The sequence below is a fragment of the Bos mutus genome, chromosome 3, assembly GCF_027580195.1.
Source record: "Bos mutus isolate GX-2022 chromosome 3, NWIPB_WYAK_1.1, whole genome shotgun sequence".
NCBI lineage: Eukaryota > Metazoa > Chordata > Mammalia > Artiodactyla > Bovidae > Bos > Bos mutus.
The window spans coordinates 74,800,063-74,868,035 of NC_091619.1; the positions used below are offsets into that span (position 1 = coordinate 74,800,063).

Sequence of the window (67,973 nt, forward strand, 5' to 3'; positions counted from 1 at the left end):
CTCAATGGAAATGAGCAAACTCTAGGAGATAGTGAAGGACAGGGAAGCCTGGCATGCTGCAGCCCATGGGGTCACAAAGAGTTGGACATGACTTAGCAACTGAACAACACAATGAAATCCCTGGCGGTCTAGTTAAGACTGTGCTTCCACTGCAGGGACCATGTATTTGATCCCTGGTTGTAGAACTAATCCTGCATTCTGTGAGGCATAACCAAAAAAAAAAAGTTACACAGAAGGTGTGTGCTTAGAGATGAAGAGATTAGAGTCTAGTTAGAAAATAACTTTTTCTCTGAAAGTTTCCCTTAACTGCAGCAAATACAGAAAAAAGAAAGTTAACACAGATGTAAGGAATGGGAAGCAGGGTAGAGGAGGCATCGAGAGTGTTGACATTAAATGAGGGATGCAAAGATGAAATACACTGCAACCATCCCCATCAGTTCAGTTCAGTTCAGTCGCTTAGTCATATCCGACTCTTTTGCGACCCCATGAATCACAGCATGCCAGGCCTCCCTGTCCATCACCAACTCCCAGAGTTCACTCAAACTCACATCCATCGAGTCAGTGATGCCATCCAGCCATCTCATCCTCTGTCGTCCCCTTCTCCTCCTGCCCCCAATCCCTCCCAGCATCAGAGTCTTTTCCAATGAATCAACTCTTCGCATCAGGTGGCCAAAGTACTGGAGTTTCGGTTTTAGCATCATTCCTTCCAAAGAAGTCCCAGGGCTGATCTCCTTCAGAATGGACTGGTTGGATCTCCTTGCAGTCCAAGGGACTCTCAAGAGTCTTCTCCAGCACCACAGTTCAAAAGCATCAATTCTTCGGCGCTCAGCCTTCTTCACAGTCCAACTCTCACATCCATACATGACCACTGGAAAAACCATAGCCTTGACTAGATGAACCTTTGTCGGCAAAGTTATGTCTCTGCTTTTCAATATGCTATCTAGGTTGGTCATAACTTTCCTTCCAAAGAGTAAGCGTCTTTTAATTTTCATGGCTGCAGTCACCATCTGCAGAGATTTTGAAGCCCCCCAAAATAAAGTTTGACACTGTTTCCACTGTTTCCCCATCTATTCCCCATGAAGTGATGGGACCAGATGCCATGATCTTCATTTTCTGAATGTTGAGTTTTAAGCCAACTTTTTCACTCTCCTCTTTCACCTTCATCAAGAGGCTTTTGAGTTCCTCTTCACTTTCTGCCATAAGGGTGGTGTCATCTGCATATCTGAGGTGATTAATATTTCTCCCGGCAATCTTGATTCCAGCTTGTGCTTCTTCCAGCCCAGCATTTTGCATGACATACTCTGCATAGAAGTTAAATAAGCAGGGTGACGATATATAGCCTTGACATACTCCTTTTCCTATTTGGAACCAGTCTGTTGTTCCATGTCCAGTTCTAACTGTTGCTTCCTGATCTCCATACAGATTTCTCAAGAGGCAGGTCAGGTGTTCTGGGATTCCCATCTCTTGAAGAATTTTCCACAGTTTATTGTGATCCACACAATCAAAGGCTTTGGCATAGTCAATAAAGCAGAAATAGATGTTTTTCTGGAACTCTCTTGCTTTTTCCCTGATCCAGCAGATGTTGGCAATTTGATCTCTGGTTCCTCTGCCTTTTCTGAAAGCAGCTTGCACAACTGGCAGTTCACAGTTCACGTATTGCTGAAGCCTGGCTTGGAGAATTTTGAGCGTTACTTTACTAGCGTGTGAGATGAGCACAATTGTATGGTAGTGTAAAGTAAATCAGACAGCTAGCATTTTGCAGCAGGTTTTGGGAATCTGGTCTCATCAGCAATATTGATGACAAATTTTGAATACTTAACATGAATACTGAATAATAACATAAATAATCACTAATAAGTACCCTGACAAATTAGTGGAGTAACCAGGGGGAAGAAAAAGAGTGTGGGGGACAGAGAAAAATCAAAGAAAGCCAGAAGATGGTAAATCTAAACTATATTAAAATCAAAGATCTCTCCTCAATAATACTTATCTCTTACGGATTGAATTGTGTCCCTTCTTCCCTCACACACAAAGGATATGTTGGTCTTAATCCTCAGTACCTGAGAATGTGACCTTATTTGGAAATAAGTTCTTCACAGCAGTAATCAACTTAACATGAGGTCATTAGAGTGTCTTTGTATGATTCAAGGTGTGTTTATAAAAGAGGGAGAATTTGGATACATAGACAAGCATGCACAGAAGGAAGGAGATGTAAAGACATAGTGAGAATTACATCTACATGCTAAAGATTTCCAGAAAACCTCCAGAAGCTAGCAGAGAGAGAGAGATCTCTCCCACAGCCCTCAGAAGGAACCAACCCTACCAAGTTCTTGGTTCTTGACGTCTACTCTAAGTTTCTGTTGTTGAAGCCACCTGGTTTATGGTACTGTGTTATAGCCCCAGGAAACTAATACACCATCTGAGAATGTTTACCATTTTCTTAGGTAGAAAGTGAAAAGTCAGAACTCCATTGATAAGCACATATTCTTGTCGCTTATAAATAATCCTATCTTATATATTCCACCTATAATGAGATATGTGCATTTCATTTAGCACAATGTCTTCAAGATCTATCCTGGTTGTTGCAAATAGAATTTCCCCATTTCTAAGGACTAAATTATATATATAATGTTTATATATATATATTTATGTATAGGTTTCCCTGGTAGCTCAGCTGGTAAAGAATTTGCCTGCCATGCGAGAGACCTGGGTTTGATCTCTGGGTTGGGAAGATCCTCTGAACATGACAACCCACTTCAGTATTCTTGCCTGGAGAATCCCTACGGGCAGAGGTGTCTGGTGGGCTATAGTCCATGGGGTTGCAAATAGTTGGGCACAACTGAGGGACTAAGATATATATATATCTATATAGATACATATATACATACATATATATGTATACTGGGCTTAGATATATATATATATCTCACAACTTCTTTATCCATTCATCCATCAATGGACACTTAGGCTGTTTCCATGTCTTGGCTATTACAAATAGTGCAGCTATGAACATGGGGGTGCAGATGTCTTTTTAAGTTAATGTTTTCAATTCCTTTGCATATATTCCCAGAAGTGGAGTTGCTAGAATACATGGTAGCTCTATTTTTAATTTTTTGAGGGTCCTCAGATCCTCAAGATTGTTCTCAATAGTGGCTGTACCAATTTACAACCCCCCCCACCAACAATGCACAAGGGGTTCATTTTCTCTATATCCATACCAGCACTTGTTATCTCTGATGGCTAGTCTAACAGGCATGAGGTGATATCTCACTGTGGTTTTGATTTACATTCCCCTAGTAATTAGTGATGTTGAGCATCTTTTCATGTGCCTGTGAACATTTCACATTTTTTGAATAAATATCTGTTCAAGTCCTTTGCCCATTTTTAATTGGGTTATTTAGGGTTTTGTTTTGTCTTTGTTTTTTGCTGCTTTATTTCTTTACATTTTGGGGATATTAATCTTATCAGATATATGGTTTGCAAATATTCTTTCCCATTCTGTAGGTTGTTCTTTTCACTTTGTTGATGGTTCCTTCTGCTATGCAAAAATTGTAGAATGACTCTTTAATATTGCTTTTGCTTTTTTATCCAGGTGGGATATATGGTACTGAAGCACTTTACAGACTGTGAAATACTATGAAATAACAAGAACATATATTCCACTGATTAAAATATTCTCTCTGTTTAATGTCTCTTTCTTCTAATAGGGCTAGCTACAGGAAAAATATAAAACTCCAGGAAAATCATGTTAGGTTCATTGGGCAAGAATATTAATTGTTCCAACAGGAAACTGACTACATGTCAGAAACCATAGCAAAAGTCCAATCACACCAGCATTGTCCTCACAGTTACCCAGAAAATCCCTTCAGGAACCCATTTCCACTCCAGCTACCACCTCTCATACAAGTGCATCATCATCTAGATGAATTGTGAGGAGTCTCTAGGTTGCAGAGATGAGTAAGCATTCCTCAACATCACTGCCCTCTCTTTTTAGCAACAAGCCCACACATTGTTTCTGGAAGCATAACCATCCAAAGTAAAGTCAATCTTTCATGCAGCCACATATGTGCTCACATGTGAGTACAAGTTCTGACCAATGGTGCACAAATAGAAGTGTTGAATGTGATTTCTATGTCTGTAAAAAGGGAAGACATGTGATCTGTATCCTCCTGTCTTCCTGGTTAGAATGTCAACATTATAGCCTGTCTTTGTAACATAATTCGTGCAGTCATCTATTTAATGTAAAGGCATGATAAAGGAAACACAGGCATTTGCCACTGTAGAGAGTCTACCCTGGGTTGCCAATATCAGTACATTTTTATCAAGAGAGAATTACAATTCTATATTTTTAAAATCATGATTATTTTAGGATTTTGTAAAATGTAGCCAAAATGAGTCAATGCCCTTAAAAACAAAGCAGAGAAAACATGTCATGGTAGTTCAAAGAATACGGAAATATCTCACATAAGGAGAAATGCAGAGCTCAGGGCTGGTTAATCCAGCAATTCAAGAAGGTCAAACATCCAGAGTTTTGCATCTTTCTGGTCTGTTTCCCATTGTTTACCCACATATATAATACTTCAGGCTTGACGAACTACTAGTGGTTCCCTAAATATGACATCTTCTTTTAATTCTCCTTTCAGTTAAATGTTCTGTTGCTTCTCCTTGGAACATTCTTCCTCTCCTTCTAGCTAGCTTATTTATTTAGCTCAGGCTGCCATAACAAAATACCATAGACTGTGTAGTTTAAACAAGTTTAACAAATTTATTTAACAAATTAAACAAATTTGTTTTCTCACAGTTTCTGGAAGTCCAGAATCAAGGTTCTGGCCAATTCAGTTTCCATTGAGGACTCTAATCTGGGCTTGCAGAAGGCTGCCTTCTTGTAAGTCCTCACATGGCTTTTCCTCAGCTTGTTGGGGTGGGAAGCAGGAGGAGGACGGTGAGGCAGCTGGCTGTCTGGTGTCCCTTCTTACAAGGACACTAATCCTTTCAGACCAGGGCCCCACCCTTATGACCTCATCTAACCTCAGTTACTTTAGTAAAAGTCCTATCTCCAAATATAGTCACCCTAGGGTTAAGGCTTCAGCATATGAACTTTGGGTGGAGGAGACATAAAAATTCAATCCATAATATCTGGTAAGTTCTTCCTAATCCTCTCAGATACAATCAAACCATATCTCCTTTAAAAAAGCCTTCCCAGACTCCTTAGGTAGGAGTTTCTTCCTGTTTCCATGTTAGTTCCTATCATGTCATGCTAATCACATTGAACAGTAATTAACAGATGTTTGCCCCTCCTTGTTAGCCCATGAAACCCTTAAAAATAGGGACAGTAGTTTATTCATTTTTTATTCCTAACACCTAGGATAATGCCTGGCACAAAGTTGGTGTTAACAAATGTTTAAGGAAGAGAGAGAGGAAAGAACCATCACGTCTTTGGAAGAAAATGTAATCTGTGTGCCAAATAACTGAATTACAAATGAACATCAAAATAGCCATCATCCACTGGATTTGTCTCAATGATACATAAATTCAATTACCAGGCTGCTAAACTTGCCATAGTCATTAAGAGTGTCTGAGTAATGCTATCTTCCAACCTACTGGCTATATGATTTCACTGATTATTTACAGTAGCATATTTTAAATGATTCTCAATTCTTTGATGTCTCTCCTATTCCTTTTTCCTGGAATCTTGGCTAGTCTTAGGGGCAGAAGTCACCTTCTAGGGGTTCTGAGGCTGTGCCAAAAGAAGCCTTGCAGCTTCAGCTCAGGCCTCTTGGAACACTTGCTCTTGGAAGCCTGGGACACCATGGAAGAAATCAACTACTCTGAGCCCACAACATAATGAAAAAACTCACGCTGGCCTATGGAGAAGCCACACCTCATGTAAGATCCCTTACCAGGCCCCAGACATTCAAGTCATCCCAGCTGTGGTTCTAGACATCTTGGAGCAAAGCAGAGCTGACTCTGTTATGTGCTATCTAGTTTCATGACCCCAAAAAGCATGAGATAACTGTAATAATAGTGTTGGAACAGTTTTTTAAGTGGTAGAAGATGATGAAATACTTACTCCACTGAGCCTCAGGGTTCTTGATTGAAAATGGAGCTGTAGGGACTTCCCTGGTTGTCCAGAGGCTGGGACTCGATGCTTCCAACGCAGGAGCCCCAAGTTCAATCCCTGGTCAGGGAGCTGGATCCTACATGATGAAACTAAGAGTTCACATGCTGCAACAAAAGATCCCAAGTGCCACAACTAAGATCTTGCACAGTGAAATAAATAAATAAATATTTTAAAAGAAGAAGAAGAATAAAATAGAGCTATATACACATTCCACCTCTTGGCACTACTGCAAGACTTAAAGAATTAGAGCTTATAAAGCATTTAAAAGAAACCTATATGCAGGTCAGGAAGCAACAGTTAGAACTGGACATGGAACTACAGACTGGTTCCAAATAGGAAAAGGAGTACATCAAGGCTGTATATTGTCACCCTGCTTATTTAACTTCTATGCAGAGTACATCATGAGAAACACTGGGCTGGAAGAAGCACAAGCTGGAATCAAGATTGCTGGGAGAAATATCAATAACCTCAGATACACAAATGACACCACCCTAATGGTAGAAAGTGAAGAGGAACTAAAGAGCCTCTTGATGAAAGTGAAAGAGGAGGGTGAAAAAGCTATCTTAAAACCCAACGTTCAAAAAACTAAGATCACAGCATTTGGTCCCATCACTTCATGGGAAATAAATGGGCAAACAGTGGAAACAGGGTCAGACTTTATTTTTTGGGGCTCCAAAATCACTGCAGATGGTGACTGCGGCCATGAAATTAAAAGACGCTTACTCCTTGGAAGGAAAGTTATGACCAACCTAGATAGCATATTGAAAAGCAGAGACATAACTTTGCCGACAAAGGTTCATCTAGTCAAGGCTACGGTTTTTCCTGTGGTCATGTATGGATGTGAGAGTTGGACTATGAAGAAAGCTGAATGCCGAAGAATTGATGCTTTTGAACTGTGGTGCTGGAGAAGGCTCTTGAGAGTCCCTTGGACTGCAAGGAGATCCAACCAGTCCATTCTGAAGGAGATCAGTCCTGGGTGTTCTTTGGAAGGAATGATGCTAAAGCTGAAACTCCAGTACTTTGGCCACCTCATGTGAAGAGTTGACTCATTGGAAAAGACTCTGATGCTGGGAGGGATTGGGGGCAGGAGGAGAAGGGGACGACAGAGGATGAGATGGCTGGATGGCATCACCAACTTGATGGATGTGAGTTTGAGTGAACTCTGGGAGTTGGTGGTGGACAGGGAGGCCTGGTGTGCTGCAATTCATGGGATGACAAAGAGTCGGACACGACTGAGTGACTAAACTGAACTGAACTGAACTGACCTGGCCCAAAGTAAGTGCTTATAAATATTAGATACTATTTTATTTTACTTTTATTATTTTGTTACATTTTTATTTCTGAAGATCAAGACTGTTTTGTTTTGGTGAAGTTAATGATTGATCAGAGCTAGGGTACATTGCAATTTTGATGAGTCTTTATGACTTTGTAGTTAGTAGGCCATGTAAGTAAGGCCATCTCTTGCTAAGAGCCTGAATGTGTAGAGGGTGAGAAAACAAGCCCCTGCCCCAATTGTTGTTTAGTCGCTAAGCCATGTCCAACTCTTTTTTGACCCCACGGACTGTAGCCCACCAGTTCCTCTGTCCATGGACTTTCCCAGGCAAGAATACTGGAGTGGGTTGCCATTTCCTTCTCTAGGGGATCTTTCTGACCCAGGAATCAAACCCACATCTCCTGTATTGACAGGTGGATTCTTTACCTCTGAGCCACGAGGGAAGCTCCCTGCCCCAATTATCAACTATTAATCATTTTCCTAAGAGGTCAAGCTCTGGCTGGGACAGAGGAAAGAAGCTCCATAGCACACTTCCAAATCCTCTGTTTACTCTGCTGCCTTTTTTTTTTTTTCTGCCTTCTCCCTCCTGGAATAATTTGACACTAATGGGCAAAGCTCTTAAGGATGGAAATCATTGGTCTTTTCTCCCTGTGAGCCTAAAATCCAGCTTCAGAGGAGGAGAAATACAAACATGACTCTAATGGACTTCCCTTGTTCTCAGTCCTTCTCATTTCAAGACAGCAGTCCCCTTGGCATCAAGGCTCCTCATTTTAGATCCATTAGTGCCGGACAAATGAGCCGTGTGGCTTCTCTCATCTCCTGCCCAGAAACCACCACACATACCTCTCTCCTGACCCCTCCCTTAGTTAACATTGTTTAACAGACTCAAGGACACATCTGTGGTTCTTTTATTCCTAGAAGAGCAAAATGTGCTAATGCTTCCTGAGCTGCCTCCTGGTTTGGTGGCAACTCAAAGCCAAGGCCAGGACTGTTTGATGCTGTCTATTTTAGGACATTACTGATAGTCTGTTACTGAAGACCTGGGCAATGAAAAGGCCCCTGGGAGCCCATGACACTCTTGTGTTCTTCACTGAGATGCCCTGTCTGGGCCCAGTCATGTGCCCTCTCCTGACTTACCAGTGTGGCTCTGGCCTCACTGGCCTCCTTTAGGGCAGCATCAGGGCTTGAGGCCTTGGGAGGAGGGGCTGAGATACAGAAGAGGAACTGAGGAAGACTTACAGAACTAGTGCCCTAACTCAGCTAACTTATGAGGAAAAAGGAAGCATTTATAGGCTCAGCTGGATATTTAACCAGCATCTCCCCTGGTGGCTCAGACGGTAAAGTGTCTGCCCGCAGTGCGGGAGACTGGGGTTCGATCCCTGCGTCGGGAAGATCCCCTGGAGAAGGAAATGGCACCCACTCGAGTACTCTTGCCTAGAAAATCCCATGGATGGAGGAGCCTGGCAGGCTACAGTCCATGGGGTCTCAAAGAGTCGGACACGACTGAGCAACTTCACTTCACTTTTCAGGGTAAGGGAAAGTGTATCAGTTTCAAAACTGCAGACTGGAGTCTCAGGTCCTTTCCAGGTACTAGCCCCCTGACATGAGTTAAACTAGCTCAATCTCAGCCTACTTATTTGTATAAAAGGGAATATAATATTTAGCTGAAAGGGTTATTTTGACAGCTGGATGAGATAAAGTATTACCTTTATGCAATACAACACTTAGAAGCGGATGCAGATATCCAACGTGACCAGAAAGAGTCCAGTTTCCTTGTAGCTGGGTCACGAACACATCTGGCATCCAGAGGACTCTAAACCGTTTTCCAGTCTTCCCAGCAGGTTGTATTTCAGTCCACATAGAGTTTGCTTTCTCTATTTCCTCTTTACTTCCTTTTTCTTTTCTATCCTCTGCCTTCTGGGTCCCAGCCAAGGTTAAGGTCTGTCCCTCCTGGCTGAGTCTGGGATGAGCCCCATTCCAGGTGTCTTCTGAGTGGAGCTCCTGAAATAAAACAAGACTCTCTTGTGGATCCTGACCGCCTCTCTTAGAATAGCTTTTATTTATCAATATAATGATGTTGAAAGGTCTGTCCCTACCATGGATGGGACAGATTAAAGGGACAGAGATGTACACCCAGACAAAGTTAGTATTAAGTATTCAATAGTGACACATGGAGAAGGCAATGGCAACCCACTCCAGTGTTCTTGCCTGGAGAACCCCAGGGACGGGGGAGCCTGGTGGGCTGCCATCTATGGTGCTGCACAGAGTCAGACACGACTGAAGCGACTTAGCAGCAGCAGCAGCAGCAGTGACACTGTTTTCCTTTAATGTTTAACTAAATCTTTATCCTAAACTCTTCAGTCTCCTGATTGAGTGACCTGGGGCAAATGGCTTAACCTCTTATGCCTCAGTTTTTTCATCTGTAAAAGAGGGATAATAATAGAACCCAGGTCATAGTGCTGTTATGGGAATTAAATGAACTTACACATATAAAACTCTCAGAATGATGCCTAGCAAATTTTTAACTGTTTTGATTGTCTTATTTTGAAATAGGTTTTTATCCATGTTGATGCAATTTAAAGTTGAAGGTTCAAACAATACAGCCTCCTCTTTCTCCCTCCTTAGTCATTTGCAGATTTAAAAAGTTGTTTCATATGGTTCAAATTTTCACTTGTTAAGGTGTAGGGTATCAGACTGGGAGCATAGGAGTCTGAGGTCTCTGGGCTTGGCCACTGTGTGACCTGTAGCAAGGCACCTAGCCATCTGCTCCTCCCTTCTCTCCTCTCCTTAAAAAAGGGCAGCACTCTCAGACCAGATGACCTATGGAGTGAATTCACCCTCAGGCCAGGAGAACAGCAGGGCCCCTTTGATACGGCATCCCTATATTTCTCCTTCACTCTGGATTCTAGGCAAGGCTGAAGGCAGCCTGTTTTCAAACTGTTTAACTCCCAAGAGAGAAGGAAAGCCTGCCTTCAAACATAGCTCACTGGCTTTCCCCAAGATAAGCACTCCCCCAGTCAAGACTCCCTGATTATTAAACATGTCAGCATATTCTAAGAACCCTGTATAAAATAAGCAAACCAGTCCTCCGGGAAGACCTGAGGGACTGCTTTGAACCATGTGAATGAGCATTAATGCATAAATGGATACATCCTCATTAAGCTGCAGATGCCCGGAATCACTAGAATTGTGACCTCCAAGATCCTACATCTCTGCAGATGAGGGTCACCAGGGAGATTAATTCTCTACCCTCTGCAGAATACTTGCCTCCAACATCTTTATAGTCTCATGATGATACCTGTAGAATCAAGATTTTTTTTTTCCTCCCTTTCCTTTAATCTCTCTTTCCAAGGTAGTCTTGAGTCCCTGCTATGCACTAGATACTCTGCTCACTGACAATTACATAAGGAGAATTAAGACATGCTTCTTGCTTTCACACAACTTATGTATCAGTAGGAAAAACTAAGATATAAAGAATTCTATACTATTAATACATTACCAGGCTAAATCTAGTTCCTTTGTTAACACATTAATAGCATTTAGTACTTTTCCTTAACTTCTCATAAGTTAGAAAACGTATTTGTGTTTTCTATTAACTAATATCTATTCTCCTTCACACCCTCCACAAGGTAGGCTATAATGCTTAGAGCTAATATATACTAGTACTTATTATATATAAGACACTGCTTTAAGTGTCTCATATATCAACTTTTAATGTCCACAACTACTTTAAGCTGAATGCACTAAATATTATTCTCATTTTACAAACGAGGAAACTAAGAGAAGAATGAAGAATTAAGTAACATGCCTAAAGTGACACAACTGAAAAGAGTCAGAGCCAGGTCTTAAACCTGAGCAGTCTGGCTCCAGACCTCTGCTTTCCATTACTAATCTCTGTATTAAAGGGGAGGCACTGCGGTTCTTTTTAAGGTAATAGATAAGTACATGATATAGTCTACATAAACTTTCCTGTAAAACTAATAAATCTTGTTAATGCAGGTAAACTTCATTCAGAAAAAAAATCCAGTGCATCGTGCATCGAACCTGGACTGGCAACACTGGGACGACCCAGAGGGATGGTACGGGGAGGGAGGAGGGAGGAGGGTTCAGGATGGGGAACACATGTATACCTGTGGCGGATTCATGTTGATATATGGCAAAACCAATACAATATTGTAAAGTTAAAAAATACAATAAAAAAAAAACGTAAAAAAAAAGAAAGAAAGAAAGAAAATCCATTCATACAGAGTCCCTAGTGTCAAATGCCAGTAAGTGAGATACTGGGTTGTATACAAAAGAGGAAGAAGACAAAAGAAACTGCAGCACCTAGATTAGACTAAGGAAAAGAACATAACACTACAAAGCAAGTCTTTCTGTAGAACTGAGAAATGTTCTTATCCTAGAAACAAAGGACTATCCATTTTCAGATTTCTGACTTGATCTAAATTTGTAATTGTGAAAACCAAGAAAAATGGCCTCCTATTTCTTACAGAAAGAGCCCCACCCTGACTGCTATAACAATTCTTTCATCTCTGGGCAGCAGGCATTTCTCTGGTAAACACTTATCATCTCATCAATTAAAACAGCAAAATCCCCATCAAAAATAAAAGTTTCCTTTGTACAACTGTGTAATTTAAAGACCCACTAGGTTTCAAAACTATTTAATTGTTTTCTGCCTTTTGAAAGTATAACATGAAGACTTTTTATCTTGATGCATTAAATTCCTGTTGGTAATTTAAAGCATGAGATCACACCAATTAGATTTTGACCCCAGCTCTCTTACTAATTATCTACAGAGATTTGGACACATAATTTAGCCTCTCTTGGTCTCAGTTTACTTAGCTGCAAAATTAGGAGACCAAATTAGATGGTTTTTAAGAGTCTTTCACTCTTCTCTGACATTCTGAGATTTGGTGATATATTTTTATATCAGTCTGTTTATGTCTTTGTATAATGTTTTATTTCCATTCAGTGATGTTAGAAAATACTGATGTTTGACTCCAGTTCAAATTCTTTCCATGCGTATTTACTATTAACAAAAACATTAAATTCATTCAGAAAATAAATTGGGAGTTAGGGAGTTAGTTCAACAGAGTACAGTGGTTTTCAGAGCATCAGTAAATGGGATGGGACATCTGTTATAGAGATTGCTAGTGTTTACAAGCACCAGGGCCCTGCTTTTACTCTGGGCACATGACTAGACCACATCCTACAGTTAGTTGAGGCCATTTGTCTACATTTCTACCAAGAGACTGTGAGCCTATGTGACATGAGGTACTTCTGGGCCTAAAATATAAAAACCTCCTTCATGCATTCCTGGTTCTTCTTCCCCATCCACTAGCTAAATAGACAGAATTTGAAAAGTGGAAAGAGGAGCACAAACTCAAGACAAAAGCAGCCAGTGTTCCTGAAAGACCACATATAGCAGAACATGATTCGATTGTTTCATGAAAGAAAAATATTTATTGTGTTATACCACTAAATTCTGGGCAACAGCCTATTCAAACCAATAACTCATCCTTTTAGATTTTTATCCAGGTGAAACTGAGTTATGATGAGCATCTGGCTAAACCTTGAAGGGAGGCAGTCTCACAAAATGGTTAGTCTGGAGAGTGTTTGTGGCAAGGAGAAAAGAATATTTTTGCTGGGTATCTTGCATCTCTCTCCCTTGCTTGCCCTATGCCGCTACTGTTTAAATACCTTGTCATCTTATACAAAGGTCACCCTGGTCTTGCCAATGGTCCCTTCCAGCACGTCCCTACAAAACTCCACTTCTGCCTCTCCCTATCCAAGTCACTCCATTATCCAAATCTCCTCTCTAGTAAATGCAGCTTAGCCACTCTTCATTCATTTTTTTATTTGTTATTTTTAATAGCATTACTTCTAAAACATTTTCAGTTTTCTAATCTATCACATTATTGACAAATCTTTCATCCCAGTCAAAACTGAAAGCTGTTTAAGAAAAGAAAACTGTCTGTGAATTGATCTGTTTCTCCTTGGTGTTCGTCAAGGAGAACATGTATTTTGCTTCATGTATTTTGAAGCTTTGTCATTACGTGCTTATGTGTTTAAGATTGCTATATCTTCCTATTGGAATGACCCCATTATTCTTCTGAAATGACATTCATTATTCCTCACAATATTCTTTGCTCTGAAATTCACTTTGCCTCGACCGCCTGGAATCTCTTTAAAGGGAGTAAGCTGGGACAACCACAAAGTTTACCCCATTTGTTTCCTGTCTTTCAGAAGTTATTGTCCTTTGCTGCTTGTTGCCCAGTGTCTGAAAAACTATTGCCTCTTGTATTTGAGCCAGTTTTGGGTTGTTTCAACCAGGAGGGTAAATCTGGTCCCTGTTAACTCAATCTTGCCCTGAAGGGAAAGTCACTCATGCTTTTATACATTATCTCATTTTGATCCTCATAGAATCTTATGAAATGAATCTTATTATCCTTTTTTATAGTATTAAAAAAAAACTGAGTCTCAGTGAGGTTATATAAATAGTCTAAAGTTACACAGCAAAACTAGTTGAAATATATGGGATAGGTCAAGATTTGGGTGATAGGGGCATATATTTTTGGAAACTAAAATTAGGAACATGCCATAGATTTTCTTTTAATTATTTTTGAACTTATTTACATGATAAATCTCACAAAGATTTATAAAATCAAAATACATTTAAGTACATGTGTAATAATTTGCCTTACTTGACAATAGCTGCAGTATATGAAATGAGGTCTGTCTCGGAAAATCTGGGCTACAACTTCAAAGTATTAATATTTGATGGGAAGGGTGATGAAATATTATAGCCAGTGGGATTGGACAAAGGATAAAAGTTATTAACATTATTTCAGTAGGAATTGGACCTGCCATATTTTAAAAATATCTTTCAAACCAGGAATCCTGAAGCAGATGTCTTTAGTATTCATGGAAGAGGTTAAAAGAAACAACAGAAGTGTTTTTAATCCCCTGTTTTCTTTTGCCTTTTGGAATGAAATGGAAGTAAATAGTCAGGAATGGCTTGGGAGGGGCCACGCAAAGAGATGATCCAATTTATGTCAAAAATATAGTCTTAGGCTCACATCCCTCAGTTTAGCAAAGTTCTCCAGTAGGCTCAGTGGGAACGGCAGGAAATCCTAGTTCAAAAGTTCTTTCTTTTTTTAAAGTACCTATCATGGTGGCTGGCACATCAGATGCCCTTTAGCAAATCAAATGTGCATTCCATCCTTTCTCTCCAATCAGAATAGATCAGACCAAACACTATCTCTGTCACAAAGGAAGCAGCAACTCAAGAACACCCAGGCAAGGCTGGATAAGGAGGGTTAATTTGTTTTTATCTTGGAGATCCTTCTATTGACACTAATTAATCTCATCCCTAAACTTGGAGGGCTAGCAAACCTCTTTTAAAGTAGCAGCAACATAACACTCCCTAAATGGAATTTTAACTAATATATAATAATTACTCTTATCATAATAGCATCTCTTTACCACATTCAGAAGAGAACCCTGTCCGTCTGCCATAAGTGGTGTTATTAGAGGGAAGAGAGTGTTTTTCCTGTCCATTCATGCTCCAGCTGTCATTTAGCTGCATTCTGTAGGGACAATGATCCTCGCTTTTCATAGAGTACAGATAGAAATGCAGAACTGCAGCATACAGAGATTCCACTGTCTGCCATAGAATTCTAGTCAACCTTATTTCTTTGAAAATGCATAATATTTCTGAGCTGAATGAAAACTTTCTTTAAAAAGAAAACTGATTTCTGAGTCTACTGTAGCCCGGAAAGAGCGACCAGATACAGAGAGCTGCCACTGCAGACCTGGCCTTTAGATAAAATGCCTTTTTCGTTTATTGAATGCAAAGAGAATTTTTGCATGAACCAAAACTTAGTTGCACAAAAATCTAATTGGAGAGCCCATGTTGCCCTTGAATAGCAGGAAAACATCTGCTTAGACCCAGACTCTCTGCAGTTTGCTGAAGTAGAAAAACCATGGGCTTTAGCACCATATAGCTGCTTCGTCGCTTCAGTCATGTCTGACTCTGTGTGACCCGATAGACGGCAGCCAACCAGGCTTCCCCTCCCTGGGATTCTCCAGGCAAGAACACTGGAGTAGGTGGCCATTTCCTTCTCCAAGCACCATATAGACCTGTGTTCAAATTTTAAACTGCCATGGAGGAACACAGCCTCAAAGGCAGTGCTGTGCAATACAACTTTTGCCATCATATTAGGTTGGTGAAAAAGTAATTGAGGTTTCAGACCATGAATTTTAACTTATTATAACTAGGCTCAGACACATCTTTATTAATAAAAATAGGAACCCATTAAAATTAACACATTTTTGCTAATAAGAAATGTTTGTTTATTCCTGTATAAAAATCCACATTTTGGTATTTGATGAACTCTTGGAAAGCATTTTCTGCCTCTTGCTGATTGTGGAAGCATTTTCCCTGCAAAAAGTTGTCGGGATACTTGAAGAAGTGGTAGTCAGTTGGCGAGAGGTCAGGTGAATATGGCAGATGAGGCAAGACTTCGTGGCCCAATTTGTGCAGCTTTTAAAATGTTCATTGTGCAGCGTGCAGTTGGACGTTGTCGTGGAGAAGAACTGGGCTCTTTCTGTTGACCAATGCCAGCTGCAGGTGTTTCAGTTTTCCATGTATCTCATTGATTTACTGAGCATACTTCTAGATGTAATGGTTTCACCAGGATTCACTGTAGTGGGTCAGACGGGCAGCAGACCACCAAACAGTGGCCATGACCTCTTTTTGGTGCAAGTTTGGCCTTGGGAAGTGCTTTGGAGCTCCTTCTCAGTCCAACTACTGCACTGGTTGTCGTCAATTGTCATAAAAATCCACTTTTTGTCACACATCACAATCTTGTCAAGAAATGGTTCATTGCTGTCGCATAGAATAAGAGGAGACAACACTTGAAAATGACAATTTTTTTGATTTGCTGTCAGCTCATGTGGCACCCACTTATCGAGCTTTTTCACCTTTCCAATTGCTTCAAATGCTGAATGCCCATTGAATGGTTGGCAATGAGCTCTTGGGCAACTTCTTTTTTTTCAGGGATATTTATTTTATTTTTAATTAATTTATTTATTTTAATTGGAGGGTAATTACTTTACAATATTGTAGTGGTTTTTGCCATACATTGACATGAATCAGCCATGGGTGTACATATTTTCCCCATCCTGAACCCCCCTCCCACCTCCTTCTCACCCCATCCCTCAGGGTCATCCCAGTATACTGACCCTGAGCACCCCTGTCTCATGCATTGAACCTGGACTGGTGATCTATTTCACATATGGTAATATACATGTTTCAATACTATTCTCTCAAATCATCCCACCCTCGCCTTCTCCCATAGAGTCCAAAAGTCTGTTCTTTACATCTGTCTCTTTTTCTATCTCGCATATAGGGTCATTGTTACCATCTTTCTAAATTCCATATATATGCGTTAGTATACTGTATTGATGTTTTTCTTTCTGACTTACTTCACTCTGTATAATAGGCTCCAGTTTCATCCACCTCATTAGAACTGATTCAAATGCATTCTTCTTAATAGCTGAGTAATATTCCATTGTGTATATGTACCACAGCTTTCTTATCCATTCATCTGGTAATGGACATCTAGATTGCTTCCATGTCCTAGCGATGAACATTGGGGTACAAGTGTCTCTTTCAATTCTGGTTTTCTCAGTGTGCATGCCCAGCAGTGGCATTGCTGGGTCATATGGCAGTTCTATTTCCAGTTTTTTAAAGAATCTCCACACTGTTCTCCATAGTGGCTGTACTAGTTTGCATTCCCACCAACAGTGTAAGAGGGTTCCCTTTTCTCCACACCCTCTTCAGCATTTATTGTTTGTAGACTTTTTGATAGCAGCCATTCTGACCAGCGTGAAATGGTACCTTGTTGTGGTTTTGATTTGCATTTCTCTGATAATGAGTGATGTTGAGCATCTTTTCATGTGTTTGTTAGCCATCTGTATGTCTCCTTTGGAGAAATGTCTGTTTAGTTCTTTGTCTCTCGAGCAACGTCTTGTGTGGTTGTAAGAAGATTAGCCTCAATGACTATTCTCAAATGGTTGGACTTTTTGAACCACCACTGCACTGTACGTGCATTAGTGGTTCCTAGGCCAAATGCATTGATGATGTTGTGAGTTGTCTCTACTGCTTTATGACCCATTTTGAACTTGAATAAGAAAATCACTTGAATTTGCTTTTTGTCTAACATCATTTCCCTAGTCTAAAATAAATACAAAATAAGCAGCAAGTAATAAGGCAATGGCAAAAAAAAAAAAACATAAAGTGAGAAATGCATATTAAAATAATGTATGACATAACCACATTTACTTAAGAATGTATTCTAATATCAAACAGCAAAGTTCAACAATGCAAAACTGTAATTACTTTTGCACCAAGATAATAGAAATCTTCTGTGTCTGTGCTGTCCAACAGAATAGCCATTAGCTACATGTAACTTTTGACCACTTGAAATCTGGCCAGTGAGACTGAATTTTAAAATATTCTTAAATTTTTAATTCATTTAAATTAAAATAGTCACATGGGGTTAGTGGCTACTCTACCGGAAAGCACATCTCTAAGATAAGAACAAATTGTTGCATCATCTTGCACCTCCTACCATTAACAAAGACTTATACCCACCAGCACTAAGTTGGCCTCTTTGGGTGTTGGAGGCAACATACACTGCACTCAGGAACATTGCTCCATCCCGTTTATCAGGTTACTTATAAGACGATTTCACATGGAACTCAGAGCAAGAGAGCGGTTCATAGCAAGTTGAGGCTGTGAACCCAAGTCCATTTAGCCATAAACTAAAGGCAATATTGGTAAAAGAGTGCTCAGTGGAGAACCTAGCATGTGTCAATAGGAAAGTTGCTACATTGTCTCCAATTAGAACTTGAGAATAAGGTCATGGCTTTTGCAACAGAGAACAACTTTCTATTTGAAAATCAACAGCTGGAATCCTACTGGACCCAGGAGGGACTGAGTACTGATATCAAAGACTGTGTGACCAGAACTGCCCATTACATGCTAGATATTGTTTAATTCACCATGGCATAAATTCAAGCAGGTGCAACACAATTCATTATTCCATGTAAATGGTACAATAGAGCTTGGGCTTAAGTGACTTGAAAAGGCACAAGTACATTGCATAAACAGCTCAGACTTCCCCATTATCTATCCCCATTGAATCAATGCCTCTTCTAAAACTCAAATCTGTAGTTCATAGGGGGATATCCTACAAGCAATTGTCACAAGAGAGAACTGGGGCTTAGTTCACAGATGGATTGGCATAATATGTTAACACTGACTGAAAATGGACAACTGCCATTACAATTCCACTCAGGTATTTCTAGAGGACAGTGGTAAAGAGAAATTCTCCCAGTGGGCAGATCTGTTATCAGTACACTTGGTCATCCAGGGCTAATGGAGGGAGATGTAGCTTGAGGTATTTAGACTCCTGGTAAATGGTTGCATGACTTGGCTAGTTGTTGAGGGGCCTAGAACAAATAACACTGGAAGTTTTAGGACTAGTAGTTCTGGGGATGAGATATGTAAACAAATCTATAAAAGTAGTCACAAAGTGTGCAGATCTTTGTGTCTTACAAAAATGCTCATTAGAAAGTATTCGCTGCAGAGGAAGCTTTCAACAGTTAAGCGAACAGAATGACTTTCTAAAGATGTCGTTTTTTTCCTTTCCTTAGCAACCTAAAGCCTCATGTATGGGCCAATTGACAGAATGGCCATATGGAGGGATGAAGACATCGAATGGGTCTAACAGCATGTACTTCTAATCAAGACCGACATAGCTGCTGCCATGGCGAACATCCACCCAGTTTCTTAGAAGAAGAGACCAAATCTCAACCATCAATATGGCACCATCCCTTGAGGCAACCTCAATTTAAGCAGTAGGTCAATTATAATGTGCCAGTTCAACCATGAAAAGGGCAATGATTTTATCTCTCTGGAATAGAAATCTACTAAAGATGTTAGCTTTTCTTCCCTTGCACTTTCCTCAGCACCACTATCTAGCTAGCTCACAGGATGCCTGATCTATTAGCATCACATTCCATACAACATTTCCTTTCAGCAAGATCCCTTTTGATGCCAAAGGAAGTGCTACTATAGATGCAAAACTGCAAGAATCACTGGTCTTCAATGTACATCCTTCATCAAGAGCAGCTATCTAAAAGAACATTTGAAAGCCTTGTTGGAGTTTCAACTAAGGCACCAACTCAGGATTGACTGCTCTCCTGTAGGATGAAGGGTTCAGTTCAGTTCAGTTCAGTTCAGTTGCTCAGTCGTGTCCGACTCTCTGTTACCCCATGAATCGCAGCACGCCAGGCCTCCCTGTCCATCACCAACTCCTGGAGTTCACCCAGACTCATGTCCATCGAGTCAGTGATGCCATCCAGCCATCTCATCCTCTGTTGTCCCCTTCTCCTCCTGCCCCCAATCCCTCCCAGCATCAGAGTCTTTTCCAATGAGTCAACTCTTCGCATCAGGTGGCCAAAGTACTGGAGTTTCAGTTTTAGCATCATTCCTTCCAAAGAAGTCCCAGGGCTGATCTCCTTCAGAATGGACTGGTTGGATCTCCTTGCAGTCCAAGGCACTCTCAAGAGTCTTCTCCAACACCACAGTTCAAAAGCATCAATTCTTCGGCACTCAGCCTTCTTCACAGTCCAACTCTCACATCCATACATGACCACAGGAAAAACCATAGCCTTGACTAGACGGACTTTTGTTGGCAAAGTAATGTCTCTGCTTTTCAATATGCTGTCTAGGTTGGTCATAACTTTCCTTCCAAGGAGTAAGCATCTTTTAATTTCATGGCTGCAATCACCATCTGCAGTGATTTTGGAGCCCCAAAAAATAAAGTCTGACACTGTTTCCACTGTTTCCCCATCTATTCCCCATGAAGTGATGGGACCAGATGCCATGATCTTCGTTTTCTGAATGTTGAGCTTTAAGCCAACTTTTTCACTCTCCATTTTCACTTTCATCAAGAGGCTTTTTAGTTCCTCTTCAGTTTCTGCCATAAGGGTGGTGTCATCTGCATATCTGAGGTGATTGATATTTCTCCCGGCCATCTTGATTCCAGCTTCTGTTTCTTCCAGTCCAAGATGAAGGGTATGTGATGCTAAATGGTAGATACATGGTAATGCTTTATCCTAAATAGTAAGAATAAATGGCTCTGGGAAGCACAGGATCAAAATACAAATGGGTTCTTTCACAATAATTCCTAAAACTCTCAGAATTTGTACTTTCTGATCTTAGGTTCTACAGGATTAGAGAGAGTGGTTCCTGGGGATCAGATAGCTAGAGTGGAATGGAAGGGTACTTCTATCAAATGACACAGAAAATTTCCTATTGAACTCGAAGGTAGGACCTACCTGTTCACTTTGAATTCTTTATACCAAGAAACATCAGGCAAAGAAAGATATTAATATCTTGTCAAGGGTTACTGATCCTCATTATCATGTGAAGAAATCCAGAATTGCTGCTATATGATAGGAATAAAAAAGGATATTTCAGCAACCCAGGAATTCACTGAGGTATCTTTTGGTTGTTTCATACCTGGCAAATGATCAGCTGTAGCACCATAGCCTGATAAAGGCAAGGCCATCATGAATACATCATGAATACCTTCAGAATGAGGTCACTCCAGCAGGCAAGCAACTGAAAGGGAGAGAATTCTGGAATAGATGGTGAAGAAAGGAGATTATATTTATTATACCCTTGGAATCAGTTGAAGCTGACAGCATGTTGTCCCTACCAAAACAAGAAAGAAAAATGAAAGAGAGAGAGGTCTCTTAATTCAGAATGGTAGCTAGATATAATGAGAGCACATGACTTGAACTGAATAGAGCATGAGGGTGGATTGTATCATATTATACTTCTGGTTGCTTCAGATTCTCTTGATCTGTTTCTATCATTGCCACACTTGTTTCTGTCTTGTTCCAACACCAATAGCCACAGTACTGACAAACTCTGGTTGGAGACTGACTCATTTCATGTGGGCACAACCTAACTGCCTTGCTAAGTAACACATATGATTAACTCAGAAGTATTAAAGAACAAATGTCCTAGGGAGTAAGCATTTGATCAATAAGAAATGGGAGCTAATGAATAAATTCTCCTTCCTTCCCTTCCTGGAAGGACTGACTTGAGAAGCAATTGTTTTTCTGATCTCTTAGAAGAAAGTCCCATGGATCAGGTAACATTGTCACTTGATACCACGCATGGCCAGCTTGATAATGCACCTTTTTATTGGCTCTTACCCCACTTTCCCTCTTGTGCTCTCCTTCTTCCTCAGATCTAATGCCCAGAATTAGAAGAACCCATGCCAAGGGAGAATGGAATTACTGAGATTTTCTTGAAAAAAAAAAAAAAAAAACAGGTTTATAAAAAGAGGGGGCTATGTTTAACATCTTAAGAAAAGAGTTAATAGGCATCTTTTTGCCACTTCAGGAGGACAGCATAACAAACTTACTGTTTGGCTGTCAATTACAGCACATCCATCCTTTAAACCTAACCTAAGTCCAGCAGCAGCACCAGCAGGCACATAGAGATACCCAGAAGAGACGAAGGCCATAAAGAAAAGGAAATTAATATTAATTAAGCACTTTGACACATATCTGGTCTCATCACTTCACGCCAAATAGATGGAGAAACAGTGGAAACAGTGACTGACTTTATTTCTGGGAGTTCCAAAATCACTGCAGATGGTGACTTCAGCCATGAAATTAAAAGACGCTTACTCCTTGGAAGGAAAGTTATGACCAACCTAGACAGCATATTAAAAAGCAGAGACATTACTTTGCCAACAAAGGTCCATCTAGTCAAACCTACAGTTTTTCCAGTGGTCATGTATGGATGTGAGAGTTGGACTATAAAGAAAGCTGAGTGACAAAGAATTGATGCTTTTGAACTGTGGTGTTGGAGAAGACTCTTGAGAGTCCCTTGGACTGCAAGGGGATCCAACCAGTCTATCCTAAAGGAGATAAGTCCTGAATGTTCACTGGAAGGACTGATGTTGAAGTTGAAACTCCAATACTTTGGCCACCTGATGTGAAGAACTGACTCATTGGAAAAGACCCTGATGCTGGGAAAGATTGAAGGCAGGAGAAGGGGACGACAGAGGATGAGATGGTTGAATGGCATCACCAACTCGATGGACACGAGTTTGGGTAAACTCCGGGAGTTGGTGATGGACAAGGAGTACTGGCATGCTGTGGTCCATGGTGTCACAAAGAGTTGGACATGACTGAGTGACTGAACTGAACTGATGACACATATACTCCATATATTATCTCATCCAATCTTCATAGGATGGTAGCATTTTATCTTTATTTTACAGATGAAGGAATATAAGTTCAGATAAAATTCGGTTCAGTCGCTCAGCTGTGTCCAACTTGTTGCGACCCCATGGACTGCAGCACACCAGGCCTCCCTGTCCATCACCAACTCCCGGAGTTTACCCAAACTCATGTCCATTGAGTCGGTGATGCCAGTATGAAAATTTCAGATTAATACTACCCAATTACCAAATGACTGGGAATCAAACTCAATTTTTTTTCACTAATGCACTTTCTTCATATTAGATTTCTTTATTGTGAACCAGACTTGTATTTAGATATTACTGTCTTTGTGACCTCGTTGGACTTAGAGAAAAAGAATGTTGGTATTTAGGGAGAAAAAAAACCCCCACAAATCATCTTGGCTAAATCATAAGTTAAATACAATTGTATGTAAAGGAGAAAAAAAATAAAAGAGAACAGAAAGTCAGAATCTTGAATTACATTTGTCCAGACCAAAGTTTTACAACGTGATACAGAATATATATGTATCAAAAAAATTGGATGTGTTACAAATTTTTGATCAATATGCCAATATATTTTGTCTCTCACTAAAATACTCTATTTGACAATGCCTGTCAGATTAAGTATTGCATTCAGTGGGTTGTGCAACATGACACAGCGATACAGGGCAGAGCAAAACTTCCTGTGAACCAGGAAGGATTGTATTGCAGATTCAAGCAGATGCTAAGGAAAAAAATGTTTATGAAACACCTGAGAATATTGTCTTCTGTGTATATAAGAAAGAGTAGTCAAGATAGTCAGTATTTCTATCAAACAGCAACAGTGGTGCTGTGAGACCAAAAAACCCTAAAGTCTGAGACAACATTATTTTCTGTAGTTCCAACCAATCAGTAATTGCTGCTGACTTGTTTACTGTTGCCAAATGAGTCTTTTAGTTGAGTCACTGAAAATACATTGAACATGAAAAGTGTGAGAACTATTGTTCCAAGAAACCTATTTACTTGACCAGACTTGCCACCCTACCTAAGCTGAGAAACAAATGGGAAATTGCTAGTTCAAGCAATTCATTGTGTTGAAAAAGCACTTTTCCCCACCAGTACAACCAAAATGAAGACCAGTGATATAGAGACCCACATTCATGGAAACTTCTGTCAGAATCAGCAGTATCTCTTTAAGACAGGTGACCCATCTGGACCCAAATGGCACAGAACACATGAAGGGGAGAAGACTTCATTCACTGAGAAGTATTTAGGATGCAGAAGAGCTAAAAATGAAATTCCTTGAGCCCTGGGCAGGAATCACAGCATGCATTAGAAAGGACCAGATAGAGCTGAGAAAGAAAGACATGAGTTTGTTTTGGCCTGCCTCTTCTTCCTCCATATTTTGGCACATGAAGGAAGCCTGTAAAATAGAGTTTTTTCAGCAAGTGGCAGATGCCATATCTGCTGAAGAATGGAGGTGAAGGTAGCCCCCCAAAGCCCCAGAGTGGCTCTGAATAGTCAGGCAGAGACTGAGTAGTCCGTTACTGGTACTCCAGGCCAGCTAGAGCTCTTTCAGGAGATTCAGCTCCAAGTTTTCTTTACAAGATTTAACCATATGGAGACAAGTTTCACTGGCTAAGATCCCTTCTTTCCCATTTTATAAAGATTTGATGACAACTCAATATGCAATTCTGGCTTCCACACTTGGCTCCTGATGGTGTCCTGAAAATAGCAACCAACATCTGAAGGTGGGTTGGTGAAAATGACATGAATGGAAGGGCCACAGGGCACTAGATGAAAACCATAACTCCACCACTTACTGTTCAGATAACAACTCTCTGAGCTATGGATTAATCCCAGTTAAATAGGAAAATGATACCTGCATTACAAGAGTGTTATGAGAATGATATTGTGTACTGGTTCCAGCTCTTAGATGGAGCTGGTACTCAATAAATGTTAATTCCCTTGTCCTGACTTCAGTTAAATTCAATGTCTTCTTTAATCCTCACATCTCTATCAGGAATGCAGTCAGGTATCATCTATAGGCAATAGGCCAGAGAAACTGAGTCTGACAATGTGCCTAAAGGCTGATGGCTGGGAAATAATAGAATTAAGAGGTATCTCCACATCTTTTAAAAATTCCTAATATGTTTGCTCCTTTTGTTCTAAGTCACAAGTTTTTATTCATTTATTCATTCATTCAACAAACATTTATTTGTTCAGTGCGTAAGACATACCAGATTTAGAATATTTTAACATTTTACTTATTTATGTATTTATTTTACTTTACAATATTGTATTGGTTTTGCCATACATCAACATGAATCTGCCACGGGTGTACACATGTTCCCCATCCTGAACCCTCCTCCCTCCTCCCTCCCCATACCATCCCTCTGGGTCATCCCAGTGCACCAGCCCAAGCTTCCTGTATCCTACATTGAACCTGGACTGGCAATTCATTTCACATATGATATTATACATGTTTCAATGCCATTCTCCCAAATCATCCCACCCTCGCCCTTTCCCACAGAGTCCAAAAGACTGTTCTATACATCTGTGTCTCTTTTGCTGTCTTGCACACAGGGTTATCATTACCATCTTTCTAAATTCCATATATATGCATTAGTATACTGTATTGATGTTTTTCTTTCTGGCTTACTTCAGTCTGTATAATAGGCTCCAGTTTCATCTACCTCATTAGAACTGATTCAAATGTATTCTTTTTAATGGCTGAGTAATACTCCACTGTGTATGTACCACAGCTTTCTTATCCATTCATCTGCCAATGGACATCTAGGTTGCTTCCATGTCCTGGTTAATGTAAACAGTGCAGCGATGAACACTGGGGTACTCATGTCTCTTTCAATTCTGGTTTCCTCGGTGTGCATGCCAAGCAGTGGGTTTGCTGGGTTGTATGGCAGTTCTATTTCCAGTTTTTTAAGGAATCTCCACACTGTTCTCCATAGTGGCTATACTAGTTTGCATTCCCACCAACAGTATAAGAGGGTTCTCTTTTCTCCATACCCTTTCCAGCATTTATTGCTTGTAGACCTTTGGATCGCAGCCATTCTGACTGGCATGAAGTGGTACCTCATTGTTGAAATTAAGGACTGAAAAAACCAACAAATCTCTTTTCTTGTAGACCTTATATTATAGTAAAAGAAGCCAGATAACAAATATAAAACATGTACAAAGGTGACAATGCTAGAAGGGAATACAGTGAAGTAGAGGACTGGAGGGCTGAGTACATGTATGCACTAAATAAAGAGGCTGGTCGGGAAGGTGGTCCAATAAGTTGACCGTGGAACAGAACTGAAGGAGTCAGAAGTGAGCTACAGATATCTGAGGGAAGAGTGTTTCGGAAAACAGAACCACCAAGTACACAGGTCCTGAGGTAGCAGCATGCTGCTTTTGTCAAAGGAATATCAGAGATATTGTGGCTGCAATGGAGTGAGGGGAACAAGGAGCAGTGGTGGGATATGAAATGAAAGAAGCATGTGGGGGGCGGCTTTACACAGGGCTTCCTAGTTGATGGTTAACTCTTTGAATTTTACTCCGAGTAAGATGGGAAGCCAGTGAATGTGTTGAACAGAGAAGTAACATGATCTTAAGTTTTTACAGAGCTCACTCTGCTGGGGGACAAGGGGAAAACATGAAACCATTCATTAATTCAGGGGAGTGATGAGGATGGATGGTTTGTGTAGGATAGTAGTGGTGCAGGTGATGAGAGGTGGTCTGGTTTTGTATATATTATAAAATGCGTTCAAAAGAAATTGTTCATGGAAGAATTTGAGTGTGAGAGACAGAGAGAGAGACATCAAAGATAATGTCAAGACTTTGTTGTTACTTTTAAACACCATAGAAAATCACCAGTGATTGCTAAAGTGTCGGTCTTTACAAGTAACCGTGAATTAGTCATTTTACCTCTCTAGATTTAGCTTCTTCATTAGCAAATGTCTCATGAGTCTTACGATGGGTCCAGAGGCAGCACCCTTCCTTCCAACATCCTTTCCTTCCAGCACCTTTTGAAGGCCTCAAATTTAATCTGAGGATGGTATTTCCCCTTCCAAATTCTAAGAGTTTCTCTTCCTCTCTCTCTCTCCAAGCATCATTCTATTTCCCCCTTGTTTTCTTCTTCCTAACTTCCCTTTTCCCATTCAATGACTCTTCCTGAGTCATAGAGAGCTAGGGAGACGTGGTCATAACTTGGGAGAAGCATTCCTCTTCTTATGCGTTATGCTGGCCTTGCATTCTCAATCCAACAAAGGCTAAATTTTTGACATCTACAGTGGGTTAGGTATCCTGGGAAGATAGCCCATCTCCTCAGGAACTGGTTGCTTCTCCTTGTATTAATATCTTGATACATGCAGATCCCTTTAAAAGAGAGTAAGGGAAACACAGTGTTGCAGAGCTGAAACTTAAATCTGATAAGCTTAGGTCTATTTAAAAAGCTTCATTTTCCAGTTTTGTCACTTGCCTTCCTCAAACATATTCCCAGGACTCATAAGGTATAGACACTTGACTGACTTGAAAACCAGACAAATAGAAATTATACTGGACAAAGGGAAATCCCTCATATCTCCTGAGCACTGAATGGCTTATAGATCCTCCTCTTATTCACTATGCCATTTAATCCTTTGGACAGCCCTATGAGAAAGAAGGGCAAGACAGAAATTATTTCCCCACTTACTGGTGAAAAAATTGATAATCAAATAAATATTATTGTCCAAGGAAACAACTGCTAAATGTAGGATCCATATTAAAATCACTAGAATGTGGGTCTTCTGGTTTCTAAACACAATGCTATTTCATAATAATAGCTTCTATTTATTGAGCTCTGTATACCGAGTGTTCTGTGAATAACTTATATTAATTAATTTATTCAGTGTGTACAAATGCCAATGAAATGCATGTATTGCCCTATTTTACAAATGAGAAAACTAATATTCAGAAAGCTTAAATAAGTTAAACATACTTCAATATAGCTGAAACTAAAAAATAATAATAAAGCTTCTATATTTACTTTTTAAAAAAGTTAAATAAATTGCCCATCGGACACTGATAAAAGATTTAGCAAAGGTCAACACTGCCCTATGGTGGTGGTGGTGTCTATCATATAGGGAAACTTCGGGGTTAAAATGGATTTCAGTACAGTGGAATACTTCATTTCTACACTCGTCTCTCCTAGTTTTTTGTTTGTTTGTTTGCTTTTCTCTACAGATATGTCTTACAATTTTTCTCCTACCTCAAGGCTGTAGCTTTTTGGGTTCCTCTGCTAATTCCTCTTCCTCTACAATTGTCTTAATTTTGGAGTCCTCAAAGGCAAATCTTGAGCTCTCTTATTCCTCTCTCTGCAAGATTTTTATCCATCTCTGTAGATTCAAATACCACACATGAACTTCCAGAGAGTCTCAAACTTTTGTTTCCAGCTTAGCAGTATCCTCTAAGTTCTACACTTTCCCCCATATCCAGCTGACATTTTGGCATATCTGCTTGCCTGTCTTGCTGACATCCCAAATGTAACGACATTCCAAAGGGGAACATGTGATTCCCTCTTCACCAAACTCCTAAGCTGATCGTCTTAAAGTCTTCCCTTTCCCTGAAAATGACAGAACCACTGGAACAGTTGCGAAAGCTAGAAACTATGGTTCTTCCATTTCTTCCGTCGTCACAGTCTATCAGCAAGTCCTATTGGCTCTGTTTCCCAAATGTATCCTGAAAGTCTCTAGTCTTTTCTGTTTTAAGCCACCATTCATTTTCATCTGTGCCATCTCATAGATGCCCCACTGCACCCACTCTTGCCCCTTCTCATCTGTTCTCTTTAATTTTTTTTTTTTTTGGAAAATGTAACCCAGCTCATGTCACTCCCCTATTTCACAGTCCTCAATGATTTCCCATAGATTTCAGAAATCCTCAAACACCTTAAAGGTTTGTGTGACGTGGTTCGTGCCTTTATCTCCCTTCCTTCCTTCATTATACACCAGCCATGCTGACTTTCTAGAAGTTCTTAAAATTTTTCCAGCTCTGTCCCACTTCAGCACTCTTATCATTGCCTTTGTCTGGAAAGCTTCTCTCTTGACCCTTCGACCTGGCTGGCTTTTTGGTCTCATCTTGAACACTGTCTCCTATGAGAAGCCTTCTCTACCTACTTAGTCTTTATCACAGCACCATGCTTGCTTACTTCATCATAATTACCACAAACAGTAATTATTTATTTGTGTGTTTATTTATTGTCTGATTCTACTCAGACAGAGTTTTGTCAGTCTTGTCATTGTCACAATACAGTGTCTGCAGTTATGTGTTCCCGGTACACAAAGCTCAGGAAATATTTATTGAGTGAATGAATGGGTGAAACTCAATTTTAGTTATGAAGACTTCCATTTTCATAACTATGATGCCTTGGTCATGTTTATCCTCTGTGTGCTGTGCTCTGCAAACTCAAAGAGGCATCCCAGAGATGCACCAATATAGAAATGAGCTGCGGTCAGGACCTAACTTCTATTAAACAAGAACAAAGAGGACAAACTGTCTTAACCCAAAAGAATTTAGGCCGTTAGGCCAGATGCCAGAGTTTTTTGGCTTTTTCATTTCCTTAGGTACGTAACAGATTCAAATTTCTGAAAAGTCATCCAAAGTATGACTATATATTATAAAAACCATTTCACTTAGGCTTTAAACAAATGTCATGCTCTATTTAAATATCAGCCAGGCTTCTTATTAGCATGTACAGGGCTAGAGGCCATATCTAATCTAGGCCTTAATCTTTGTCACCAAAAGTAGGCAAACGTACAACCATAATAACTAGGAGTCTTATTTTAAGAGCCTACTTACTGTATGACAAGTGCGCCCCAGTACTATGTGCTCTATGTGTTATTTCTACTTAATCTTTGCAACAAACCTATGAGGAAAATGTTTTGCCCAACCAATAAAGATTTACTGAGCATGGCCCCACCCATCAGAACAAGACCCAGTTTCCTCCTCAGTCAGTCTCTCCCATCAGGAAGCTTTCATAAGCTTCGTATCCTTATCCATCAGGGGGCAGAGAGAATGAAAAATACAATCACAGAAAACTAATCAAACTGGACCACAGCCTTGTCTAACTCAATGAAACTATGAGGCATGCTGTGTAGGGCCACAGAGGATGAATGGGTCATGGTGGAGAGTTCTGACAAAATGTGGTCCAGTGGAGAAGGTAATGGCAAACAACTTCAATATTCTTGCCTTGAGAACCCCATGAACAGTATGAAAAGGCAAAAATATAGGACACTGAAACATAAATTCTCCAGGTTGGTAGATACTCAATACGCTCCTGGAGAAGAGTGGAGAAATAACTCCAGAAAGAATGAAGAAACAGAGCCAAAGCAAAAAACAACACCCAGTTATGGATGTGACTGGTGATGAAAGTAAAGTCTGATGCTGTAAAGAGCAATATTGCAATAGGAACCTGGACTGTTAGGTCCACGGATCAAGGCAAATTGGAAGTGGTCAAACAGGAGATGGCAAGAGTGAACATAGACATTTTAGGAATCAGTGAACTAAAATGTACTGGAATGGGTGAATTTAACTCAGATGACCATTATATCTACTACTGTAGGCAAGAATCCCTTAGAAGAAATGGAGTAGCCATCATAGTCAACAAAAGAATCCAAAATTCAGTACTTGGATGCAATCTCAAAAACTACAGAATGATCTCTGTTCGTTTCCAAGGCAAACCATTCACTATCACAGTAATCCAAGTCTATGCCCAACTAGTAATGCTAAAGAAGCTGAAGTTGAACTGAAGAAGCTGAAGGTTCTATGAAGACCTACAAGACCTTCTAGAACTAACAGCCTAAAAAGATTTCCTTTTCATTATAGAGGACTGGGATGCAAAAGTAGGAAGTCAAGAGATACCTGGAGTAATAGGCAAATTTGACCTTGGAGTACAAAATGAAGCAGGTCAAAGGCTAACAGAGTTTTGCCAAGAGAATGCACTGGTCATAGCAAACACCCTCTTCCAACAACACAAGAGAAGACTCTACACATGGACATCACCAGATGGTCAACACTGAAATCAGATTGATTATATTATTTGCAGCCAAAGATGGAGAACCTCTATACAGTCAGTGAAAACAAGACCAGGAGCTGACTGTGGCTCAGATCATGAACTCCTTATTGCCAAATTCAGACTGAAATTGAACAAAGTAGGGAAAACCACTAGACCATTCAGGTATGACCTAAATCAAATCCCTTATGATTATACAGTGGAAGTGACAAATAGATTCAAAGGATTAGATCTGATACACAGAGTGCCTGAAGAACTATGGATGGAGGTTTGTGACATTGTACAGGAGGCAGTGATCAAGACCATCCCCAACAAAAAGAAATGCAAAAAGGCAAAATGGTTGTCTGAAGAGGCCTTACAAATAGCTGAGAAAAGAAGAGAAGCTAAAGGCAAAGGAGAAAAGGAAAGATATACCCATCTGAATGCAGAGTTCCAAAGAATAGCAAGGAGAGGTAAGAAAGCCGTCCTCAGTGACCAATGCAAAGAAAAAGAGGAAAACAATAGAATGGGAAAGACTACAGATCTCTTTGGGAGAAGGAAATGGCAACCAACTCCTGTACTCTTGCCTAGAGAATTCCGTGGACAAAGGAGCCTGGTGGGCTGCTGTCCACAGGGTCGCACAGAGTCTAACATGACTGAAGTGACTTAGCATACATGCATGCATGGATTGGAAAAGGAAATGGCAACCCACTCCAGTATTCTTGCCTGAAGGGTCCCAGGGACAGAGGAACCTGGTGGGCTGCCGTCTATGGGGTCACACAGAGTCAGATGACTGAAGTGACTTAGCAGCAGCACACATCTCTTCAAGAAAATTAGAGATACCAAGGGAACATTTCATGCAAAGATGGGCAGAATAAAGGACAGAAATGGTATGGACCTAACAGAAGCAGAAGATATTAAGAAGAGGTGGCAAGAATATACAGAAGAACTATACAAAAAAGATTTCCATGACCAGATAACCACAGTGCTGTGATCACTCACCTAGAGCCAGACATCCTGGAATGCAAAGTCAAGTGTGCCTTAGGAACCATCACTATGAAAAAGCTAGTGAAGGTGATGGAATTCCAGTTAAGCTACTTCAAATCCTGAAAGATGATGCTGTGAAAGTGCTGCACTCAATATGCCAGCAAATTTAGAAAACGGCGGTGGCTACAAAACTGGTAAAGGTCACTTTTAATTCCAATCCCAAAGAAAGGTAATGCCAAAGAATGTTCAAACTACTGCACAATTGCACTCATCCCCCATGCTAGTAAAGTAATGCTCAAAATTCTCCAAGCCAGGCTTCAACAGTACATGAACTGAGAATTCCAGATGTTCAAGCTGGATTTAGAAAAGGCAGAGAAACCAGAGATCAAATTGCCAACATCCGTTGGAGCATCAAAAAGCACAAGAGTTCCAGCAAAACATCTATTTCTGCTTTATTGACCACACCAAAGCCTTTGACTGTGTGGATTACAACAAACTATGGAAAATTCTTCAAGAGATGGAAATACTAGACCACTTAACTGCCTCCTGAGAAATCTGTATGCAGGTCAAGAAGCAACAGTTAGAACTGGACATGGAACAACAGACTAGTTCCAAATCGGGAAAGGAGTACATCAAGGCTGTATATTGTCACTCTGCTTATTTAACTTATATGCAGAGTTCATCAAGCAAAAGGCCAGGCTGGAATCACGATTGCCAGGAGAAATATCAATAACTTCAGATACACAGATGACCCCACCCTTATGGCAGAAAGTGAAGAAGAACTAAAGAGCCTCTTGATGAAAGTGAAAGAGGAGAGTGAAAACGTTGGCTTAAAACTCAACATTCAGAAAACGAAGATCATGGCATCCAGTCCCATTACTTCATGGCAAATAGATGGGAAAACAGTGGAAACAGTGGCAGACTATATTTTTGGGTTCCAAAATCACTGCAGATGGTGACTGTAGCCATGAAATTAAAAGATGCTTGCTCCTTGGAAGAAAAATATGACCAACCTAGACAGCATATTAAAAAGCAGAAACACTACTTTGCCAACAAAAGTCCATCTCATCAAAGCTATGGTTTTTCCAGTAGTCATGTGTGGATGTGAGAGTTGGACTGTAAGGAAAGCTGAGTGCCAAAGAATTGATGATTTTGAACTGTGGTGTTGGAGAAGACTCTTGAGAGTCCCTTAGACTGCAAGGAGATCCAACCAGTCCATCCTAAAGGAAATCAGTCCTGAATATTCACGGGAAGGACTGATGCTGAAACTCCAATACTTTGGCCACCTGATGCGAAGAATGTACTCATTTGGAAAGACCTTAATGCTGGGAAAGATTGAAGGTGGAAGGAGAAGGGGACAACAAAGGATGAGATGGTTGGATGGCATTGCCAACTCGATGGACATGAGTTTGAGTAAGTGTCCAGAGTTGGTGATGGACAGGGAAGCCTGGCATGCTGCACTCCATGGGGTCGCAAAGAGTCGGAGTCAACTGAGCAACTGAATTGAATAAATAAAGACTATTAAGCTCACAACTGAGTGACTGAACTGACTGACTGGCTGAGGCTCAGAGAAGTGACATTACTTGCTCTTACACCAGGCTTATAGCTGGTAAGAGGTTACACGGAAATTAAACTCACGTTTTCTGATTTCAAAGTGAGCATTATTTAAAAAACATTGTGTTTTGGGGAAAAAAGATACTTATCAGTATCTTTTCTGCTGCACACTTTCTTCTTTTTTTGGCTGTACCTTGTGGCATGTGGGATCTTAGGTTCCCAACCAAGGCTCGAACCCATGCCCCCTGCAGTGGAAGCACAGAGTCTTAACTACTGGACCTCCCCCTACAACCCCCGAAGTCCCACACATCAGTATCTTTTTATTAAATTAAGTATACCATACTTTCTGATCAACTAATGAAATGTGATTCTCTTTAAGAAGCAATCTGTGTAAGCTCTCTGGCTCTCCACTATTTCTCTAGGGTGAAATTCTATCAGTGATCTTATCACAGAGAATAATCTTAATTTGCCTTCCCTGAGTAAATAATTGGCTCACAGATATTAGCTATTTCTTGTTACCTGAAGTCTCCTCAAAGAGAAAATGCATGCACTTCAATAATGATCTGTGAAACCTTTGGATTTCATGAAGTTGCTGATTAGGTCTGTACAAAGAGAAGAAAATGGTACCATTATTCCAATATTTATTTTCTATTTGGGGTTTTACTAAAACTTTTATTTGAAGTTTGAAAACCACTCCTCTTAAGAAATAGAGAAAAAAAGAGAAAGAATGAAGGGAGGGAGGGAAGAAGAAAGGAAAAGAGAAGGGAATAAAAAAAGAAAGTTGAGTCTTTTTTCTAGGAATGGCTTTCACAATTAAGTCATCCTGATACTACTGCCTCTTAAAGCTTCATAACCAACTTTGCACCTTTACTGATAAGTCTAACTTCCTACCTAACATCTCCAATAAGATGAATAGTAGATATAGATATTCTACACTTGAAATACCTAAAACTATATTCCTATTCCCCCAAATGTAATCATTCCCCAAATTTTCATCTCAGAAAAAGTCTACACCATTTGATACTAAAAATAAACAACCAAACAACTCTTGGAGTAATCCTTGCTTCCTATCTCTGCTACACATTTCACATCCAACGTTTGGCTTTACTGCCAAATTTTAAAGTATTTGTCCACTTTTCTCAGCATCTTCTGCTACCACTCTAGTCCAAGCCGTCATCATTTCTCATCTAGATGAGATGAGCTTCCTAACTGGTCTCCCTGCTGCTACGCTCACCCACCTTCATACAATTTGCTCTCTAGACAGCAGTCAAAGTCAGTTTTTAAAAAATGTAAATTAGATCATGTTACTCTCCCTCTCACAATTTTCCAAAGGTTTCCAATTATACCAAGAATAAAATCCAAACTCCTTGCTATAATTTAAGACAGAGTTTTCCAAAGCAAGCCATTATTAGGTTGTGAAACCAATATACTGGGTAAGGATTAGCGTTGTAAAATAAAATGGAAAAAAATCAAAGTTTATTGAAAGAACTTATGTTTAAGATGTGTGGTGTGTGTGTGTGTATAGTGGACTACAACATAAAATGCATTTCTTTCTGTGGATCCCATTAAAAGAGTTTGAAAACCATTAGCCTACAATATCTTAAAGTTCTGTTTGCTCACATCTCCTGCATAATATTCCACCCCATCCCCTGCTCATCAAAATACCTCAGCCTTTCTAGCATTCTTATTGCGACTTCAGAAGAAGGACAGCTTCTCCCCACCTCTGTCCCTAGCACTTGTCTGAATACTTCCAATTACTCATATGGACGGATCCTTCTTACTATTCAGATCTCAGCTCAAATGTCACCTGCTTAGAAGCTTTTCCTCTAACTAATCTAAAGCAGTCCCTACCACTTCTCTATCACATCACCCTAGTTTATTTTCTTATGTTGCTAACCATGCTGTTGCATATTTATTTGTCTGTACATTGTCTTTCTCAGAATAATGCAGGAATCTTAACTGTCCTGTTTGCCAAAGCTCCCCCTACACTTATAACAGCCTCTCAATAAATATTAGTTGATAGAATGTTGAATATTTCAGTTTTAAGAGGGTTTTTGTAAAATAGGGACACCTTATAATGAAATCCTTAAATAACTATAATAACACTGCTAGGAAAACAAGATGCTGCTGCTAAAACTGAACAGTGATTGGCAGGCAGGGCCCATGGGAGAGTCTGATGGTTCATTTGTCAGCTGATGGAGGAAAATCCAAATGTAGTGTATAAAAGGTAATTTCTGGGCATGCAAGGTATAAAATGTAGATTGGTTGACATTGAGCATAGAATAGTCAGGGACATTGGCACAGTTTTTGTCTAGTGCGCTGTGGTACCTGGCAAGAAAACTCCTTAAAGTGTTCCTCTTGAATTCCCTTCAATAGTGGAACCAGGGGCAAAAACCTGCCTTCAGTCCTGAATGAAAGAAGAGGGACCCAGGAAGGCAAGTTAAGAGTGGCAACTGCTAAGAATGATGAGATGGGGCGGGGTCAGACTGGGAAGTGCCCTCAGGGATCCAGGCCCACAAGTAAACTCCAGAGTCAGAGGAAAAGAGGCCCCTCATTTCCTTCACAGTCCCAGCTAGCAAACTCCCCCGAGAGGTGAGTAGGATTATTACCTGGATCTTTATTTAATTCTTTCCAGGTGACCCATCATAAAGAGGCTTGTATGCTAAGCTGAGGAGCTTAAACTTTTCTTCTAGATACAAAGGAGAACCTCTGAGGAGTTTAAGCAGGAGAGTGGCCTGTTGGGGTGTCTTAGATCCCCTGGCTGCATGTGAAGGGGACTGAGGGTTTGCACATGTGGAAGCAGGAAACTTTGTGGCAGATGCACTATATGAGAAGCAATGAGCATCTAAACAAACACAAAGGCTGTGGGACATTTGTGCAGAGGGAATCTGACTCCATCCCTGGTGGCTCAGATGGTAAAGAATACGCCCGCAACGTTGGAGACCTGGGTTCAATCCCTGGGTCAGGAAGATCCCCTGGAGAAGGGAATGGCTACCCACTCCAGTACTCTTGCCTGGAGAATTCCACTGAACAGAGGAACCTGGTGGGCTACAGTCCATGGGGTCGCAAAGCGTTGGACACAACTGAGCAACTAACACTACTTACTGGTTAAGTGCTCCCCGTCTCTGGTCCCAAACCAGTCAGGAACTCCAAAGCCTTTTCTGGTCCCTATAAAATAAAACAGAGAATAGCATCTCCTTCAGAGACTGCTTTAGGGGCTGATATGATAATGCACGTAAACCCTAAGTGCCTGACACATAGTAAGTGCTCAGTAAATGTTAGCTATTACTATAGTCTGGTGGGCTAGAGTGCATGAGGTTGCAAAGAGTAGGACATGACTGAGTGACTAAGCAACATATTAGTTTTTCAGGCAGGCACTAGTATCATTTTTTAGCATGGTGGGGGACAATGAGGCAGACAGAAATAGGCTCCATATCCTGCAAATCAGAATTCACATTCAGTCAGCATCAGTTCCCATTCTATTGTTTTCCTCTAATTCTTTGCATTGATCACTGAGGAAGGCTTTCTTATCTCTCCTGGCTATTCCCTGGAACTCCACATTCAAATGGGTATATCTTTCCTTTTCTCCTTTGCCTTTTGCTTCTCTTTTCTCAGCTATTTGTAAGACCTCCTAGACAACCATTTTGCCTCTTTGCATTTTTTTTGTTGCTGTTGTTGGGGGTGGTCTTGATCACTGCCTCCTGTGCAATGTCATGAAGAGAGACTAGAGATCTCTTCAAGAAAATTAGAGATACCAAGGGAACATTTCATGCAAAGATGGGCAGAATAAAGGACAGAAATGGTATGGACCTAATAGAAGCAGAAGATATTAAGAAGAGGTGGCAGGAATACACAGAAGAACTATACAAAAAAGGATCTTCACGACCCAGATAACCACGATGGTGTGATCATTCACCTAGAGCCAGACATCCTCGAGTGCGAAGTCAGGTGGGCCTTAGGAAGCATCACTATGAACAAAGCCAGTGGAGGTGATGGAATTCCAGTTGAACTATTTCAAATTCTAAAAGATAATGCTGTGAAAGTGCTGCACCCAATATGCCAACAAATTTGGAAAACTCAGCAGTGGACACAGGACTGGAAAAGGTCAGTTTTCATTCCAATCCCAGAGAAGGGCAATACCAAAGAATGTTCAAACTATAGCACAATTGCACTCCTTCCACAAGCTAACAAGTAATGCTCAAAATTCTCTAAGCTAGGCTTCAACAGTACATGAACTGAGAATTCCAGATATTCAAGAGATGAATTTAGAAAAGGCAGAAGAACCAGAGATCAAATTGCCAGCATCGGCTGGATCATCAAAAAAAGCAAAAGAGTTCCAGAAAAACATTTACTTCTGCTTTACTGACTACACCAAAGCCTTTAACTGTGTGAATCACAACAAACTATGGAAAATTCTTCAAGAGATGGGAATACCAGACCATATTACCTGCCTCCTGAGAAATCTGTATGCAGGTCTAGAAGCAACAGTTAGAACCAGACATGGAACAACAGACTGGTTCCAAATTGGGAAAGGAGTGTGTCAAGGCTATATATTGTCACCCTGCTTATTTAATTTATATGCAGAGTACATCACACGAAAGGCCAGGCTGGATGAAGCACAAGCTGGAATCAAGATTGCCAGGAGAAATATCAATAACCTCAGATATACAGATGACACTACCCTTATGGCAGAAAGTGAAGAGGAACTAAAGAGCCTCTTAATGAAAGTGAAACAGGAGAGTGAAAAAGCTGGCTTAAAACTCAACTTTCAGAAAACTAAGATCATGGCATCCAGTCCCATCACTTCATGGCAAATAGATGGGGAAACAATGGAAACAGTGACAGACTATTTTCTTCAACTCCAAAATCATTGCAGATGATGACTGCAGCCATGAAATTAAAAGATGCTTGCTCCTTGGAAGAAAAGCTATGACCAACCTAGACAGCATATTAAAAAGCAGAGACATTACTTTGCCAACAAAGGTCCGTCTCGTCAAAGCTATGGTTTTTCCAGTAGTCATGGATGGATGTGAGAGTTGGACCATAAAGAAAGCTGAGCACCAAATAATTGATGCTTTTGGACTGTGGTGTTGGAGAAGATTCTTGAGAGTCCCTTGAACTGCAAGGAGATCCAACCAGTCCATCCTAAAGGAAGTCAGTCCTGAATATTCATTGGAAGGACTGATGCTGAAGCTGAAACTCCAATACTTTGGCCACCTGATGTGAAGAATAAACTCATTTGGAAAGACCCTGATGCTGGGAAAGATTGAAGGCCGGAGGAGAGGGGACAACAGAGGATGAGATGGTTGGATGGCATCACCAACTTGATGGACATGAGATTCAGCAAGCTCAGGATTTGATGGACAGGGAAGCCTGGCAGGCTGTAGTCCATGGGGTCGCAGAATCTGACATGACTGAATGACTGAACTGAACTGAAGTTTGGCATCAGGTGGCCAAAGTATTGGAGCTTCTGCTTCAGCATCAGTCCTTCCAATGAATATTCAGGACTGATTTCCTTTAGGATAGACTTGTTGGATATTACAGTCCAAGGGACTCTCAAGAACCACAGTTCAGAAGCATCAATTATTCGGTGCTCAGCTTTCTTTATGGTCCAACTCTCACATCCATCCATGACTACTGGAAAAACCATAGCTTTTATGAGATGGACCTTTGTCAGCAAAATAATGTCTCTGCTTTTTAATATGCTATCTAGGTTGGTCATAGCTTTTCTTCCAAGGGGCAAGCATCTTTTAATTTCATGGTTGCAGTCACCATCTGCAGTAATTTTGGAGTCTAAGAAAATAAAGTCTGTCACTGTTTTCATTGTTTCCCCATCTATTTGCCATGAAGTGATGGGACTGGATGCCGTGATCTTAGTTTTTTGAAAGTTGGGTTTTAAGATAGCTTTTTCACTTTCCTCTTTCACTTTCATCAAGAGGCTCTTTAGTTCCTCTTCACTTTCTGCCATAAGGGTGGTGTCATCTGTGTATCTGAGGTTATTGATATTTCTCCTGGCAATCTTGATTCCAGCTTGTGCTTCATCCAGCCTGGCCTTTTGTGTGATGTACTCTGCATATAAGTTAAATAAGCAGGGTGACAATATACAGCCTCGACACACTCCTTTCCCAATTTGGAACCAGTCCGTTGTTCTATGTCCGGTTCTAACTATTGCTTCTTGACCTCCATACAGGTTTCTCAGGAGGCAGGTAATGTGGTCTGGTATTCCCAAGTCTTGAAGAATTTTCCACAGCTGGTTGTGATCTACACAAAGGCTTTGGTGTGGTTAATAAAGCAGAAGTAGATGTTTTTCTGGAACTCTCGTGCTTTTTTGATGATCCAGACGATGCTGGCAATTTAATCTCTGGTTCTTCTTCCTTTTCTAAATCCAGCTTGAACATCTGGAATTCTTAGTTCACGTACTGTTGAAGTTTAGCTTAGAGAATTTTGAGCAATATTTTCCTACCTTGTGGAGGGAGTGCAATTGTGCGGTAATTTGAACATTGTTTGGTATTGCCCTTCTTTGAGATTGGAATGAAAACTGACCTTTTCCAGTCCTGTGGCCACTGCTGAGTTTTCCAAATTTGTTGGCATATTGGGTGCAGCACTTTCACAGCATTATCTTTTAGAATTTGAAATAGTTCAACTGGAATTCCATCACCTCCACTGGCTTTGTTCATAGTGATGCTTCCTAAGGCCCACCTGACTTCGCACTCCAAGATGTCTGGCTCTAGGTGAGTGATCACACCATCATGGTTATCTGGGTCATGAAGATATTTTTTGTATAGTTCTGTGTATTCTTGGCACCTTTTCTTAGTATCTTCTACTTCTGTTAAGTCCATACCGTTTCTGTCCTTTATTCTGCCCATCTTTGCATGAAATATTCCCTGGTATCATCTCTAATTTTTTTGAAGAGAGCTCTAGTCTTTCCCATTCTGTTGTTTTCCTCTACTTCTTTGCATTGACCACTGAGGAAGGCTTTCTTATCTCTCCTTGCTATTCGTTGGAACTCTGCATTCAGACGGGTATATCTTTCCTTTTCTCCTTTGCCTTTAGCTTCTCTTCTTTTCTCAGCTATTTGTAAGGTCTCTTCAGACAACCATTTTGCCTTTTTGCATTTCTTTTTGTTGGGGATGGTCTTGATCACTGCCTCCTGTACAATGTCACGAACCTCTGTCCATAGTTCATCAGGCCCTCTTGGATGGGGGCAATGCTTTTAAACGTTTTTGCCTGTGGGGATGGTCTCATAGAAGTGAACATGGAGCTACAGAGTGAAAAATAAAAAGCATTTTGACAGACAGTGGAGTTACACTGAAAACCGCAATTCAGTGGAAGGAACAGAGTTAAACTGGTCTTGATTGGGGTGAGGATGTGACTGAGGCAGGACTGGTACCGGCCAAGCCAGGCCAGGTCAGAATCAGGGCTGCGATCCCTTGGCTCTGGCGCTTCCTTCCTGAGACAAGGCTCGCGTCTTAAGCGAGTGGGAGAGGCGGCAGCCATCCAGGCCCACAAAAGGTCCGGGGTTGAGGGCCCCTCAGCCTAGATTTTGTCTGCAAACCCAGTTTCTGAGGTGCCTAAAAGTGTACAAATAGTGAAGCCGGGCCCAGCCGAGCCAATTCATTACCTCGCCTCAGCGCTGCATGCTCATTATCTGCTCTCCATATCACCTCTCCTCAGGGGGCTCAAAGGAATCAGCAAATCCCCCGGCATCAGAGCTACGAATCCCCAGCACAACCCATTCACACGCAGCGGGGCGGCTGGGGATTAATTGGAGGGGGAATGTTGTGAATTCCAGAGAGTTCTTTCTCTTTGCCTCACAGCCGGTGGCCGGGGATATTGCTACATGAAAGCTTCCCTGTCAGTATCGATCATCATTGCCCGGGCTGCTACATTCCAGAGAATGAATTGGCCTCATTTGGTAACTCAACTGGAGTGGGGGATGGGGTGGGGTGTCTTTCCGGATGGGTCCACATTTGTGGTCCCCACTTCTTGCTCCATAAGTGGTTTCCAAAGACAAACAGAAATCCACAGGACCCCTTTTTCTTCCCGACTTGGGCGATGCTTAGTACAGCGTGACTCGGAAGGGTGGGAAAGGGCGGGACCTGGGTTAGGGCCCGGGCAGGAAATTAGTTGAGGCAAAGCCGCGTCTGAGGAGAGAAGCAGGCCAATAGCCCCCCAGGGTTTCTCTGATTGCTTTGATGCGAGGCCGACTTCCCCCTCCCATCCCGGGGCTTCTCGGCAGGAGGCCTGCGGGCTCTCTCCCTGCCCGCGCCGAAGGGCGCCGGGGCCTAGGAGCCGAGGGAGCCCAAACCCCGCCGCACCCTGGGGCAGGGGCGCTCCAGCTAGGCAGATACGAAATGCAAGCGTCAGACGCATTCCCTGAGAAAGCAGTTGCTGGAAGCCCAGAGAAAAGACAAAAGGAGCCTCTTCCTGGGATTTTATCTCTTGAGGTCTGCAGACTGAAACCTTTCTCTAATTCTTACCTTTTTAAATGCATTATTGCTAGACTGCTTTTCCCTCATCCCCAACTTGTCTGACCGTTGCTCGTTCTCCCGTCCTCCTAGACCCTCCCCCTGCCTATCTGCAGTATTTCCTGAAACTCCCACCAAGTGGAGAGTTCAGAGAATGTACCCTGGGAAATCCTGGAGTCTGGGCCTCTTCATGCCGCCGCGAGAGGTACCTAAACTGAGGGTCCTGAGGGGCTGGCTGAAACCCCCGCCGGGCCCTGCTGTGGGGCTGTGTGGTGCCGGGCAAGTCGCTGGGCTCCCTCTGCCTCACTTTGGGCATCCGTCAGACAGATGATAATAACTGTTCTGCCTCCCTCTTATGACTGTGTAGGGATTAATGGAAAAAGGGATTTAAAAGCACTTTGTGATTTGTAAAGCGCTCAACAGAAGGTATGATGATTATTAAATTCTCTCATTGGGCATGGTATCGAATGTATTCGTGATCTTTATAAAAACTTCATTCTGCATTTACCTCCCTCTATCTAACTAGTCCTGTGAAGTATGTCCAGGCAGGGACAGAGATAAAAAGTAAGCCAATGTACACAAAAGGAAAAACAAAAAACAAACAAACAAAAAAACATGATTGTTATTATAATTTTCAAAAATAAAAACAAAGTGATACCCCTGCAGCATTTCAAATTATGGATGCCCAGAAGGTGACTCTCTCCACGTGGGCATTTTTCTAGTCCAATAGTCTATCTATTGGGGATTCTTTGGCATGGCAGCAGGCAAGCATTGGCGGGCAAATCAGAAACACTCTGTAATATTGAGCAAGTCATTTCCTCTCTCTGGGCTTCAGTTTCCCCATCGCTAAAATATGTGAGTAGGAGTGGACTTCCTTAAAATCTTTTACAATCCCTCTGTTTTGTCATTCGGTAGTTGCCTTGATTAATATTTAGCAACAGTTGGGGCTCCAAGGTCATTTCATATTTGCTAGAATATCAAAGAGTTTTACTAATCTTCATCCAGGGATAAAGGACTAAGTGAGCAAACAATCCAGAATCATGCCAGCCACTTAGGGACCCTTAATTCTACTTAATCATAATGAGAATTTTTCAACATTTGGAAATTAATATGGGAAGAAGCATGACATCATGCCTTAGAACACTCCAGTGCAATTGGCACAGGATCTCATCGCAATTAGCACGGTTTCCTCACCCCCAGATGCTTTAATACTAAAAGTGCCTGCTTCACTTAGTAACTCCACTCTAAAAACTGACACCTGAAAACCACAACCTAGGTGTTACAAGACTCCTAAAGACCACAAGGTCAGCATTTCATTTCACCATTCAGTCTGCGAAATCTAGAGTTTCCCCGCTCAGGGTCTTTTATCTTTCTCCCAGGTGCCCTCGCCTGCCTTAGAAAGGCTGCTTTCCCCTTCCCAGCTGCTGTCAGCTGGCTTGTCTGTCCCCATTGGGAAACTTCAGGTTCAAGGCTCTGTCTGGGGAGGTCATATACAGCCTTGACTATTATTCTGATGGATTGTTTTAATTCTCCCCACTTTGATCATGTCAGTTTCCACAACAAACAAGGCTCACCAGAAGCATTCCTGAGCTCACAAAGGCAAACATGCTTGGCTTTGCATCACATGCCAGAGGCCAGAATTCTTTGGTTTTAGCTTCAAGGCTATATTAACCCTTGGTTGCATAAGTTTCCAGGTTAACACGTTTAACCTTCGTTTCCTGCAACCAAAGACATGTTAGGCTCCTCCAGAGAAGTGCAGTGATTTCCAGCCTTTAATTAAGTAAGGATCCAAGTGGCAGATGCAGTTCACACACTCTGGAGCCAAGTCCTGGCTACGAAGATTCTTTTGCTCCAAATGCTCTGCAGTTCACGGAGAGTAACTTCAGCTAATAAAAATAACTCTGTCTACTGAGTGCCAGGAGCCGTTTTAAACCACTTAAAATATTATCTCATCTAATATGAGCAAAATGTTAAGGTGAAATAAAGATTGTGGCAACTTCTTAAGTGAAGAAACCGAGAAGATAGAAGCTAAGAAGTCTGTCCAAGATTACATAGCTAGCCTGGAATGGGGCAAGGGTTTTAACCTGGATTTGCCTGACTTGAGGGGCAGTCTCTAACACTATTAGATATTAGCTGTCATTATGTGATAGTTGAAAGAGCTCTTGATTGAGAGTAAGGAAGCCAGAGTTGAAATCTCTGACTGTGGCCACCTCAGGCAAACCAGTTTTCTCCAAGCCTTGATTTCCCTAACTGTAAACTGAAGATAGAATTAAATCAGTTTTTTTTTTCCCCAAACCTCAGTCATTCACTTTATTACTCATACCATTCATAATATTATTTAATAACTTTTTCTTTAACTCAATATGCTTTTTAAAACCAAATGTTTTAAAATTAAATGTTACTAAATTAAAAACCAAAATGACTGGCTCAAAGTAGATGGTAGTAATAAAAATAAGATAATAAAAGCTATACCATTAAATTCTAGCTAGATGCTATTGCTTGCCTGAGGCTCTAAGATGTAGGCTAATCTTATGTTAAACTGGAAAATATGCAAGCTAGTTAAGGACACTACGAATCAGTTAAATTCTGTGGAGGATATACCAAGATATATATAAGATTTTGCCACAATGTAACAATATGGGAAGAAAATCCAACAACTTTCTGACTGTCTTACTTAATGTTACTGCAGAGGCGCCTGGTGGGCTGCTGTCTATGGGGTCGCACAGAGTCGGACACGACTGAAGCGACTCAGCAGCAGCAGCAGCAGCAACATTTAGATGTGTGCTACCTAAAGTTACCTCACCTGAATTTTTTCTGCATACAACCAGTGGTCCCCATCTAATATTTGACCAGAAAATGTTGTGGGTTTCTTTTTCAGCGTTTCTAACTCTAAAATACTTGATGCCGATGAGGCAAGTTAATATTAATTACTATTAAATTTGAAACTGAGTTCACTAGCACCTAGTGACTATTTCCAGAACTCCAGAGAAGGTAAAATATGAAGGGACCTTGACAGCAAAAAAAAAAAAATCACTGTTATCGGTTTCTTTGAACAGCAAATAAATAGACTCTTCTCTAGGAAGTCTGGGAAGGACTTCAAATCCTTTAGCCATGTAATAATTTTGTATATTTACCATGGTGTGCACAGTGGGTTTTCAAAGTGTGGTTGAAAGCCCTGGGGACAACTAATACTCATTCAGGTCAAAACTATTTTCATGATAATACTAAGATGTTTCTAGAGGCTACATGAAGGAGATACTGCAACAGATGGAATGTAGAAGTAGATATGAGAATCCAGCTGTCTTCCATTGACAGACATTAAGGAGATTTACAAAATGTTAAACAATGTCTCTCTTCTCACTAATTTCTTTAATTTGAAGAAATACAGTTATTTTTTTCATAAAATTGAGTTATTTACTTTACCATATGAGTTTATTTAAAAGTAATTATTTTTAAAATATCTCAATTTACCTTCTAGTATGGTAAATATTGGTTAATATAATTCACATTAAAAAATCTCTTTGACTCTGCAATAATTCTTTATTTTTCCTGTCAGATACTTCTAAATATATTTTTTTAATTTTTAAAAATTTTATTTATTTATTTTTGGCTGCGCTGAGTCCTTGTTGCCTTGCTCTCTCTAGCTGAGGCGAGTTGGGGCTACTCTTTGTCACCGTGCACGAGCTTCTCATTGCAGTGGTCCCCCTTGTTTTGGAGCACAGGCTCTAGGCCCAGAGGCTAAGTAGTTGTGGTGTGGACTCTATAGCTCGAGCTCAGTAGTTGTGGTGCCCAAGCTTAATTGTTCTGCAGCCTATGGAATCTTGCTGGACCAGAGATCGAACCTGTGTCCCCTGCTTTGACAGGTAGATTCTTATCCATCATGGCACCACAGGGAAGTCCCTCAATAACTCTTAAAAATATGTTCTGTAGCCAAAATGAGAATATCTAAAGGTGCTCGGTTCATGGGGTCGCAGAGTCGGACACTGCTGAGCGACTGAACTGAAACTGAAAGGCCATTACAAACAGCAGCTCTGGAGTATATCAGCTGGATTATAAAGTAGGTGAAGTCAAACATTGTTCATCACAGAACTACCTGTAATGGAGAGGAGTGGGAAAAAACTACGGTTAGCAATAATGAATTGTTTAGTGACTAAGTCATGTCCGACTCTTTTGCAACCCCATGGATTCATAGCCTGACAGTTTCATCTGTCCTTGGGATTTTCCAGGCAAGAATACTGGAGTGGGTTGCCATTTCCTTCTCCAGGGGACCTTCCCAACCCAGGGACTGAATCCACATCTGCTTGGCAGGCAGATTCTTTACCACTGAGCCACCTGGGAAACCCATAATGAATTATTACGGTTAGTAATAATGGAGCTAGCTTTTCTGAAATGATCAACTCAGTGACATCATTTGTGATTATGACAAAGGAAAATTAAGAAATGTAACCTGAAAATGTTTACATTTTATATATTAAAAACCAGAATCAGAACTTTGAATTCCAAATGCTGGGATTCCAGCAACGTAAAACATGTCTGCTCACATAGAGGCCTAGAATAGAATGTGAAAAGTAGAGATTTTTCTTGCAAAATTGGCATAGGAAAATTTATTCTTTCACAAAAATTATTTTTAATGGTGTCCCCAATTAACATATATAATTTCTACACAGTGGTAGTTAAAGTTTGATTTCTTATATAGTCAAGAGACTGCTGAAAGGTTGGGCTACTATAGCAATGGATCTCTGATCACACACTCGATTAGATCAACAAGTTGGGCCAGTGTAGCTTAGCTATTTTGTGAGCTGAATCCCATGAACTATATGGCTATAAATTGATTGTGACTATCAGCTGAGACCATGGCCAAAAACATGATTGTCAATTAGTGTGTTTCACGTAGATAAGGCCAAAGTGTATTTGCACCTGCACTAAATGCCTCACTCGCATTTTGATTCTGGGAGTTCAATTTACAAAGAGAATTAACATTTCTCTTTATTTTAAGTGGTTTCTATGGATACCTTCTATGAAGCATTTCATTCACATCTATCCAATTTAAGCTTCTCATTTTAATTTAAATACACTTTCATTCCTTCAGAATGTGTATATGATATTCACAGTTCATTTTCTGAAAATAACCTGTGAAAAGCATTTATGCACACAAAATTTTAAGTTAATATCTTTAAGAGTTAAAAATGAGAAACTCCAACAATACAGAAATTCATAATCTCAAAATTGGAAATGTGTTTCCATCTGCCTCATACTCACTGAAAATCTGAACTGTAATCTAAAGAATCATGTTTTCTGATTTCAGGTTTGTTTGTTGTTTTATCCTTACTGGGTGCTTTTTTGTCCATTTCTTAATCTTATTTATTGTTGCAGTTTTCTTACTTTAGCATGCTGTTGCTGCTGCTGCTAAGTCGCTTCAGTCGTGTCCAACTCTGTGCAACCCCATAGACAGCAGCCCACCAGGCTTCCCTGTCCCTGGGATTCTCCAGGCAAGAACACTGGAGTGGGTTGCCATTTCCTTCTCCAATGCATGAAAGTGAAAAGTGAAAGTGAAGTCGCTCAGTTGTGTCAGACTCTTCACGACCCCATGGACTGCAGCCCACCAGGCTCCTCTGTCCATGGGATTTTCAGGCATGAGTACTAGAGTAGAGTGCCATTGCCTTCTCCTACTTAGCATAGTTAGGATTAAAACTTTTTAGGTTCTAATGCCATTAATATTCAATAAGGTTTCTACTTAGTGTAGAAAAATTGAACAGCAACAAAAAAGGTTTTAGAAGACTACAACCTCAGATATATAATATTGCCAGTATTCGCTAAACTAATAAGCACCTATGTTAATATATAAGCTCTTGTTGAAGAAGAGATCTGATGTCATCTCCAGCTACAAATCTCTCTTTTTATATATACTGTGCAAATTTTATATACCTCAACCTAGAAACCAAGATCTTCCACATTTTGGCTCCAGATTTCTACCACCTCCATCTACCTCCCCTCCCTATGCAGACCCACTATGCCACAAATAGACCCACTGAGTTCTCCAGGGAGTCAGCCTCCTTTCAACCTCTGGCCTTTGCTTTCACCATCCTTTTTCTTGTGAAATGTTTCCTTCAAGACCCTCACTGTCTGTAAACTGAAATTTTATTCAGACCCTCAAGGCAGATGACCAACTCCCTTAGAAAGTTTTTCCTCATCCTCCCAACCAGAGGTGGCCACTTTGCTGTTAATGCCAAAGCAGTCTTAGTACTCTGCATAATCCCTGTTTGTTGGACTCATTTGTGTATTTGCTTTACCCTCTGCTTCAAAATAAAAACTCCTTTAATATTTTTATTTTATTTTTTATAAGTAATGCATGCATACAATAATATACTAGTCAGAGACCACCAAAAGACATTCAAGGAAACATGCTGGCTTCTTAACCTCACCCAGTTCTCCGCTCCAGAAGCATCCAATGTTACCAAGTCCATGTGTATCTTCTCAGAGGTAGTCTATGTGCGTGCGTGTGTGTGTGCGTGTGTGTGTGTGTGTACACAAATGGCAGTATGTACACAAATGGTATTTTCATGTTATTCTGCAGTGTGGACACATGATATTGGGCAGTTTATGCCTTATACAAGAGTGCCCAGTGGAAATGCAGTAAATGGGCCCTGCAACGTAGCCCGGGCTTTTGCCCAACTGCGTGCTCTGTGGTCTTGCTAAGTAGATTCTAAAGAAAGACAACTGTTTTAGATTTCCATGAACGGTCCTTAGGGCTGTCAATGGTCCTACTGTATATTTTTATTTCACTTTTAATTTTCACTTCATTGTGAAATATCTTTGTTATCTTCTTCACTTTGCACTCTTATAAGAAAGGACTTGCATTACAAATTCATATTTAAACACTGTCATCAGGAACAAGATTAATTTGCAAGACCTGTTTTCAGCAGTGGCCTATTTCTTTCAAGACTTGCCAGTTTACAAATCGTCACTGAAAATACTAAGTTGATATTATTGTTTTCAAATGAAATATCCATGAAAAGGCTTTCAGAAGTCATGAAAATATTAATTGTCATACTTATTATGGTGATTATTCTTTTTAGAAGCAAGAATTTTAAGAATGTTTACTAGGTTAGCTTTATTTGGAGTTTATTAAATCTAAAACATGTTTTTAAAATCTAATAATTATACCTTTTTATTTTCTCCAAATTAGCCTAAAATATTTTTTTAAAAAGGTTTCGTACCCTATTTTCATACCCTGAGGGCTCATTGGGTGTCAGTTGCAAAACATGTCAAAAATTCAAGGCTCTTATAGTTCCAGAAAAAAAATGTATCTTTAATGCTTCTCACTCCAGGGGTCCTCTTTTGATGTGTTGCTGCCCTCATTTTCCAATAGTTAAGTCTAAACCTGTGTTTTTTCTTAGAAAATTCATCGTTCTACTTTGGAGCCTGAAATTTGCCAGCCAGGACCATGGCTCCTTCCTGGATGTGAAAACCCAGAAATGCATTCTTACATCCAACCATCTGTTTGTATTTTATAAACCTATCTAGATTATAAGCCTTAGATACACCCATTTCAGAATTTTATTTTAAATGGCTCTGTCTCTCTGCTTGGACATGTTATATTTAAGTCAGAATCTCTGGAAGACAAAAAGACATTTTCCCATACCTTAAAAGATGAGAATATAAATATTTGCAATGCCATGGATATTTAGTACCCTTCCCCAGGGGATTTTCCTGACCCAGGAATTGAGCCTGGGTCTCCTGCATTATAGGCAGAGTCTTTACCATCTGAGCTACAGGGGAAATCCCTAAACTACCATCTATTTATTTATTTGGCTGTGCCAAGTCTTAGTTGCAGTCTGTAGGATCTTTAGTTCTGGCATATGAACTCGTAACTGTAGCGTGTAGGATCTAGTTCCCTGACCAGGGATGGAACCTAAGCCCCCTGCTTTGAGGCCTCAGAGTTCTAGCCACTGGGCCACCAGGGAAGTCCCTTTACTTCTGTTGACCTAAAAAAAAAAAAAAAAAAACACTGAGCTTTTAGATTTTTAACATAAAAATCAAATAATATGCCATTCATCAGTTACAAACCCAAGGACCATCTGTTCTTCACCTCAGTTCACCTCTGACCTCAGACTCAGGGAAGAGTGAGCAAGATGATGATGACAAAGTGATAAACAGGAGAAGAAGAAACTATGAAATTAATGATCAGCCTTTTCAGGTCTCCAAATGCCAGGGAGTCAAAAGCACTGTCAAAACATCCTGCTTCTTTTAAGGTTAAGACGTATTCCTAGTTTATTTTTCACAAAGCAATAATAAGTATTAAGACATTATCGCCTTTCTCTGCATTGAAGGGGCCCAGAATACTCTACTACAACATAAAAAATTATGTTGAGCTGATGGCATTTGAGAAGTCTCTTTTCCTTAACTCTCTTATCTGCCTAAAAGCAGAGCCTCCCAAAAGAACTCAAGAGAATTCAGTTGTCACAAATTCCCTTCCTGGGAGCAACCAAGAAAGTCTGACTCTCATCACTGGCAAATGGAAACCAGCACCACACCTAAACAGACTGTCACATCTCCTCTCTCTTCTCCTAAGGGCTTACTTATCTTTCCTTAAATCATTTGTTTTCCAAAAAGTGTTCTTCTCCTGCTCCCCTTCCCCTATTAAAGCAGTACAAAGCCTCAAATTTTAACCATCTCCTTGTGTTACGTGTGTATGTGTGTGTGTGTGTGTGTGTGTGTGTGAACTCCCGTGTGCATTGGACTTAGATGGATACAAACCTGTCTTTTCTCTTGCTAAATCTGTCTTTTGTCAGTTTGATTTGCATGCTCCCAGAGACTGAGGTGGAAAATGAGTTTTTCCTCCCTGACAGTTTGGCCAGGAGGGTGGAATATTGGGACTTTCAGCTTGCTCCAGATACTGAAGCCTCAGGACCTCTGATGAAGCTGGCAAGGGTAAGGTTTCTTTACTGTATCCTGGATTTCTACTTGGAGTCCAGTTGAAAAAGGGTGGTAAGAGCTTCTCTTTGTTTTTTCTAACTTTAGGCTGACAAAGAAAGTACTGGAAGGAACTAGTCTGGGGACATTCTGACTCTTGGGTGACTCAATTTTGACTACTCCTTTCCTTCTCAGGGCCACTGCTGTGTCCTATGTGTCCCGTTTTGTGTCCTGAGACCTTGGGTTGTGTTTAGTAAGAGCCTGTTTGCTCTTAGAGTTTCCACCTGCCAAGGGGTGCAGATTGTTGGACCTGCATGTTGGGGGCCCTGGGAATTGGTAATCAGTTGAACAGAAATTCAGGAATCTGGGGTGCAGCTGGCACCTTACTGACCATTGCCAGCTCTCAGGGGGTTTATCTGGCTTTCCTTATTGCCTTGCTAGTGCTGGGACTGCCTGTGGCAATGAGAGTCTTTACTTTCTCTTTGGCTGTCTTTGGGGATGAATTTAAATCTTGGGGTTTGCATCTTCTACACTCTTTGGAGGGGTCGTCTTTTGCATCCATGATTAAGCCATACAAGGGCTTATTGGTTTTGAGTCAAATTTTTCTGTGAACTCTCATATATACCTATATGAATGAAATACTCACCCTTTAAGACCCAGCTCAAATGCTGCATGTTAAGACATATTTTCTCCTTCTGACTTTCTAAAACATTTGCTCATACTTCTGTTAGAGCATTTCTGCAGATATTATGATGTATACACCTGTATTACTCTCCCATATTCTCATATATAGGTTTTAAAGTCAAAAACTGGATATGCTCTATCTTTGAATTCCCAGTACCACTAAGGACAGTATCTTATGTATGTAATAAATATCTGTGCTATACTTAGTCACTCAGTCGTGTCTGACTCTTTGCAGCCCCATGGACTGTAGCTTGCCAGGATCCTCTGTCCATGGAATTCTCCAGGCAAGAATACTGGAATGGGTTGCCATTCCTTTCTCCAGGAGATCTTCGAGACCCAGGGATCAAACCCAGGTCTCCTGCATTGCTGGTGGATTCTTTACCATCTGAGCCACCAGGGAAGCCCAGGAACACTGGAGTGAATAGCCTATCCCTTCTCCAGGGGAACTTCCTGACCTAGGAATCAAACCAGGGTCTCCTGCATTGCGGGCTTATTCTTTACCAGTCGAGCTACCCAGAAGAAAACTTATCACTTATCTAATGACCCCAATATTATGAATCTGAATAGTTCCTCAGATGGTCAGTTCTTAACTGTCACTCTTGGGCAAGTTCCTTCCATTCTCAGCCTTAGCTTCCTCATTAGCAAAATGAGAATCATAGCACCCATATAGCAACATTCATTTTCATGATGTGTGGATGAAGCTGTCTCATCCAAGCATCTAGCACAATGTCTAGGACATCAAAGATGCACTGCAGAGTTAGCTCCTCTGCTCCCTCACACCTACCTGAACACACTCCTGAACACTGAGGAGCACAGCAGGCTTCAGATCTGGGTCCCATCTGAGCCTCTCTTTCAGGAGTCTGCTATTCTCTCTCCCATCCAGATGAAAATTTCCCCAAGTAGGAGTTTCTCTTAATAGACAACAAATGCTGGGCAAAAATCCCTTCTAGGGTCATATAGAGTCAAAACACCAGAACTTCTAGAAGCTGCTGAAGTCTTATTCTAGGCATACTGTTAGGTCATCTTGTCAGGTAGCTCACTATCTCTGTGTTGGCTAACAGAGGGAAGCTTGAATGGTGCTGGTAGTGGAAAAGGACTGAGCTTGTAGAACTGCCCTTGAGAGAGGAGTACGGATGGAAGAGATAGCCCATGAGATGGCTGGGCCAGCAAAGGGAGGACTTCAGTAGTAAGAACAGTGTTCCCATCTCTCTGGGAATATATGTGAATTTATGTGATTTTTTGTTTGTTTGGTCATCTGTATAAGTCTGTGTGTCCATACTTAGGTGCACAGGAGAATCGCCCAAGAGAAACCTGTGCATCCATTCATTCATCTGTTCATTTTAATCAAATTCAATGAGCTATTGAAAGTGCTCCAGGTACTGGGGGAAAAAAATAAGATACCCTCGGACTCTTAGGAGTCTGACTACGATTTATTTAGTCTGTTGGAGACAGACAAGTAAGTGCTTTACAAAGTACTGTTCTAGGATAGGTTAGCACCTACCACTAGGTCAGATACCAGGGAAAGAACTCTGGAGAAGAGGGAAGAGCACTACACTGGGGTTTTCTTCTCCTCTGCAGTGTCTCTGTTTAGTTTCATATATTCTCCATGCCATTCCCTCCCACCTCAGGATTTATTTGGAAGTGGAAGCAAATTTAACGAGACCTTTTTCTTTTGACACGTGCTGAAAAACCAGTGTGTGTTCAGTCACTAAGTCATATCTGACTCTGCAGCACACTGAGCTTCCTTGTCCTTCACTGTCTCTCAGAGTTTGCTCAAATATGTGCCCACTGAGGCAGTGATACCATCCAACCATCACATCCTTTGTCGCCCTCTTCTTCTGCCCTCAATCTTTATTTTCTTCATTAGGGTCTTTTCCTGTGAAAAGCCAGTACTATACAGCATTTCCTGTCTGGTTTAGGGACCACCTTTTTCTCTGCCAATTGCAAGGAAGCAAATTAAAATAGGACTTTTAGTTAATTGGGTTTCCCCTTGTTCGTTGTGGTAAATGGTGAATTCTTTGAGGCACCAGCACAGGGCCTACCACATAGAAAAGGCTCAGAAAATGTTCAGTTGGTAAGGGAGCGAGTGAGTGAATATAACTAGGTCTGACTTGTAACATGGAGACGTCTCCTCCAGATTCTCCTCCTCCAGTGCCGTTGTGAGAGTAGCCTAATGCTGGGCCTGACCTTTGAGAAGCACTTGATATATGATAGGCAATATTGTTATTATCATTACTAATATTAATAATTACAATTTAGTGGACTATATCCAAACATTTAAAATGTTTATTTTCATTTTTAAAGTAGATAACCACAGTTGAGGACAGACACTGCTTTGCTATCTCCTTAAGATTCAAGTCCCTTGGGTCACAGCCTAGTGTGCAAGGAACCCAGATGATGCCAGCTTCATAGGGCTGCCTCATTCAAGACTCAAGACTTTCACTCCTTTGCCTCCTAGGCATTTGTGAGGGCAAAATTCACCACTACTGGGCCGCCGGGCCACAGTGCAAACCAGTTTGGTTCCCAGGTCTAATCCTAACCCAGCAGCTCACATCTCCCTTTGCTGAAATTTACATGCTAAAGACAAAAGAACTGAGTCATCTGCAAATTCTGCCACTGGGTCTGTTATTAATAGGGGAAGAAGGTTATTCATTACCATCTGTGAGAAACATCTGGAATGCCACCTCAAGGATGGAGACCAATTTAATCCACTCATTCCAACCACCCAAATTTTCAATTTGAAAAGCTGACTTCTGGGCCCTGATGCTACAGTTCTATTCTCAATTTTAAAACATCTCCCACACAGTAGGTGCCCAAGAAATATTGTTTCCATTCATGGAGAAAATGTCACTTGGGTTTTAACCTGAATGAAGACATTTACCTTGTCTGGGGAGAAAATTATGCTTTGCAGGATGGCTAGTCTCTCAAGCTACCCATTTAGAAAGACTATCTCAGACTTCCTTGGTGGCACAGTGAACAAGAACCTGCCCACCAATGCAGTGACCACGGGGCTGATCCCTGGTCTGGGAAGATTCCACATGCTTCAGAGCAACTAAAGCCATGTGCCACAACTGCTGAGCCTGCATGCCACAAGTACTGAAGCCCGTGCACCTAGAGCTCGTGCTCCACAACAAGAAACTCCACTGCAATGAGAAGCCCGAGCACCGCAACTGGAGAGTAGCCCGGCTCGCCACAACCAGAGAAAGGCCTGCATAGCAATGAAGACTCAGCACAGCCAAAACTAAATAAAAACATAAATAAGAATGTCTCTAAGAAAATTGTGGCTTTCCAGATGGCTCAGACAGTAAAAAAATCCACCTGCAATGCAGGAGACCCATGTTCAATCCCTGGGTCAAGATCTCCTGGAGAAGGTAATGGCAATCCACTTAATTATACCTTACAGGCAGTAGGCATTTGTAAAAATTTTGCTTCACAATGATAGGTCTGGAGGTATAGAAAGGACAGAATGGAGTATGTATATACGTATTACTTGTGTAATTGAAAATTTTTATGAATTAAAAAAAGACTAAAAAAATATGATAAAATGCTAATGTAAGTTAACTTTTCATGTTGTGGAAATACATATTACATCTGTTCTTTTCTATATTCTATTTCTATGTATTCTATATTTTTCAAAATCCTCAAAGTTAAAAAAGACTATTATAGTGGCCTGGATTTGGCCACCTAGAGGATATGGATTAAAGGGCACAAAGGTGGGAGTGGCTTCTGCTGACTCTTTATAAATATAGGCTGGGTCTTGTATCCCTCATACAATTGTAAGTATCATGTATTACAATAGTCATTTTACAAATTAAAAGAAAAAAGAGAGAGAGAGAGGGGTTAGCTAATTAGCTAAGATCACACAGCTCTGAATGGTTGAACTCTGCTTCAAACCGAGCAGACTGCTTCAGAACCCTTCTCTTTAACCACTGTCATGATGAACTGGAACCCCTGACATTGCTGTCATAGAATGGAGCACCAAGAACAGTCCAGTATCCTGTCTTCCTTCTGGAATAAAAACCTGAGCTAGAGAACTTAATGTTTTTCTCTAAGGCTGCATTTCTCAGTCTTTTTTCCCCCTAATTGTCCCCTTCCCATGAACATTTAATACTGTAGATATGTAATATATCTATTTATGTACAGAGAAGAGCCACAAACCATTGTAGTATCTGGTTTTTCTCACTTACTATGAACCAGTTTTCACCTCTGCCGATAATGCTATCCTCTGTAAAAAATGCATGCACTAAGGAAAGTCTGTAAGACTTTATGTACTGCCATTTATCCACATATTACAAAAATATGGTGTGAAACAGAAACCTCCATGTAGGCTAACTTCATAGGAAATGTCGTACTGGAAGAACTTGGTTCTTTCTCCCCAGCTTCTGAGGTTGTGTGTTTGAGGGATGGCTGCTGGTGGGTTTTGACAGAATAGGGAATGAGTAACACCAAAGTAACTGCCTATGAACTAGAGGTTCCAGTTGTCCTTATTATATACAGAGTCAGTTTTCAATTATGCGTGCTAATGAGGTCCAGCAAGAGGATGGGTAATTGAAATCCACAAAGAATTCCCAAACCTCATTTAGCAAACTATTTCAAGCTCCTTCTTGAGCCTGTGAGCATGTAAGAACTAGACTGGGGTAACTATTGTTTCTATTGTTTCCAGCCTCAGATAGAGTGGAAATAACAATCATGCCATGTCCACCTTGTATTCATTCACTGGAGCCTTCTCTTTGCCAGTTCTTTGACGTATCTTTTTTAAGCCTGTGTGTTTGTGTGTGTGTGTTAGTCACCCAGTCATGTCTGACTCTTTGCAACCCCGTGGACTGTAGCTCGCCAGGCTCTGCTGTCCATGGGATTCTCCAGGCAAGAAGACTGGAATGGCTTGCCATTGCCTTCTCCATATTTAAGCCTACAGGGTCCATAAGCAGTAGATATTATCTTTCAATTTTTAAGAAATGAAACTGACTTGTTCCCAGTGCTGCCAGTAGGAAATAGCAGAATCCAGGTTCAAACTCAAGTATTTTTAATTCCAAGTAAGTTCCTTTGTTGTTTCATCAAAGCCTTATGCAAAACTAGAAGGACCTGGAAAATATTCAGTTGGATTCTTTGCATTTTGAATTGTTAATCAGTTTTAATATTAATTGCTTGAGCTTTAAAGTTAGATAAACTAGATGTATGTCTTTATAATCATGTGTCAGTATGCAAGTTTCTTAACTACTTACGTGTTTCAGTCAACATTCTAATCTGTAAAACTGTGTTGTAGGGAAGATTCAATGCTTTCAAACACCTAGTACATCATCTGCATCAAAACATCCTGTTTCCTGCCCCATCCATCAGCTTAGTCTTCATATCTCTTATTTGGCTTTTGTTTTGTGCTCCTCTGCATTATTAGATGTAATTTTATAGTATCTGTCTGGCCTTCTTTGCTGATTTTTAAAAATTCCGAGACATTGAGCTGTTCTCATAAAAGTTGTTCTCAAGTTTTCATATTCATATCTTTTCAGTGTGTGAAATTACATACATTGTACATTGACACTCCTAAAGTGACAGTTCTGAGCTTATTTTATACTTTTATTTGTCAAACAATGAGAAAGAATTTGAACTTTGAAATGGAGGTACTTCTGGGCTGGCAACAATTTTTATTTGTCCTGTTATGTGGAGATTTTATTGGATTTGCCCTTCTAATTTTATAATGAGTGGAAAACAGTGATAAATAAAATTGTGAGATGATAGGAGATATCCCCTAAGTGGCAGATCCATGGCCTCAAATGGATGTTTATTGAACTTCAGTCTATATCTGTGTTCAACTGTGAAGTATAAGAATAAAATAAAAGGTCATCCATGAAACACTGGAGTCTATTTTCTCAGACTACCTAAAAGGATAGCAGTAGGAGAAATGAAGAAACCTCTAGGTTATGAATTGTGTGTCTATGTAAAAATTATTGCTATAATTTGAATGCCCAGAGGAGTTCAAGGCTGAGAGAGATACTGCCAGAGGTAACGCTCACACAGATTCCTCTCTCAAGGAGAGAATGCCAGAGTTCAACTCTTTTAGACAAAAACTTCAAAAAGAAAAAAGTTGCTACCATCCTGTTCAATCTCCTGAACAATCTCATTTTGTAAATCTTTTTTCCTCACAATAAAATGATTTTTTTCCCCCTGTTCACATGATGGCATTTTTAGAAAGTGAGTTCCTTACAGGCAGGAATATGTTTTGTTCACTGAAGGGCTCCATGCACCCAGATCAGTACCTGGGGCAAAGTGATCACATCATAGGTATTTACTGAATTTAATTCAAGTAAACTCACAAAAACAGAAATATATACAAATGGAACAAGATAGAGATGCCAGAGATAAACCCATGCACCTATGGGTACCTTATTTTTGACAAAGGAGGCAAGAATATACAGTGGGGCAGAGATAGCCTCTTCAATAAGTGGTGCTATAATAAGTGGCAATAAGTGGACAGCTACATGTAAAGAATGAAATTAGAATACTTCCTAATACCGTCACAAAGATAAACTTAAAATGGATTAAAGACCTAAAATGTAAGACCAGAAACTATAAAACTCTTAGAGGAAAACATAGGCAAAATACTTGATGACAAATCAAAGCAAGATCCTCCATGACCCACCTCCTAGAGTAATAGAAATAAAAACAAAAATAAACAAGAGGGACCTAATTAAACTTAAAAGCTTTTACACAGCAAAGGAAACTAAACAAGTGAAAAGACAACCCTTAGAATGGGAGAATAGCAAAGGAAACAACTGATAAAGGATTAACTTCCAAAATATATAAGCAGTTCATACAAGTCAAAACCAGAAAAACAAACAATCCATTCAAAAAGTGGGGAAAATACCTAAGCAAACATTTCTCCAAAGAAGACATACAAATGGCTAACAAACATATGAAAAGATGCTCAACATCACTCGTTATTAGAGAAATGCAAATCAAAACTACAGTGAGATATCACCTCACATCAGTCAGAATGGCCATCATCAAAAAGCCTACAAACAAGTAAACTCAAGTTGAAATAAGATAATACTTTATAAAACTAGTTGTGGTATTCAGTTTTCTCTTTAATAATCATGTGTGCCTGGTATAACCCAGGGGTTTAAGAAACCCTAAAATAGAGAATACAATTAGGAGTTTACTATTTTAGCTCTCTCAGGTCCAGAAAAGTTAAGCACCAGGTTAGGTTCTGTTTTGCACTAAACATGTAATATTGATCAAGTCACTTAACCTCCATCAATCAGACTTAAGATAAATAAATAATGACATATTTATTTATCTATTTATATATTTGCAATATTTATCTATTGATATATCTGTGAACTGTTTATCTAAATATCTGCCTCACGGAATTAGGACACCTTATAAGAATATATATGCTGAACCAAAACAAATTAGATAAACCAGATAAACAAATACATAAATACATGTAAGTTTCAAATAAAATATAGGCTAAAGGAGAAGATATGACAAAGAAACAAGCTTCGTTTTGTTTCCAGTTCTAAGAAATGACGCCAACATTGCAGGCTGATGTATCGAATGATTTTATGTGATAACTTGTAACTTGGCAGGTTTCCCTGGTGGCTCAGACAGTAAAGAATCTGCCTGCATGGGAGACCTGGGTTCGATCCCTGGGTCGGGAAGATCCCCTGGAGAAGGGAATGGCAACCCACTCCAGTATTCCTGCCTGAAGAATCCCATGGACAGAGGAGCCTGGTGGGCTACATGGGGTCCATGGGGTTGCAGAGTTGGACACAACTGAGCAACTTACTGCTAACACAATTTGTTAAGATTAACATATTTTACACCTTTTATTTGTAGTAGTTGTTGTAATCTTAAAGATAAGCAGGAAAACTTCATGTTTATATGCCTTCACAACATTTTGACATTAATCTCCCCTCTGCACTGTAATCTTTGTGATTGTTGTGGATGTTTAGTGGGTATTACTGAGGGTGACACAGAGTGTGTGATAGATTATATGCTAAGATGGTCACCAGCAACCCCTCCTATTCCTACATGAGTGCTGGCCTCTCCTCTAGAAGTGTAGTTTATTTTCCTTTCTCTTAAATCTGGGATGACCTTGCTTTGTCCAAAAGAATGGAACAGAAGTAATATTGCACCAAGCTTTGTGAAGCATTGCAACTTGTACTTTCATTCTTTTTGAAGCCCTCTGAGACACAGTATAAAAGAGTCCATCTATTCTGCTCAACAGAGAAGCCATAAGAAGAGAAACAGTCCCAGACATCCTGGGCCATTTCAGCCACACTAGCTGGAGCTCCAGACAGGTAAGTGAAAACATATGAGATCCTCCAGCCCAGGTGAGCCATCCTAGCCAAGACTACATGGGACAAAGAGGAGCACCCTGCCCAAATCCTGCCTAATTTGGAGAATTGTAGGCAAAAATGTGGCTGCTGTTGTTGTTGTTAGCCACTCACTTTTGGCATGGCTCCTTATGCAGCAGTAGATCCGCAGCGTGGTCTTCCCTGGGAAGAATCCTAGCCTCAGAAGCACCCTATCCAAGAGTAGTTTGTTTCCTTTGTCTCATGTTTTTATCTTCTGTCCTGAGCAACTTCCTCTTTATTTCTTCAGTTACCACTCCACTATCTGATCTATCCACTCTCCATGGATTTTCAAGGAAGATCAGTGATGTTGTGAAAAAGGTCTTGACCTTTGATTGGTACCCTCAGAGAAGACTATCAGGTATGAATATGAAGCAAAGATAATATTTAAAACAGAGTTGTTTGGCAATATAGACCTTTGTAAACCAAATACCAGAAACTAGTGTCACAGTGGCTTGTTCACATAAGGCAGAAAAAGGAAGGAAAATGACATTAGTCAATCCCAATGGACCCTAATAAGGTATTGGTATTGTGAAGGAAATGCACTATCACTTCCTTTATGAAATGAAAAAAAAAAAAAAAGGTTAACATACATACAAACATGTCCTTTCTATTTTCAGTTTTAATGTATTGTACAATCAATATTTTAATAACAAGGAAAAGAATAAAATAAGCCACAATCTTACCACCAAATGCAACTGTTTTCATTTTGCCAAGTTCCTTTCCAGTCATCTTCCATGGGCATTAAGTATAAACCCTTATTTTTAGCTAGTTAATTATCCAACTTCTCTTTCACAGGCATAAAGACCAATAGGAACCCAAAGCAGTGAGAGAAGCTGAAAATAAAGGAACTGTGCCTCTTGTCTCCACGGAGGCTTTGGAGAAAAGGTGTTAATGGTTAATTTATTTCTTCATTTATTCAGTCAATGAACATTATTGCAGGTATTTTAAGTACTTTCCATTTCTTAACATTCTTTAGCTGTGTAATTACTTGTTCATTGGTCTTCTGCCTAATTAGACTGTGAGCTGTACATGGCCAGATCTGTTTTATCTTATTCACAACTATTTTTCTAGCATTTAATATAATGCCTAGCATTTTGAAGGTATTGGATAAACATTTGTTGGATTGACGTACAGGAATTGCAAGTCGGGAAAATACATTTACCAAACCAGAGATAGAAGGAAGAAAGAAGAAATGGTTGATGTTAAATTAAAAAGTGGGCAAGAGTCTATATATTAAAACAAAAACATGCATGCCCTAATGGACTTTAAAATAAATGTGGTCTATTTGATTAATTCTGTTAGTTAGAATTTGGGTCTTCTGGAAAAGAAAATGATGAAACCATCTCCGGAGACATCGTGTATTCAGTTCATTTAATATTTATATGGAGCTTCTTAACTCAGCATTCTCAAGGAGACCAAAAATGATCATTGGAAAGTGCAGTGATACTCAAGAGGATGGGGTGAGAGCACTCCCCACTCTCCCAGTCCCAGATAAATCAACATAGATTGAGTTAAATTTAGGTTCTCTCCTGAAGGGTGGAGGAAGTACTCTCAAAGATTCAGAAAGGAGCTATCCTTTCTCATCTCTTTCTCCACAAATTTCTGGCAGAGGTTTAAAAAGTAGGTTTGCTATTACAAGCAATAAAGAATATAAGTTAGATTAGAGATCAAAAAGACACCCCAAAATTCAATGGCTTGTGTCTATGCATGCTCAGTCATATCTGACTCTTTGCAACCCCATGGACTGTAGCTGGCCAGGTTCCTCTGTCGATGGGATTTTCCAGGCAAGAATACTGGAGTGGGTTGTCAATGGCTTAAAGAAGATATTGTGCTCTCTTGTAATAGTCTACAGGCAGGCAGACCAGGCCAGTAGACAGATTCGCTGTACAAAATAATTGAGATTTAGATTTTTTTTTTCCCATCCTGTTGACCCATTATCCACTACTGAGGCTGTACTTCTCAAATCTTAATGTTCATTCAAACTACCTGAGGTTCTTACTAAGATGCAGATTCTGGTTCAGTGGGACTAGCATGGGGCCCAAGATTATGTATTTCTAAAAAGCATCCAGGTGATGTTGATTCTGCTAATTCAAAGATCACACTAGGGATCCAGTTCCAGTTCAGTTGCTCAGTTGTGTCCAACTCTTTGCGACCCCATGAATTACAGCATGCCAGGCCTCCCTGTCCATCACCAACTCCCGGAGCTTACACAAACTCATGTCCATTGAGTCGGTGATGCCATCCAGCCATCTCATCCTCTGTCGTCCCCTTCTCCTCCTGCCCCCAATCCCTCCCAGCATCAGGGATGAATTGACTCATTTTCCAATGAGTCAATTTTCGCATGAGGTGGCCAAAGTATTGGAGTGTGAGCTTTAACATCAGTCCTTCCAATGAACACCCAGGACTGATCTCCTTTAGAATGGACTGGTTTTATCTCCTTGCAGTCCAAGGGACTCTCAAGAGTCTTCTCCAACACCATAGTTCAAAAGCATCAATTCTTTGGTGCTCAGCTTTCTTCACAGTCCAATTCTCACATCCATACATGACCACTGGAAAAACCATAGCCTTGACTAGATGGACCTTTGTTGGTAAGGCACTAGGGTGGCACTGTCATAACCTGCATTTTCTAAGCTAGGTGGCTGGCATATTTTGTTTCCAGTTTTCAAGAAGGGAAAAGAAAACAAGTCCACAGCAAAAAGTTTCCTTAAAGTAAACAATGTAGAAATTATATGAGTACCTTCTGCTAAGTATGATAACCATGAGTGGGTTCCAGGGGCTGGCAAATGTGCTTAGTCTCTAGCAAGTAGACATGTTACCAATAAAAATGTGGAAAACAAGAGGTAAGCACTATTATCCTAGGAAAAAAATAATGACTATTGGGGGACAGTTATCAGTCTACACACAAAAACTAAGGAGGCAGGAACTTATAATTAAGCAAGAGAGATGAAACACACACAAAAAAACAGGCTGTATAGGCTAGATATGATCCTGAAACCTAAGAAGACAGTTTTAGCAAAACCTATTGGCTCAGAAGTCTATGGACATTGACAGCATTCCATTTTCAGTTTTCAACCCCTGGTATGCTTTGCTTGCATTTCCTCTGTGACTTGTTCTTGGGGGGTGCTGACAACATGATAGGTAACAAGGAATGACTCAGAGACACTGAGTAGACTCTTAACATTTGCCTATGGTTTGAGAAAATAGATGTAAACAATAACCAAAAACATAGCTAAAGGTGTCATTAAAGACATTAGGCTAAATATTAAGAAAATCCAAGCATATATTAGGAACTTCTAGACATATTTAACATGATTTCATGATTTTTATCCCTATGACCATCAGTTTACCCAGGACATATTTCAAAATACATTTCTGGCAGCATCAGAAACAAAATTCTTTGTCTAGACCTTTGGTATGGTGCACTTTTTTTTTTTTTTCAGAATCTTCAGTTGCATAATAAATTTGAGAAGCTTCCAGTCAAGAAAATTGCATCACCTTTTCTGATATTCCTACCTCATTTCAACATCTAGTTATCCTCTGTCTCAGATAAGATGCCTTTTGGATCTAATATAGTTAGAGTAACCATACTGGAACACTTCTGAAATTGAAATGGGCATTGTTAACAATTACGCCAGATAGAGAGCCTGGTAGGTTGCAGGCTGAACGACTTCACTTTCACTTTTCACTTTCATGCATTGGAGAAGGAAATGGCAACCCACTCTAGTGTTCTTGCCTGGAGAATCCCTGGGACGGGGAAGCCTGGTGGGCTGCCATCTATGGGGTCGCACAGGGTCAGACACGACTGAAGTGACTTAGCAGCAGCAGCACCAGCAGCAGCAGGACTATCTTGGGTAACCCAAGCGATACATAACTTAATCTAGGTAGTACCTATCATATCTTCTTTCTTTACATATGAAACTATATAATATATGTATGTGTGTGTACATACATATATGTATGTATATGTGTATATATATATATCTATGTATATGTGTATATATGTATGTATGTATATGAACTATATAGAGCTTCCTTCGTAGCTAGGTTGGTAAAGCATCTTCCTGCAATGCTGGAGACCTGGGTTCGATTCCTGGGTTGGGAAGATTTGCTGGCGAAGGAAATGGCAACCCACTCCAGTATTCTTGCCTGAAGAATTCCATGGACAGAGGCACCTGGCAGGCTACAGTCCATGGGGTGCATAAAATTGGACATGACTTAGCTTCTAAACCACCATAAACTATTTAATATATACATATATATATTATATAATTTCTTTGGCAGAAGTAGGGAACTTTAATTGTATTAGTAAGGTTCGTTAAGATTGTAATGAATAATCAATTGTAGATTATTTTTGGTAATAAGAGTTTGTTCCAATAAAAATAACATGCAGGTGTGACTGAGGAGTTGTGCAGTCACTGTTGACTCTAGTCCTGTTCTTTCAAGAATGGGTTGTTCAACATCATTCAGGATTAGACTGAGATCCACTGTCTCCTCCTCTCTGTGTGCCATTGTTGGGCAGAGATATTGCCAAGTCCTCTCAAAGTACTTGGCTTCCTTCACATCGAGCACACTCAAGTTTGCCTTGTTCAGTCAATAGTACCCAGGGAACAAAGATGGTTTACCTCAATGAAAATGTTGTGAACTTTATGTGGTCTTTTTGTAGGAAAAAGAAAAACTGGTTGAGGATCATTTACTCTGAAGTCATAGCATGCACATAGAACATTGTGGACATTTCTCCAATAAAACAAATCTGCTATGTTCTATATTTCCACTTACGGGTTTTGGTTTCAATGAAGGAAGCATATAACTGATTGGGATACCCAATAAGGAAATAATATGATTTCTATCTCTTTTTCTCTGAGACTTCACAGAGGTAAAATAAGTAAATTGCGGAATGTGGTCCATTATGACCATAAAGCTTATTTGTTCATTCGATTACTCCTATGTAGGATTCTGTTACCAGAAGAAGTAGGGAGAGTGAATTGACAGGCAGACAAAAATACAAATACCATGATGCTGGACAAGTGATAAAAGCTGAGAGAGTGAAGTAGAAAATGTGTGGAACTTACCCCAATGATACTGCAATGGGAGCAGCAGCTGCCCTCCAAGATGAGAGTTTAGTTTGTGTCTGGAGAAGAATGATGTGTGGACAATATGAAGTCAGAATCACATTGCCTAGAGAGGATTTCATATTGAAAGAAAGCATTATGCAGGAAAGGGAGCTAAGGTTATAACCTGGAAAAAATCAAATGATGCCTTAAGCCACAGAGACTCAAATGGAAGTATAAATATGGTAATGCATACGATAGAGACAGAAAAGTGAGGAATGAAGGGATGAGGGGTCAAGGTCAGAGATTTTTGTACATGACATCTTAAGTTTTGCACATCTGGTAGAGAATTTTTCTCTTAAATGTGGGTCCTAGCTTGTTTCACCATGGTGAAAGATAATTCTTAAACAAGTTGAAAGGAACCAAATTAGATAAATTTCTCATTTTAAGGAAGTACACAGCATTGAGACAGAAAGTCCCTTCCATAGACACCCCACAGCCTGGGTGAAAAACATGAAGCCAGCAAGGAAGGCCACACATGAGCAACTATTATGGTATTTTGAAGGCAAGAGACCCTTGAGCATTCACTCCTTCCATGTCGTACCAAATGTCAACACTATTCATAGTCTTTGTTTTCTATTTATTTATTTTTTAAAAACAATTTATTTGGCTGCTCCGGCACACAGCATCTTCAATCTTCATTGCAGCATGTGGAATCTAGTTCCCTGACCAGCGATCAAACCCGACCCCTGCATTAAGAGTGCAGAGTCTTAGCCACTGGACCACCACAAAAGTCTCTATCCATAGTCTTTCTATGTGCTACTTCCCGGCAGAGTGGAGACATGCAGTAAAGATTTATTGGATGAATGTATGATTGGTACTATTATTTCCCTCCTCCCCCTTCAAATGCAAACAAACCCTGAAAGTCCAGCTTCCTTCTCTCTAACCACTGTGCAGGTACCAAGTCTAGAAGTGGAATCAAACCTAAAGTGCTCCTTTTAGTATTTTCCACAAGCTACATACACTTTAACCTATTCAACTTACTAATGTCTGCTGCTGCTGCTGCTAAGTCGCATCACTCATATCTGACTTGTATCCAATGGCAGCCCACCAGGCTCCTCTGTCCTTGGGATTCTCCAGGCAAGAACACTGGAGTGGGTTGCCATTGCCTTCTCCAATGCATGAAAGTGAAAAGTGAAAGTGAAGTCGTTTAGTCATGTCTGACTCTTAGTGAGCCCATGGACTGTAGCCCACCAGGCTCCCCCGTCCCTGGGATTTTCCAGGCAAGAGTACTGGAATGGGGTGCCATTGCCTTCTCCGTACTAATGTCTAGACCCAGTGAATTCTGTTAATTATACTTCTTTCCAAGGCCAACAGAACTAGTTACTAGAATATAAGAAGGAGTGTGTATAGTTAACCAACCTGAGAGACAAGGATACAGAACCCAGGTACTAAGCATGGGTCAAGGGCTTTTTGTGGCAGACACTGAGTTGATATTTATCAAATCCATTTTTTCTTCTCCCTGAAATATTTTTCAGTCTTGTTTGCAATTAAATATGATCATGTTTTAGCAAATAGAATGTGAACAACAGTGATATGTGCTAATTTTAGACCGGCTCAATAACTTTCCATCCTTCCATGGCATACAATCTTTGTTTTCTTCTCTGTTCCTCTGGCTTAGTGATAATAAGCATTTTGACCTGGTATGCCATAGTTTGAAGATAGCAGAATCACAAGATAAAGAAGTCCCAAATCATCACTAGAAGGAGAGCCACCTGCCACTCAGATATCTGTTTTGGATTTTATATGAGTAAGAAATAAATATATTTCATATTATGTCACTGAGATCAGATCAGATCAGTTGCTCAGTCGTGTCCGACTCTTTGCGACCCCATGAATCCCAGCACGCCAGGCCTCCTTGTCCATCACCAACTCCCGGAGTTCACTGAGACTCACGTCCATCGAGTCAGTGATGCCATCCAGCCAACTCATCCTCTGTCATCCCCTTCTCCTCCTGCCCCCAATCCCTCCCAGCATCAGAGTCTTTTCCAATAGTCAACTCTTCGCATGAGGTGGCCAAAGTACTGGAGTTTCAGCTTTACCATCATTCCTTCCAAAGAAATCCCAGGGCTGATCTCCTTCAGAATGGACTGGTTGGATCTCCTTGCAGTCCAAGGGACTCTCAAGAGTCTTCTCCAACACCACAGTTCAAAAGCATCAATTCTTTGGTGCTCAGCCTTCTTCACAGTCCAACTCTCACATCCATACATGACCACAGGAAAAACCATAACCTTGACTAGACGAAACTTTGTTGGCAAAGTAATGTCTCTGCTTTTCAATATGCTATCTAGGTTGGTCATAATTTTCCTTCCAAGGAGTAAGCGTCTTTTAATTTCATGGCTGCAGTCACCATCTGCACTGATTTTGGAGCCCAGAAAAATAAAGTCTGACACTGTTTCCACTGTTTCCCCATCTATTTCCCATGAAGTGATGGGACTGGATGCCATGATCTTTGTTTTCTGAATGTTGAGCTTTAAGCCAACTTTTTCACTCTCCTCTTTCACTTTCATCAAGAGGCTTTTGAGTTCCTCTTCAGTTTCTGCCATAAGGGTGGTGTCATCTGCATATCTGAGGTTATTGTATTTCTCCCAGCAATCTTGATTCTGGCTTGTGTTTCTTCCAGTCCAGCATTTCTCATGATGTACTCTGCATAGAAGTTAGATAAGCAGGGTGACAATGTACAGCCTTGATGTACTCCTTTTCCTATTTGGAACCACCTGTTGTTCCATGTCCAGTTCTAACTGTTGCTTCCTGACCTGCATACAAATTTCTCAAGAGGCAGATCAAGTGGTCTGGTATTCCCATCTCTTTCAGAATTTCCCACAGTTTATTGTGATCCACACAGTCAAAGGCTTTGGCATAGTCAAGAAAGCAGAAATAGATGTTTTTCTGGAACCCTCTTGCTTTTTCCATGATCCAGTGGATGTTGATAATTTGATCTCTGGTTCCTCTGCCTTTTCTAAAACCAGCTTGAACATCAGGAAGTTCACGGTTCACATATTGCTGAAGCCTGGCTTGGAGAATTTTAAGCATTACTTTACTAGCATGTGAGATGAGTGCAATTGTGTGGTAGTTTGAGCATTCTTTGCATTGCCTTTCTTTGGGATTGATAAAACGTGCACACAAATAAATACCTGGCCACGAAGCAACCATATGAGCAAGCCA

At 40.4% G+C, this 67,973-nt stretch overlaps 1 long non-coding RNA gene across 1 annotated transcript; it reads right to left on the bottom strand.

Moving 5' to 3' along the window:
- Nucleotides 1-9,117: 9,117 nt before the first annotated feature.
- On the bottom strand, nucleotides 9,118-60,044 carry LOC138986077 (uncharacterized). The gene is made up of 3 exons (XR_011462971.1): nucleotides 59,794-60,044; nucleotides 36,387-36,449; nucleotides 9,118-9,395 (listed from the first exon to the last, which is right to left on the bottom strand). It is a non-coding gene; the product is annotated as an uncharacterized lncRNA (long non-coding RNA).
- Between the last annotated feature and the right edge of the window lie 7,929 nt (nucleotides 60,045-67,973).